Here is a 58,552-nt window from a genome sequence, read left to right as displayed (position 1 = left end):
AAATAATTGGATGGTGAAACTTGCATTCAGCCAACCAGAAAAGCAGGCATTCTTGAAAGACAGGACAATCCCTGTCCTGCACATAAACATTATTTTTATAGTTACATTTGTTTTATTTAGCAAGCAGTAGGCATTTAAAATGAAATGTGGAGTGGAGCTTTATATTTAGGCCTATGTGATGACATCACGTACCCCGCGTACCTTCAAAATTATTGGGTTCAAGTCCGGGCCCTGACTGGGCCACTCAAGGACATTCAGAGACTTGTCCCGAAGCCACTACTGCGTTGTCTTGGTTGTTTGCTTAGGGTTGTTGTCATGTTGGAAGGAGAACCTTCTCCCTAGTCTGAGGTCCTGAAGCAGGTTTTCATCAAGGATCTCTCTGTACTTTGCTCCGTTCATCTTTCCCTCGACCCTGACTAGTCTCCCAGTCCCTGCCGCTGAAAAAAATCCTCACAGCATTATGCTGCCACCATCATGCTTCACCGTAGGGATGATGCCAGGTTTCCTCCAGATGTGATGCTTGGCATTCAGGCCAAAGAGTTCAATCTTGGCCAGAGAATCTTGTTTCTCATGGTCTGAGTCCTTTAGGTGTCTTTTGGCAAACTCCAAGCGGGCTGTCATGTGCCTTTTACTGAGGAGTGGCTTCCGTCTGGCCACTCTACCATAAAGGCCTGATTGGTGGAGTGCTGTAGAGATGGTTGACCTTCTGGAAGGTTCTCCCATCTCCACAGAGGAACTCTGAAGCTCTGTCAGAGTGACCATCAGGTTCTTGGTCACCTCCCTGAACAAGGCCATTCTCCCCCGATTGCTCAGTTTGGCGGGGCGGCCAGCTCTAGGAAGAGTCTTGGTGGTTCCAAACATCTTCCATTTAAGAATGATGGAGGTCACTGTGTTCTTGGGGACCTTCAATGCTGCAGACATTTTTTGTACCCTTCCCCAGGTCTGTGCCTCGACACAATCCTGTCTCGGAGCTCTACGGTCAATTCCGTCGACCTAATGGCTTGGTTTTTGCTCTGACGTGCACTGTCAACTGTGGGACCTTTATATAGACAGGTGTGTGTCTTTCCAAATCATATCCAATCAATTGAATTTACCACAAGTGGACCAATCAAGTTGTAGAAACATCTCAAGGCTGATCAATGGAAACAGGATGCACCTGAGCTCAATTTCGAGTCTCATAGCAAAGGGTCTGAATACTTATGTAAATAAGGTATTTCTATTTTTATTTTTAATACATTTGGAAACATTTCTAAAAACCTGTTTTCGCTTTGTGTGTATTGTGTGTAGATTGATGAGGACATTTTTTATTTAATCAATTTTATAATAAGGCTGTAATGTAACAAAATGTGGAAAAAGTCAAGGGGTCTGAATACTTTCCAAATACACTGTATTCTTTTTATACTTCAAGGGGTCTAGAAATTTCAAAAATCAAATAGCAAAATGACACTTGGTATGACTTTCTTAAAACAATTCCGTACAGCTATATAACAAATGTTTCCTGATCTTTCTTATATCTCTCAGATATAGGACAGACACTTCAGAACAAACTTCCTTTAGATTTGATGGGGGGATTATCTGTTGTAATGTAGTGAATCTGTTATTCAATGCATTTGTAATTGCTAATAGCAGTAAGGCCAAATACAATTTTTCATCAAATAACTTTTACATATATTTTTTGACACTTCAAGGGGTCTTAAAATTCTAAATGAAATAGCAAAATTATCCTTGGTATGACCTTAAAACAATCCCATATGGCTTAGTAGTTGAAATAGCAACACTTCTAATAATATAAGTTTGTAATGCAAATAAAGTCCTATTTTAACTCATCCTTTTTTTTCAGGTGCAAAACCCTTGTGTCCCTCAACAGACACCTCCCTTGGTGAGTCATGTAAAGTTTCTTTCCTTTCTCTCTTGCACATTCTCCCTGTCGCTCACTCAAACACACACACATGCGCAGTTGCAGAGTAGAGGAAGAGATTTGCCAATTACATCAATTTCTAACAATGTTTGGTGCAGGAATGATATGACAGACATATAACTTTTGAAAAAGATAATATTTGATTGTCTCTTTACACATACTTACATTTTTGCATTTACCTTTCTTTTTTTAAGACTGCCAAGCTGTCCGCAATTGGGGGAACCTGCTTATGGAGCAGTGTGTTTATAAAAAGTTATTTTAATATTACAACATCTATTAGGATTAAGCAAACATTTTCATTATCCAACTACTCTCTAATTTTGATATCCTCTTTCTTAAAATGTTTCAGATTGATGACCTATGAATAATGTTCGACTTCAATATGAAGGGATAGAGAAGCAAACATGTCTTTGCTACCACTCTTTGGTGCTCCATTGTAGTTGGTAAGTAAATGTGAGCAGTTGAGCCATTTTATATAGACAATAAGACATTTTTAGTAGATTCTGACTGTTAAAGATATTTTACTGTGCGTTACTGTTCTGTCGTATCCTGCATGCCCGCTTTATGCTAATCGTTAATTAATTAATTAATATTTGTATGCTTACAGTAAGTGTCATGAAAAGCCAGAAAACTCAGGAGCTTGATGTGTTGCGGGCCCTCTGGAAAGTCCTAAAATATACCCCTGACCGCCGTGGTGGAGGACGCAAAGTACAGTTCAAATCAAATCAAATCAAATTTTATTGGTCACATGCGCCAAATACAACAGGTGCAGACATTACAGTGAAATGCTTACTTACAGCCCTTAACCAACAGTGCATTTATTTTAAACAAAAAAGTAAGAATAAAACATCAACAAAAAAGTGTTGAGAAAAAAAGAGCAGAAGTAAAATAAAGTGACAGTAGGGAGGCTATATATACAGTAAAATAAAGTGACAGTAGGGAGGCTATATATACAGGGGGGTACCGTTGCATAGTCAATGTGCGGGGGCACCGGCTAGTTGAGGTAGTTGAGGTAATATGTACATGTGGGTAGAGTTAAAGTGACTATGCATAAATACTTAACAGAGTAGCAGCAGCGTAAAAAGGATGGGGTGGGGGGGCAGTGCAAATAGTCCGGGTAGCCATGATTAGCTGTTCAGGAGTCTTATGGCTTGGGGGTAGAAGCTGTTGAGAAGTCTTTTGGACCTAGACTTGGCACTCCGGTACCGCTTGCCGTGCGGTAGCAGAGAGAACAGTCTATGACTAGGGTGGCTGGAGTCTTTGACAATTTTGAGGGCCTTCCTCTGACACCGCCTGGTATAGAGGTCCTGGATGGCAGGGAGCTTTGCCCCAGTGATGTACTGGGCCGTACGCACTACCCTCTGTAGTGCCTTGCGGTCAGAGGCCAAGCAGTTGCCATACCAGGCGGTGATGCAACCAGTCAGGATGCTCTCGATGGTGCAGCTGTAGAATTTTTTGAGGATCTGAGGACCCATGCCAAATCTTTTTAGTCTCCTGAGGGGGAATAGGCTTTGTCAAGCCCTCTTCACAACTGTCTTGGTGTGTTTGGACCATGATAGTTCGTTGGTGATGTGGACACCAAGGAACTTGAAGCTCTCAACCTGTTCCACTACAGCCCCGTCGATGAGAATGGGGGCGTGCTCAGTCCTCTTTTTTTTTCCTGTAGTCCACAATCATCTCCTTTGTCTTGGTCACGTTGAGGGAGAGGTTGTTGTCCTGGCACCACACGGCCAGATCTCTGACCTCCTCCCTATAGGCTGTCTCATCGTTGTCGGTGATCAGGCCTACCACTGTTGTGTCGTCGGCAAACTTAATGATGGTGTTGGAGTCGTGCCTGGCCATGCAGTCATGGGTGAACAGAGAGTACAGGAGGGGACTGAGCACGCACCCCTGAGGGGCCCCTGTGTTGAGGATCAGTGTGGCAGATGTGTTGTTACCTACCCTTACCACCTGGGGGCGGCCCGTCAGGAAGTCCAGGATCCAGTTGCAGAGGGAGGTGTTTAGTCCCAGGATCCTTAGCTTAGTGATGAGCTTAGAGGGCACTATGGTGTTGAATGCTGAGCTGTAGTCAATGAATAGCATTCTCACGTAGGTGTTCCTCTTGTCCAGGTGGGAAAGGGCAGTGTGGAGTGCGATAGAGATTGCATCATCTGTGGATCTGTTGGGGCGGTATGCAAATTGGAGTGGGTCTAGGGTTTCTGGGATTATGCTGTTGATGTGAGCCATGACCAGTCTTTCAAAGCACTTCATGGCTACAGACGTCAGTGCTACGGGTCGGTAGTCATTTAGGCAGGTTATCTTACAGTTCTTGGGCACGGGGACTATGGTGGTCTGCTTGAAACATGTTGGTATTACAGACTCAGTCAGGGACATGTTGAAAATGTCAGTGAAGACACTTGCCAGTTGGTCAGCACATGCTCGGAGTACACGTCCTGGTAATCCGTCTGGCCCTGCGGCCTTGTGAATGTTGACCTGCTTAAAAGTCTTACTCACATCGGCTACGGAGAGCGTGATCACATAGTCGTCCGGAACAGCTGGTGCTCTCATGCATGCTTCAGTGTTGCTTGCCTCGAAGCGAGCATAGAAGTGGTTTAGCTCGTCTGGTAGGCTTGTGTCACTGGGCAGCTCGCGGCTGTGCTTCCCTTTGTAGTCTGTAATAGTTTTCAAGCCCTGACACATCCGACGAGCGTCAGAGCCAGTGTAGTATGATTCAATCTTAGACCTGTATTGACTCTTTGCCTGTTTGATGGTTCGTCGGAGGTCATAGCGGGATTTCTTATAAGCGTCCGGGTTAGAGTCCCGTTCCTTGAAAGTGGCAGCTCTATCCTTTAGCTCAGTGCGGATGTTTCCTGTAATCCATGGCTTCTGGTTGGGGTATGTACGTACGGTCACTGTGGGGACGACATCATCGATGCACTTATTGATGAAGCCAGTGACTGATGTGGTGTACTCCTCAATGCTGTCTGAAGAATCCCGGAACATGTTCCAGTCTGTGCTAGCAAAACAGTCCTGTAGCTTAGCATCTGCGTCATCTGACCACTTTTTTATTAGCCGAATCACTGGTGCTTCCTGCTTCAGTTTTTGCTTATAAGCAGGAATCAGGAGGATAGAGTTATGGTCAGATTTGCCAAATGGAGGGCGAGGGAGAGCTTTGTATGCGTCTCTGTGTGTGGAGTAAAGGTGGTCTAGAGTTTTTTCCCCTCTGGTTGCACATTTAACATGCTGGTAGAAATGAGGTAGAACGGATTTAAGTTTCCCTGCATTAAAGTCCCCGGCTACTGAAGTCGGAAGTTTACATACACCTTAGGCAAATACATTTAAACTCTGTTTTTCACAATTCCTGACATTTAATCCTAGTAAAAATTCCCTGTTTTAGGTCAGTTAGGATCACAACTTTATTTTAAGAATGTGAAATGTCAGAATAGTGGTTGAAAAACGAGTTTTAATGACTTGTTCTCACTGTATGTATATTTTTATTTATTTGTTCATTTCACCTTTACAGTGAGGGAAAAAAGTATTTGATCCCCTGCTGATTTTGTACGTTTGCCCACTGACAAAGACATGATCAGTCTATAATTTTAATGGTAGGTTTATTTGAACAGTGAGAGACAGAATAACAACCAAAAAATCCAGAAAAACGCATGTCAAAAATGTTATAAATTGATTTGCATTTTAATGAGGGAAATAAGTATTTGACCCCTCTGCAAAACATGACTTAGTACTTATTGGCAAAACCCTTGTTGGCAATCACAGAGATCAGACTTTTCTTGTAGTTGGCCACCAGGTTTGCACACATCTCAGGAGGGATTTTGTCCCACTCCTCTTTGCAGATCTTCTCCAAGTCATTAAGGTTTCGAGCCTGACGTTTGGCAACTCGAACCTTCAAGTCCCTACACAGATTTTCTATGGGATTAAGGTCTGGAGACTGGCTAGGCCACTCCAGGACCTTAATATGCTTCTTCTTGAGCCACTCCTTTGTTGCCTTGGCCGTGTGTTTTGGGTCATTGTCATGCTGGAATACCCATCCACGACCCATTTTCAATGCCCTGGCTGAGGGAAGGAGGTTCTCACCCAAGATTTGACGGTACATGGCCCCGTCCATCGTCCCTTTGATGCGGTGAAGTTGTCCTGTCCCCTTAGCAGAAAAACACCCCCAAAGCATAATGTTTCCACCTCCATGTTTGACGGTGGGGATGGTGTTCTTGGGGTCATAGGCAGCATTCCTCCTCCTCCAAACACGGCGAGTTGAGTTGATGCCAAAGAGCTCGATTTTGGTCTCATCTGACCACAACACTTTCACCCAGTTCTCCTCTGAATCATTCAGATGTTCATTGGCAAACTTCAGTGCTTTCTTGAGCAGGGGGACCTTGCAGGCGCTGCAGGATTTCAGTCCTTCACGGCATAGTGTGTTACCAATTGTTTTCTTGGTGACTATGGTCCCAGCTGCCTTGAGATCATTGACAAGATCCTCCCGTGTAGTTCTGGGCTGATTCATCACCATTCTCATGATCATTGCAACTCCACGAGGTGAGATCTTGCATGGAGCCCCAGGCCGAGGGAGATTGACAGTTCTTTTGTGTTTCTTCCATTTGCGAATAATCGCACCAACTGTTGTCACCTTCTCACCAAGCTGCTTGGCGATGGTCTTGTAGCCCATTCCAACCTTGTGTAGGTCTACAATCTTGTCCCTGACATCCTTGGAGAGCTCTTTGGTCTTGGCCATGGTGGAGAGTTTGGAATCTGATTGATTGATTGCTTCTGTGGACAGATGTCTTTTATACAGATAGCAAACTGAGATTAGGAGCACTCCCTTTAAGAGTGTGCTCCTAATCTCAGCTCATTACCTGTATAAAAGACACCTGGGAGCCAGAAATCCTTCTGATTGAGAGGGGGTCAAATACTTATTTCCCTCATTAAAATGCAAATCAATTTATAACATTTTTGTCAAAATGTACATGTGTTTTTCTGGATTTTTTTGTTGTTATTCTGTCTCTCACTGTTCAAATAAACCTACCATTAAAATTATAGACTGATCATTTCTTTGTCAGTGGGCAAACGTACAAAATCAGCAGGGGATCAAATACTTTTTTCCCTCACTGTATTTAACCAGGTAAGCCAGTTGAGAACAAGTTCTCATTTACAACTGCAACCTGGCCAAGTGAAAGCAAAGCAGTGCGATAAAAACAACAACAACACAGAGTTACATATGGAATAAACAAAAATGTACAGTCAATAACACAATAGAAAATCTATATACAGTGTGTGCAAATGTAGTAAGTTATGGAGGTAAGGCAATAAATAGGCCATAGTGCAAAATAATTACAATTTAATATTAACACTGGAGTGATAGATGTGCAGAAGATGATGTGCAAATAGAGATACTGGAGTGCAAATGAGCAAAATAAATAACAATGTAAATAACAATATGGGGATGAGGTAGTTGGGTGGGCTAATTACAGATGGGCTGTGTACAGGTACAGTGATCAGTAAGCTGCTCTGACAACTGATGCTTAAAGTTAATGAGGGAGATGAGTGTCTCCAGCTTCAGAGATTTTTGTAGTTCGTTACAGTCATTTGCAGCAGAGAACTGGAAGGAATGGTGGCCAAAGGAGGTGTTGGCTTTGGGGATGACCAGTGAGATATTCCTGCTGGAGCACATACTACGGGTGGGTGTTGCTATGGTGACCAATGAGCTAAGATAAGGCGGGGATTTGCCTAGAAGTGATTTTATAGATGACCTGGAGCCAGTGGGTTTGGCGACGAATATGTAGTGAGGGCCAGCCAACGAGAGCGTATAGGTCACAATGGTGGGTAGTATATGGGGTTTTGGTGACAAAACGGATGGCACTGTGATAGACTACATCCAATTTGCTCAGTTGAGTGTTGGAAGCTATTTTGTAAATGACATCGCCGAAGTCAAGGATCGGTAGGATTGTCAGTTTTACGAGGGCATGTTTAGCAGCATGAGTGAAGGAGGCTTTGCTGCAAAACAGGAAGCCAATTCTAGATTTAACTTTGGATTGGAGATGCTTAATGTGAGTCTGGAAGAAGAGTTTACGGTCTAACCAGACACCTAGGTATTTGTAGTTGTTCACATATTCTAAGTCAGACCCGCCGAGAGTAGTGATTCTAGTCAGGCGGGCGGGTGCAAGCAGCGTTCGATTGAAGAGCATGCATTTAGTTTTTCTAGCGTTTAAGAGCAGTCGGAGGCCACAGAAGGAGTGTTGTATGGCATTGAAGCTCGTTTGGAGGTTTGTTAACACAGTGTCCAATGAAGGGCCAGATGTATACAAAATGGTGTCGTCTGCGTAGAGGTGGATCTGAGAGTCACCAGCAGCAAGAGCGACATCATTGATATACACAGAGAATAGAGTCGGCCCGAGAATTGAACCCTGTGGCACCCCCATAGAGACTGCCAGAGGTCCAGACACAGGCCCTCCGATTTGACACATATAACTGCCATAAACTTCTTTAACTAGTGCCATGGAAATACTTTTAACCAGCTCAGTCCATAAAGTTTCTTCAGGAATTTCCTTTTCTAGTTTTCTTTTAAAATCTTAAATTGACAAAGTTGTAATGCGCTGATTCTTTTCACTGCAGGTCTGACCCATCACACCACTCGTCAAGATGGCCACTACGCTCCAGATCTGACCCATCACACAACTCTTCAAGATGGCCACTACGCTCCAGATCGCCTTCTGTGCTCCGATGTCCTTGATGAGGATCTACTCCATCACACCACTCTTATTAATCATAAAATAGAACAATTGGCCTTTATACTCTTGTGTCCCAGGCTTTCTATGCATGTAATGTCTGTGAGTGAATTATGGAACAATTACTGTATGCAGATATACAAAAAATATATTTGTTTTTGCCATTGCTTGATCTATTTTAAATGTAAGAATATAGTGAACTCCAAAAGTATTGAAATTTAATTTGAGTGTATTTTCATCCGTATTGGGTGAACCGTTTAGAAATTACAGCACTTTTTGTACATAGTCCCCCCCATTTGAGGGTACCAAAAGTATTGGGACAAATTCACTTATGTGTATTAAAGTAGTCCAAAGTTTAGTATTTGGTCCCATATTCCTAGCACGCTTGTGACTACAAACTTGTTGGATGCATTTGCTGTTTGTTTTGGTTGTGTTTCAGATTATTTTGTGCCCAATAGAAATGTATGGTAAATAATGTATTGTGTCATTTTGGAGTCACTTTTATTGTAAATAAGAATATAATATGCTTCTAAACACTCCTACATTAATGTGGATGCTACCATGATTACACATTGTCCTGAATGAATCGTGAATAATGATGAGTGAGAAAGTTACAGAAGCACAAATATCATACCCCCAAGACATGCTAACCTCTCACCATTATAGGGGATTTTAGCAATTTTGGAGGGGGTGTGATATTTGTGCATCTAACTTTATCACTCAATTTGAGACAAAATATTCACAGGCAAGTATTATTAAACCGACTTTTCAAAATGCTGGTACTGCGTTGAGATTTCTATCACCTGACACATGCCCAATACCATGTAAAGTCGGTTTAATAAAACATTCCTGTGGATATTTGTCATGAGAATGTATATCTCTAATTCAACCTAAGCTTGAATCATTACCAGGGGTTGTAAGGCTCTGGTTTTAATCATAAATGATTCAAGGTAAAGTAATCCTTTTACACCCCCCCCCCAAAAAAATTATAATAATAAAATAAAATAAATAAATTGTAAAGTGGTTATCCCACTGGCTATAGGGTGAATGCACCAATTTGTAAGTCGCTCTGGATAAGAGCGTCTGCTAAATGACGTAAATGTAAATGTAAGGTCCACAACCAGCAAGAATGATCTGTATTTTTAATAATGGAGAGCTCTGGCGCCAAAAAACATACATACAGCTTTATACCCCCTGACACACAAAGGCACTTTGCTCCGCCCACCTTTAGGAGGCTGTTTTTAACCAGTTTTCTCAGTCCCCTTCACCCTGGAATGTTTAGTCCCGCCCCCCTCTGTTAGTGGGTTGCCACTACATTATAACTCTAACACCGTTCACACATTTATACTGTATTTGGGGTGAAATTATTCTTAAAATACAAATTAATCTATCAATCCACCCCTTTGACTAAATGTTTTCACATTCAGGATAAATGTATTTTACAAGCATGATTACTCTCAGATCACGTCAGAACTAATAAACATTTCGTCCAATGACGTTCTTTCAGGGTCAAAATCCTCGTCATCCACCAAGCCTGGAGGATCGTTTTTCACATTCCCCTGGTCAGAGTCCGGAGTCGGTCCATCTCTCATCATTGTTGAGATACTGCATTTCACCAATGCCTTACTCACCAATCCTCGGACACAGGGAACAAGACAACAACCACATAATACAAGAATACCCATACAAACACTGACCGCCCCTAAGATGGTGGCTGCTATGGTTTTCCATTTACCAAACATTTCATCAAACTACCCTATCCACGATGTACTAACTTCTGAGTTCTCAGTTCATTCTTCACTTAGTGCAGTTAATTCTGCAAGAGCTCTGGTGACTGTCCCATCCAGTGTGGTGTTGTTAGGGATAAATGTGCAACAATGGCTTATCATTCTATAGACACCGGCCCTTTCTGCCTGATCTAGAGCCAACCTCTTACTAAGTCATGAGTGGGATGGCGGATAATTGCTCGGAGATCCCCTTTACTGCATCTCTAGTCTGGTTAATAAATCGTTGTTGGTTGTAATAGATATAATTTATCCAATCCACATTCTTGTTTATTGTCACCCACCAGAAAAATGTTGTGGTAAAACCCTCCCATATTTGATTCATAGCTTTGTATTCGTCTGGGACACCCCTGGGGATGCCTATACCGTGGTCCTCTGTAGCTCAGCTGGTAGAGCACAGCGCTTGTAACGCCAAGGTAGTGGGTTCGATCCCCGGGACCACCCATACACAAAAAATGTATGCACGCATGACTGTAAGTCGCTTTGGATAAAAGCGTCTGCTAAATGGCATATTATTATTTATCCAAATTGGGTTATTTCCTTCCTGACCTATATTTCTTCTCCTCCTGATTATTCTTCCTGTCACTGGTCTTTGATGACTAATTCTTATAGGTTTGGACCAACAATACTGGGGCACAAGTACCCACCCATCCTTCTGGTAATGTCTGTCAAATGCTCCCTTTGTTAGTATATGCCCACCACACATCAGTCAGAGGGATGGTAAGGTTCATAATTTAAAAAAAATCCCTCCCCTATCTAAATCAGTCAATTATCTCCTTACAGCCATCAAAATCACCCAAGTTACGGGTGCCATTTCTATGTCTGTAACACTGGTATTCACCAGGAGTTAAAGTGAACCTAGGTGGGTTGGCCGAGTAAGTCAACTTTGCTAGCCCAATCCCTGTTCAATTGGCCTCTTTAGTGACCTTTACTATTGTTACTACCATCTCCGTGGGGATGTCGTTATACCTTCTTATCCTCCATCTGGATGTCCAGCCCCCCCCCCCCCCCGTCTCATCTCTCCGTCCCCCAGTATGTCTAAACACCTGAGCCCAGAAACAATCTGCCGAGGGAGCTGAACATAAATACAATGGGATTTTATAATCCCACGTTGCTTGCTTATTGACATGTACCCCACCCGTTGGCTACGTCCCTAACCTTTATTTTGAATCCTACAATCTGCCCTTCTCTGACTCCCATTTTGTAGGCCTCCCGTCCTTGACGGTCAGTATGTCGGGTCGCTTCTCTTCTCTTTTACTTCTTAACAATGGTAAGGGCATAGCGTAATTGGTGGTGGATCTTGACATATCAAGACCATTGCCGAAACTATGATGCAGCTCAAGTTACCCCCCTTCCCAAAAACCGCCAACCTTCTCCTGTCCTCAGTCTTTCTTCTTGGTACTACCCCATACTCACACCCTGAGAACACACTACAGTGATGATAGGTCGGGGTAGGAGATCTTCGTTAACAGAGGTGATCCCCAGACCCTATTGGTTCCAGTTCTTCTCTTTAACTCTGTGTGTGTTCAACGGTGTTGGCATGTGGGCCTACCTTTTTGCAGTGGGTAACGTTGACCCAAGTGGCTCTCTCAGCTATTCTAATGGCAAAGGTAGTGACCAATATAACCTGATAGGGCCCTTCCCAACAGGCCTGCTTCCAGTTTATCTTCTTTAGGGACTGGATGCTCACCAGTCACCTGGTTAGATAGAGTGGGTCACCTTCTCTTTTAGTTCACCTGTGGGGCACAAAACCTCTGACATACGGGTGTGGTTAATAAACTACCTTCACACATGTTCAGCTCTCAATTTCTATTTCTGACTGCATTCTCTTTCTAGACTGTATCTAAAAAAAATTTGTTTTTTAAAAAGTATTTTGTCCTCTCCTTCGTATATTATTTAATCCTACCATTAGCCTCTTCCCCCCTCTCGACACATAGTTCTGCTCATGTGTCAATATTACCACCTACCTAAACAATCACTTAGGTAATATTGGTAATTTATCATCCAATTGCCATCCCTTATTTTTTTTTGAGACTGTCCATTGCTTCTTTATTGCTCCTCCCACTTCCTTTGTCTTTTATGGCGGCTATATTCGACTTTCATTCAGTTCAGAATCAATTAGTAATCCAATCAATCAATCTCTTATCTTGTAAAAACACTTATGTTTAGTTCAAACTCTGTTCTACCCCGGCTCTCCCGGGCTTGACCTGAAGACTGATGGTTGGACATGACAGGTCCATATTTAAATCTTTCAAACCTAACACAAACCCCCCTTCATGCTGTAATCAATCAAGAAGATAGCAAAGGAGAGACAGGTTTTAGCCTGAACTCTGCTTAACCCTGGTGCCGCTCCCTTCACAATGTTTGAAGAGAGACAAAAGACAGCCATGGATTGAAGTAAGAGCAAGCACTTCGACCCTAGGTCACCTAAGTCTTCTGCCTAGCAACAAAGAATAAAAAACTCTATGTTCGTGATTAACCCAGTTATATATAATAGCCCACAAAAAAAAAAAAACTCACCATCTTTAAATCACGACCAATGTCATATCCCTCTTTACTCTATACCATTTGGGGAAAATCGCTGATATATGTAGGAAAAGCTAAGACTGTTTGGGAAGTGAGCAACAACAAAAATTGTTCTTCCTCCTCAGAGTTCCAAATTATTTTACCATGGGCTGCCATTGCCTTCCCATAGATAAGATCACTTAATTTACCAGTATGCAGTACATAATGGAGTACCCAAGCTTTACAGCAGTCTATCATTCCCAAAAAGCTCATCATTCTTCATCTATTTCTGGACAGCTAGTCCCTATCTTAAATTATCCTATCCAGCTTCCTATTACTACTATCTTCCTGATCTTATTACTAAATCAATGATCTAGGCAATAGCTGTTTCGCATTAGATTGTGCCTTCCTCTGATTACTGCAGCTCATTGCATTAATTTAGTTTCAAATACCAACTTGTTGTTTATTAAAGCCTAATAAAAATGAAATGTAAATGACAACGTTTGATAATATCTCAACTTACTTCTATTCCGTAAAAGTAATCCAAGATTAGTACAATTGACTAGCAACAGGTATCTTTCATTCAGGGAAAGCTCTCTCCCTCTTCTGTTATTTTAATGTTTCAAATATCCCCCAACAAACCGTTCCATCCCACAGCATAGTAAACACCACCTATGAACTGTTGAAAATTCCCTAAATTCAACATAACAACCCTTTATAAACATCATACTGGGTGTGTTGTTTTTTATTTGAAAAGCCCAATTGAAAAACAACAATCAAAGATAGAAAGGCTCAACTTAATTTGGTAGCTCACCTTTATGACCTAAATACTGCCTAACTTCACTACTGCTCCCCCTCGCCCTGGGCAACATTCCAATGAGATAAACTAATCTCTTTCTCCTGGTTATACATTTTGTTAACCTTCAATTACCATCAGTAATCTAAAGATGGTAGTACACACAAAACATGATACAGATATCCCCAGTCCTAACCCATCAATAATTGTTTGTATCAATCTAATTCCTCATAACTAATCCATAAAACCACTGAAAAATCCTAGAGTATACAATGATTATTTAATTGATTACCCTAAATCTGCTACATGTGATCTCATCTCAAATGATCCATTATCAATTATTTGATCAACCCCCTAGGAAAATCTGTCTCCCCTTCTATTGTTCCTGTTGAAGTGCTAAGTCAATAGTAGCCAATTCAAACACCTCACAATTTGGATCAAAGGGTTCTACTCTTTCTCCCTCAAGGACTAGTCACACCTTATCTTCCTCACGCTCAAAGCTGGGAAATAGACGTCTGTTAGGCTTCTCTCTCTTTTCTTTCTTTCCTGGCTCTGTCCTGTCTGTTATTCTGCTCATGATGGATTGATGTTTTTAAAATATAAACCTATTGTTTAATAACTTCATACTTATAACCAATGTTTATTCAATCCATCATCCTAATAGTAAAAACGATATCCCATTGTTCACGTAACGAAACCAAATTATCGTTTTAGAATTGACCAATTATTTTCATACACCACTGGTGTTACCCAACCTATACAATAAAGTAATAACCATTAGACTTCGTCAAAGAAATGCTTTTCATTCAACTATTAAAACTTCTTCTCGATCTAGTCAAGCAAGTACAACCCTTTTACCCAGGAACTACAATCATAAATTATTTTCCTTTGTCCTCAACTTAAATTATTTTCACAGCTCTATCGCCATTTCAGTTCGCTATTCAATTTCTTTAACTGTTCTCTCTGATTAGGCCCTAATTAATAAAACAAATACTTGCTATCGTTGATAAGCATACATTTTTTATATTCCTATCATTTAAACTATGTACTGTCTCTCACCCCACACAACGGGGTAGGCGGGGGAACCTGCCCTAATCATCTACCTTCTTAGGAAATAATGTAATTCGTACTTGTAACATATTTTCATAGACCTATCTAGAATACTTCTAAAGCTATTTAATTCAACTTTTAATACACGTAAAAACTCTCTCTCCCTACACCTTCTTCCATTCAACATCAACAAACCAAATACTCAGTAGTATCCGGTTATTATTCATACCAGCCGTTGAATTCACTCATACACACAGATTTCACCTTATGCCATTCAAATGCCCAACAATACATAATAGTTCAATGGAACCCTCTATTGGCTCTCTACTATTTATACCTTACTTCTATAACCACATTAGTTATGGTCCGATTATCCATTAAACCTTATCACATAACCTTATCACATAATCAAACAACGGCACAACCTTAAACTCATATGGGGTGGCAGGTAGCCCAGTAACCAAGAGCACCGTCTCAGCAACCGAGAGGTCGCCGGTTCCAATCCCTGAGCCGACCAGGCGAAAAATCTGCCGATGTGCCCCCGAGCAAGGCACCCAACCCCAATTGCTCCTGCAAGTCGCTCCGGACAAGAGCATCTGCTAAATGACCGCAAATGTAAATATTCTCTACTTTCTCACCCATGACGTACGTCTACGTTTGGGTGAGAAAGTTCATACGTATATATCGTTAGAAATGTATAGGTACCTCTCAAATAATCGCTTCGTGGTGTTTTTAGCCAATTCTTAATCGACACAAATCACTTCTTCAAACATTTTACCCGTGGAACCAAAAAATAGACTGTCATTTCCCGGACATTGCCCTTTCCCTTAGCTCTGCAGTCGCGATGGTTATGACCTGTTTTGTTACAGTATTTACACGGGGCCTTACAGTCCCTGGTCAAATGTCCCTCTTTGTTACAGTTAAAGCACTTCCTCTTATCTCCTCCCCTATTCTGCTTCTCTAATTTATTACAGCTCTCTAATCTCTTCAACTCCCTGTTTTTAAATTCTCTGTGTTTACTTTCTCTAGCTCTTCCTGCTTCCAAAAGCCATACCCTTCTCCCAAATGGATCCATAAAACATATTTATTTGATCCCTCCCTAACATATATCTTTCATCCCCCGTTAATTCTCGGACCTCTTTAGAATATTTATTCCCCATGGTAGCAAAAATAAGAAATCCCCCCCTTTAGTAATAATTCAATCCAGAATGATTTCCTTTGGGACTTATTAATAGTGCGACTTTTGAAAAATGTTATAATCTGCTTTTGTAATCAACCATTTAAATTATTCAACCCGTAACCCAGAGTTTTTTAAGACCCCAGTTTTAAACGGATGGGACAACCATTTTTTCTCACGCGCCTTATTTTAGTCCCTTCCTTGAAACAATTATCACGTATTTCGATGGATCATTAGGTCTCACATTTATACAACCTTATACGATTTTTTGCTAACACTATCCGTAACCTAGTAACTGCTCCAGTTTTATGAAATAGACAGAGTTAGAGCAAATCCCCAGCTGTATATGACTCTCGACTTGTTTCTATCTATCTCACACGACGATACTTATCCCCCTTCCTGTTTAAGGAATACCTGGGATAGGATAAAGTAATCCTTCTACCTCTCCCTTACCCCAACCCCCCCCCCCCCCCCCCCCCAAAAAAAACAATATATATATATATATATAAAAAATAAATAGTTATTATAAAAAAAACAATAAATAACACATTGTAAAGTGGTTATCCCACTGGCTATAAGGTGAATGCCCCAATTTGTAAGTCGCTCTGGATAAGAGCGTCTGCTAAATGACGTAAATGTAAATGTATATTGTAAAGACTGTATCTCGTACAATCTCAATATTAACTAGATTATTTTGGTAATAGCTATTCACCTAGGGTCAATTCCGGACCCCCCTTCCTTCCTTTATAATTCTCTTATGAGATTTTGGTAACTATTCTCTGCCCTTCACAATAATTATTATTCTCATACAAGTTCAAATAATCTCACCAAAATCCATGACTAAAAATTACTGACCTCCTCCTTGCAGTCGGGATTAAATGCTTTTTCAATCTCGTTAACGTCTTTATCTTTCATAAGATTAATCACCGGCCTGTTTATAACCTTAACGTCGAAGGACAGGACTATTCTCCACGGATGCTATCATCCGCCCGTGCACGGTTTCGGTGTCCTTAGAAAGACAAAGACGTATTTTTGAGATCCGCTCGAAGGACCACTTGTCATGAGAATTTATATCTCTAATTCAACCTAAGCTTGAATCATTACCAGGGGTTGTAAGGCTCTGGTTTTAATCATAAATTATTCAAGGTCCACAACCAGCAAGAATTATCTGTATTTTTAATCATGGAGAGCTCTGGCGCCAAAAAACATACATACAGCTTTATACCCCCTGACACACAAAGGCACTTTGCTCCGCCCACCTTTAGGAGGCTGTTTTTAACCCGTTTTCTCAGTCCCCTTCACCCTGGAATGTTTAGTCCCGCCCCCCTCTGTTAGTGGGTTGCCACTACATTATAACTCTAACACTGTTCACACATTTATACTGTATTTGGGGTGAAATCCTTTAGTCATTATTCTTAAAATACAAATTAATCTATCAATATTTTGTCTCAAATCTCCAACGGCTTAAGGACGAACTCATAGGACAACTGGTAGAGTACGTTCAAAATAACTTTATTCAACATTCTGACTTGTAAAGGGACTGTTCGGTATTCTTGAATGTATTTGTTAGCGCCACGGAAGCATAAGAGGCTTGAGGGAAATGTGATCGGATATGTGCATCGACAATGTCTTAAGCTGTTTTCCAGTGTCAAAGTCATGTGTCAATTAGGCTATGTCACAAAGATATGTATCTACTTCTTTACTGTGAAGTGGTGAAATGTCATACTATTGTCATAGTAATACTGTACCTACATTGGCGTAATACCTGCATGGGAGATGACAAGTGTCTTGTTTCGCACGCTTTGTACAAAATAATAAAATGCAGGATGACAGGATCTTGGTTAGGATCTAACCGCAGCTCTACTTTATTAGCTAAACTCTGGCATGTTCATGTTCGTGTCTCCAGCAATGATGAACTGCAATGACCTACGACATGGGTGGTCTAAACTCATTACAGCACAGTGTGATATGACAGTGACATGTAACCAATATTAATTCAGTGTTAGCACATATGAATATTACATCCTGCTTCTTTTGAAAAAGAAAATGTTACACATGGTTTCCAACATTTATTTTGCATACATGTTCTGTAGTATGACTGTAGCATTATGAATACTAAATCAACATAACACTCAGCAACAATGTTTCAACATTCTGTTACTTTAGAATAACAATTTCTCAGCAACTCAGTTTTTCACTGCATCAATAAAATATGCTACATTTCAACAAATGCAATATCAAAGCTTTTCAACATTAACTGTTCAACAACAAGTGTACAGTCTGGAACACTTTTAGGGCAGCGATCTTCCTACACCCTTTGACATTTCACAGGTCAATATAGCTCTAGGCTTGACCTCTCTTCCTGACCTTGTGTGGTGTGAAGCTGAGCATGCTTCTGTGTCATTCAACAGTTATTGCATGTGTGGTGTTGCAGGTTAGTATGTTGTCTGTTGTGTGTGTGTTTAGTCCATCACGCTCTCTTTCAGGGAAACAGTTCAACTCGCCAGAGTGTTGTTATTTTGTGTTGAACAGGTGACGTCGATTGCGGTGGTACACGCTCCTGCGGTGCGGACATGATACGACCGTTCAGTGTCAGCTGGCTGGATGACGAGTGCTGGATTCCAGTTGCCATATTCCTGGATTCTGACTGACTCTCTGTAGTGCAGTGGTGGCAGTGGTCTAGCAGACCTGGCGTAGTATCTTTAGTGTTGCTGTCTCTGTGCACTTCCTTGTAGCTGACGACCTCGGGCTGTAGCTGCTAGTTGGTGTTGAGAAGGCTTGAGCGAAGTCTGCAGCTCATCAACAGCTGTGCTGGTGACATGAAGTTGTCAACTGGAGTGTTGTGGTACTCAAAGAGACTGAGGTAGGGACCTTTCTTGTCTGCTTTTGCTTTTTTCATTAGTAATTTAGCAATCTGCACAGATTTCTCAGCAAGGCCATTACTTTGAGGGTATCCACTGAGCACGGACTGACGCCGATGTCCATGGACGTATTTTTTTGGTCTGGTCCGGTCCGGCCTTGATTTTGCCCAAACATCAGATTTGGAGTAGTGGGGATGGATCAGGGACATTAAGGAGCGGGGGAGAGGAATCAGGGGCAGTGGGGTATGGGAGAGGGGTCAGGGGCGTTAAGGAGTGGGGGAGGGGGGGTTGGTCGGGTGGTCTGGGTCTTCATGTTGACGTCGTCTGGCAGAGGGAGTGGGGGGTTGGTGGCGTTGGCCAGTGCCCATCCGGCGTAGGATAGGGGCAGGTTCGGTAGTAGTGCCCCTGCCTCCAGCACAGGTTGCAGGGTTGTGTTGATTTGCATTCTGATGTGGGGTGGTCACCTTTGCAGATTTTACAGGTGATGGCTGTACAGGCTGCGGCCAGATGGCCCAGTTGGCCACATTTCCTGCACAGCTTGGGCATGCCGTAGTAGTGGACAGAGCCCCTGTTGTTCCCCAGGGTGATGGTGCTGGGGATGTGTTGGATTGCGCCCACTCCGGTTGGGTCTTAAAGGGATAGTTCATCTGTCATCCTCAGTGAAAGCAAGTCTGACAAGTGGTAGATCCATGCTATGTGCGCTATTTCTAGGGCTGTGACGATACCAGTATCACAATATTTCCGTGGCAAAAATGAAAACAAGAAGCAGTCCAAACTCTTTGGTCCTTTAAAAACCTGCTGTATGTAAAATATTGTGTGCAATAGCTTGGAAAATAAATGTGACTCTGGATGACAACATAAGGATGTTTGTTCCCAACATTAAGGGTGTTTTCCTAAAGAAGTTAAATCTGCTTTGTGTTTTGTTTCCTTGCCACGATACTAACGATATTGCGATACTGGTATCGTCTCGGCCATAGCTATTTCTATGCTTCCCATCCGTAAGTTTAGCTTTGTGTCTTTTAACTTTTGGTTTTGTACTCCAGCTTCAAACAGCCGAAAATAAAAACATTGGTTATTAAAAATATATTTCACAATGGTTTAGATTGTACAATGATTTGCTACACCAGGGAGTTTCAAACCTCTCCTCAGGGGGCCCCCAGCTGTTCCATGTATTTGAACTATTCCACAGCTAGCATACTTGATTCAACTTGTCAACTAATCATCAAGCCCTTGAATAGGTGAATCATGTGAGCTAATTCAGGGCTACAACAAAATTGTGAAATGTCTGGGGGAATCCCAGGAGAGGTTAGAAAACCATTGCGCTACACAACATTGCTTGTTTTGTTACAAACTGAAATTAGGCAAACAAATACTGAAATATCTCATTTACATAACTATTCACACCCCTGTGTCAATACATGTTAGAATCACCTTTGGCAGCGATTACAACTGTGAGTCTTTCTGGGTAAGTCACCTGGATTGTACAATATTTGCACATTATTCTTTAAAAAATTATTCAAGCTCTGTCAAGTTGGTTGTTGATCATTGCTAGACAGCCATTTCCAAGTCTTGCCATAGATTTTCAAGCCAATTTAAGGCAAAACTGTAACTAGGCCACTCAGGAACATTCAATGTAACCTTGGTAAGCAACTCCGGAACACCTGCTCTCTCCATGACATACACTGACCAGGTGAAAGCCATGATCCCTTATTGATGTAACCTGTTAAATCCACTTCAATCAGTATAGATGAAGGGGAGGAGACAGGTTAAAGAAAGATTTTTAAGCCTTGAGACAATTGAGACATGGATTGTGTATGTGTGCCATTCAGAGGATGAATGGGCAAGACAAAAGATTTAAGTGCCTTTGAACGGGGTATGGTAGTAGGTGACAGGTGCACCGGTTTGAGTGTGTCTAGAACTGCAACGCTGCTGTGTTTCCCGTGTGTATCAAGAATGGTCCACCACCCAAAGGACATCCAGCCAACCTGACAACTGTGGGAAGCATTGGAGTCAACATGGACCAGCATCCCTTTGGAATGCTTTTGACACCTTGTAGAGTCCATGCCCCGACAAATTGAGGCTGTTCCTAGGACAAATGGGGGTGCAACTCAATATTAGGAAGGTGTTCCTAATGTTTTTTACACTAAGTGTATATTTGGCCTTGTGTTTTAGGTTATTGTCCTGCTGAAAGGTGAATTTGTCTCCCAGTGTCTGTTGGAAAGCAGACAACCAGGTTTTCCTCTGGGATTTTGCCTGTGCTTAGCTCTATTCCGTTTCTTTTATTTTAAAAAAACTCACTAGTCCTTGCTGATGACAAGCATACCCATAACATGATGCAGCCACCACCATGCTTGAAAATATGAAGAGTGGTACTCAGGGATGTGGTGCTTGCCACAAACATTTAACGCTTTGTATTCAGGACATGAAGTGAATTTCTTTGCCACATTTTTTTGCAGTTTTACTTATTGCAAACAGGATGCATGTTTTGGAATATTTATATTCTATACAGGTTTCCTTCTTTTCACTCTGTCATTTAGGTTAGTATTGTGGAGTAAGTACAATGTTGTTGATCCATCCTCAGTTTTCTCCTATCACAGCCATTAAACTCTGTAACTGTTTTAAAGTAACCATTGGCCTTATGTTGAAGTCCCTGAGCGGTTTGCTTCATCTCCGGCAACTGAGTTAGGAAGGATGCCTGTATCTTTGTAGTCACTGGGTGTATTGATACACCATCCAAAGTGTAATTAATAACCATGCTCAAAGGAATATTCAATGTCTACCAATAGGTGCCCTTCTTTGCGAGGCATTGGAAAACCTCCCTGTCTTTGTGGTTGAATCTGTGTTTGAAATTCAGTGCTCGACTGAGGGACCTTACACACAGGGAGTCCATGCAACTTATTATGTGACTTGTTAAGTATATTTTTACTTCTGAACTTCTTTAGGCTTGCCATAACAAAGGGGTTGAATACTTGACTCAAGACATTTCAGATTTAAATTTTTTATTCATTTTTAAACACTTCTAAAAACATAATTCCACTTTGACATTATGGGGTATAGTGTGTAGGCCAGTGACACAAAATCTCAATTTAATCCATTTAAAATTCAGGCTGTAAAAGAACAAAATGTGGAAAAAGTCAAGAGGTGTGACTACTTTCTGAAGGCACTGTATGCCCAAGGTCAGATAGGGGAGAGGCGTTGTGCTTTGAGGTGTTGTTTTATTTGTTTTTTAAAGCTAATTTTGCTGTTGGCTTGATTAATTTGAGATGGAACTAAGTTCCATGCGATCATAGCACTATATAATACTGTGTATTGCCTTGAATTCGTTCTGGATTTGGGGACTGTGAAGAGACCCCTGGTGGCTTATGTCTGTCAGAGCGATATGTACGTTGATTATACAGACAATTTGGAATTGTCAACACAATAATATTTCTCACAAAAACAAGAATTGATGCAGTCAATTTCTCCTCTACTTTGAGCCAAGAGAGACTGACATGCACACTGTTGACATTAGCCCTCTGTGTACATTGAAGGGCAAGATGTGCTGCTCTGTTCTGGGCCAGCTGCAGCTTTTCAAGGTCCTTCTTTGCAGCACTTGACCATACAGTATAACCGGTACTTGTTTGGTCGACTGTGGTGTTAAAAATGCTGAGCATCTCTATCACAGACAGACCTCTCCCCATCTTTACAACAATTGAATCAATATGCCTTGACCATGACAATTTAGTCTAATGTGACACCAAGAAGTTTAGTCTCCTCAACTTACTCAACAATCCCATCATTCATTACCAGATTCAGCGGAGGTCTAGAACATAGGAAATTATTTGTCCAAATACAAATGGTTTTCATTTGATATGTATATTACATATTAGGCATGTTTACATAGACAGCCCAATTCCAATTATTCGGCATATTCGATACAGATCTGTTCTTTATCCCAAAATGTCAGCAACAAAGACCACATGGAATCAGGGGCCTCGTTAATAAAAAAAAAAATGCTTAGATTTCTTACTAAATATGTGCATAAGATTGTATCTCCAAATGGGAGTATGCATGATTTATAAAATGTTTGTAAGAATGTATAGTGTAAATCACCCATAATCTTTCATTTATAAATCAGAACTGTTGGTAAAATTGAGTGTACATGCATGAGCATTGCAGCCCTGCTTGGTAAACACCCCTTACTCACCATATATGGTAACAAGTTACACCTTTATTTGCTATATAAGGTTATGGATTACGACAAGCCCTGAAGGACAACAAAGTATTGACAAAATAAGGTCATTTTCTCCACACCACCTTCATCCAGTGGCATCGTTTGAAAGACTGATTTCTCAAGAAAGATTTTATACTATTTAATACAGTTTAAATTACATTCAATGTTTCACAATGATCATAAATATTCAAATTGACGTCCGTCATGTATTAAATGTAAAATGGATTTATGGCAAGGTGATTTCAGTTTTGTTTTATAAACACTGCGAGGCAATTGCAACCAACAGCAGAATTTAACGCCCAGTTGTGCAGGGGTGTATTCATTACAACAATTCTGTTGCAAAACATTTTACAACAGAAACCGTTTACTCCAAATGGAAACCGTTTTGCAACGAAAACTAGTTTCAATTGGACAAATTCAGGTAGGTCCCGCCCCGTTTCTTTCCGTTTGGTTCTTAAACTGTAAATGGTTTGTGTTGCAAGACGCAATGAACTCAGGATTTCTTAAAACGCTACTAACGGGAGATTACATGCACCTATGTCCAAAATCACCTTGATTGCAAACAAAAAACTCACAAGAATAAACCAGCAGGGCCCGGTTTCCCAAAAGCATCTTAAGGCTAAGTTAATCGTTAGAACCTTCGTAGGAGCATCGTTAAATCTCTGAGCTGTTTTCAAAAACCCTTGTTACTAAAGTTGCACTTGAAAATGCTCGTTATATGCTGACTGCTTTGTTGTTAGATGTATTTTTTGCCCTTTATACACAGGTCACTGCTAAACAGAATCAATATGTTTATCTGTCTTTGTGACCGCCGATAACTTCAGAACGAAGTTGACTACAAAGTTGCCAATGTCTTTAGAATTGTTACAAACAAGCAAATTATAAAAATATGCTTAAAATGAAAACAGATGGCTGCATTAAAATATAAATACAGTATAGGCTATAGGCAGAAAATAGGCTACCGACAGTAGCCTATAATTAGAAAAATGTAACTCAATTGTTTGAACACGGAACTGATTTCATTATGATTGAAATATTATAGATTTTTAAACGTTCTGGGAATGGAAGTGAACATTTTTCCTGTTTTGAGAACGTACATTTTTAGTTTGCAGGGAGGCTCAGAACGTTTTACTGTGGATTCCTGCAAGTTTTCCTGGGAGGTTTTATTAACGTTCTGAGAACGGTAATTCTAGGTTATTTGAAGGTAATTAAATAACGTTCTGAGAACATGTTTCAATAAGACTTTTAAGAACACTGCTATCATATATATATATATATATACACACACACACACACACACACACACATATATATACATATATATATACATATATATATACATACATACATACATACATACATACACATATATATATATATATACGGTACATTGTTAAAACACTTGTTAACTTAAGTTCCATCGTTATCGGGAAACCGGACCTATATTAGTTGATTTCCCATTGTTTCGTGTCAAGTCAGTTTGAAAATTGCAAGGCTGGTAATTAATTGTAGGAATATATAATTATATTTCATTCAAACATTTAATCTTAAATGTCAACATAATTAGAATATAAAATGTCATTTGAAATATCTTTATTAGACTACAATTTAATTAAAACAGATTATATTAACTCAATTGTGATTGTCTTGATATAGTTACATATTTTAAATGTGGACAGTTCAGGGATGTTTTAATTGATCCTCTTGATAGGAAATGCCCATACTGTATTAAGACAAGTTGTTGTTAATGGATTACATGAATTGGAAATGAAAAAGTAAGTACACCAACATGAGTTTCCCATTCATAAAATGCGTAGGATAAATTGCCACAGTATTTCAGAGGCAGCATCAATGTGTACGTGCAATGTAAATGTGTAAAACTGAATGTAGACAGTCAGACAAAAATATTGAATATGAAACAAAAAATATTACTTAGGTTATTAGGCCTCTTGTGTAAACACAGCCATTATAATTACATCAGATTAATGCCCCAATAATCATGTCTTGACATGACATCACAGTGAGTATAATCAACTGTTTAGTCAACCACATAACTCAATCTCTGAATGCCTCAACATTTCATTGATCATGCATCCACATTCCACCATGCTCTACCCAAATCTCATGGGATCATATAACATGATCTTTGTTGTAGCACATGTGATATGTTAAAGATTTGCTTCCATTTCTTCTTAAAACTACATAGAAAAATAAGGAGGGACCACATCTGAACAGGGAGCAGAATTTAACAACACAGGATCATTTTGATCTGGCTTAAATGTTTTGAAAGAACTGGGGCCAGTATCTGTGTTTCTATTAAAGGGTCTTCTGTGGAGAGCAGAGGGTAAGTGAGCAGAGATGGGATTTTGGCTGATATAAAACAAAAACCTCCCAGCTAGCACGTTTGGTTCCTTGGAAGTTGTGGGAACGCAAGTTTTTGGTTTCCCATTGGTTCTGGGAATGAAGCCATTAAGTTTCCTGACCGGTAAAACACAACGTTTCTTAAACGTTCTGAGAATAGAAGTGAAATATTTAGCCTGTTACGAGAACATACATTTTTAGGTTGCAGGGAGGTTCTGAGAACATTTTACTATGGTTCCCTGAAGGTTTTCCTAGGAGGTTTTATTAACATTCTGATTTGAACTTAATTAAATAACATTCTAAGAACATGTTTCAATAAGACTTTTAATAACACTGCTAGCTTAGTTTAACTTAGCTTAACTGTTTTGAACTCTGAGCAGATAGAACACATGGAAATTAATTTGCTTAGGCAAAAATCAAGCAAACATGTATTTTTTATTATGGCACGGTGTCAATGAGATTCAAACCTATGATCTTCTGTTTTCTATCCATGGAATTAGTCCACTGCGCCACCAGGATGGAGCTAGCATGCCATGTTTTTTTTAAACTCATACAATGCTGTTCATTTTAGTCTATTCAAACAGACCCCATTTCAAAGGAAACAAGCACTCATTAAGATCAGGTGTGGCCAATTAGTGGGCACAGCCAACACACCTGAACACACTTAACAATATGCTGTTGACGCGGAGAACGGAATGTATGTTTTTAAATAACGTTCTTAGAACGTTCTCTTAAAGTTACTAAAGTTTTCTTGTAGTTTTTATGGAAGGTTTTCTAAACATTCTCTGAAAAGTTTGAGAACATTACTTTAAATAGAACCATGAGGAAACCTGTAGGAAACGTAATGCTGAAGTACTGAAATTCCTACAGAATAACGTTCTTAACGTTCCATGAACTATTTGAGAACATTCCCAATGTCAAACCAGTTGAAGAACGTTCCTAGAACATTACCAAAATGTAAATTAAATATAACCGTGTTTGAACTTTTGGGAAACGTTCTGTTAAAGTAATGAAATAGCTCAGCACATCAAGTTCCTTAAATGTGCTGAGAATGTTCCAAAGCCAAGCAACTATCATGCGCCATTCCCAGAAACTTGTGGGAAGGTTGTATGCAAAATAACCATGGGACAACCACACTCTCACCAAGCTCTACGAAACATATGGTTCTCAGAACGTTATGTGCTAGCTGGGCTTACTTTTGATGGCACAGACTGACAACATGACAACTGATGACAGAGATGAAAAGACAACAAGACAACCCCTCCCCAAAAGGTTTGTGGACATCTTTAGAGTTGACATTAGTTTTTTAGTCTCCCGGTCTTCTTATCAACATTATAGGCATGTGGCCATGTCTGTGCTGTACATATTTACTGTTTAAGCACAAGGGGAAAAGGTTGATTAGCAGATGTGTGTATATCGAGTGTGCTCAGGAGAGGTTCAGGTAGCTGAAGAGGAGGGGAACCAGACAGACGCAGCTGAAGCTCACCGAGCCATAGACAATGTAGCGGTAAGATAGCTCAACTTCCATGTGCTGCCGTGCCTGCCGTACATCGCCAGCAGGCAGCCCAAACACCCGGCATGCCAGCGGAATGGTGGCTGCTTTCATTGCAGCCCGGGTGGCAAGCAGGACGACCACCCCAACCAGTAGGCGCAGCAGGGAGCGGGCCAGTAGGGCGGCACTCAGGGGTGGCAGTGCCAGGGGCAGGGTGGAAAGTGGTGGGTCGGCCAGCAGGCCCAGCTGGTGGTTGAGGTGGGAGGCCAGGGCAGCCCCGGCCCCAGTGCCCAGAGCCTGCGCTGTGTCACCCCGTGAGGTGCTCCATGAGTCCAGTGTGAAGGCCAGTAAGCCTAAGCCTACGTGCAGGATGACAATGACCAGCGGTGCATGGTGGCTCGTCAGGTAGAAACTGTCAATCTGGTCCAACGTTGATTGGAAGAGGGCCAGGATCAGCAGGCTGTATAGAAAGCCAATGATGACCTCCTGTAAGAAAGAGACACATTGCAAAGGACATTAGGGCACTTCGAAACCAAAATACATGAAACACATGTCAACGCAGCAGTGTGGTGGGGAGAAATTAGGTAAAAAACACTATTACATCTTCAACTGGTTGATGGATACAATAGTAGGTCTATGTAGTTAGAAGGTGCTCTTTGGTAAAAGAAAGGAGGACCAAGGCACTCTTCATGGTTGTGGCTTTTCTGTTGGATAGCAACCCAATGAAAGCGCCCTTATACTCTTAACACACAGGTTCTATCATAATTTCACATCTACTACTACTATTAATCTGTGAGAAAAAAAATCCATGTTCAAATGACATAACAAAATAGTTCAAACACCATTTTACTCTACTTTGTATTTGGTGAGAGATTCCTAGACATCAAAAGACTGAGGCAATATATTTAAATAGCTTCATTAGCCGTTCAATTGTCCCTTATCTTTCCCTCAATAAAGACATTAAGTAATCCCAAATTCAATGTAGGGATTTTAAACAGATTTGATCCCAAAACTTGAACTCAGCTCTCTAAGTAATCCACATCCCCCTCTTCAGTCAACTTTGGACTGATTGACTGACACACACATGCTGAAACAGGCCCCCGGCCGCTGGAGGGCCCCAGTGGACCATAGATTTCTGTATGGAGGTCAATGAGTGTCGAATTTGGTTAAAACATTTTTTCATTGCTAATGAGGCTTATTTGATCTAATAGAAGTTTCGTAATGGTTAGGTTGATACACTGAGTGTACAAAACATGCTCTTTCCATGACATAGACTGACTAAGTGAATCCAGGTGAAAGCTATGATCCCTTATTGATGTCACTTGTTAAATACACTTACATGCTGACCACACCGCACACATCGCGTGCGCGAGCGTAGCAAAATAAATGTACACATACATGTTATTCAATCATTATGCGTGCGTCAACGAGCGTCTGCGTGGCCAGGCGCTAAAATAGAATTCGGTTCTATTTGTGACCATCAAAGCGCTGCAAGTCTTGCCTCTCCCATCTCCTCATTGGTTTTTAGGAGCATCTACCCACGTGGGTGATTGAAAGATGAACTGAGGTCTACACTCCAGTCCAGTTGGTTGTGGTAATGCACCATAAAGTTGGTTGCCAACCACCATATAAAAGTCCAAAGAAGAAGCCTGAAGGAGGAGCGATTACTAGAAACAAACTTTTACCGTGTCGGAGTAGAGGAGCTTGTGCATTTCAGGTAAAATAACAACCCAATGTTTATATCCCAGGACAAATTAGCTAGCAACAGCAAGCTAGCTAGCTAAATTGCCATAACTGTTTAATGCTTTTAGACCAGTCTCCAAATTAATATAATTGGTTCAGAGTTTATTTTGACATTTCAACCTGCGTATCCTGATCGCGTCTGGTGTGGGGGAACAAAATCAACTTGCGCACGTGCGGTCTGGGTAGCATGTTAGAGTAGATGAAGCGGAGGAGACAGGTTAAAGAAGGATTTTTAAGCCTTGAGACATGGATCGTGCGTGCCATTCAGACGGTGAATGGGCAAGACAAAATATTCAAGTGCCTTTGAACGGGGTATGGTAGTAGGTGCCAGGAACTGCAAAGCTGCTGAGTTTTTCATGCTCAACAGTTTCCTGTGTGTATAAAGAATGGTCTGGACATCCAGCCAACTTGACACAGCTGTGGGATGCATTGGAGTCAACATGGACCAGCATCCCTGTGGAACACTTTTGACACCTTGTAGAGTCCATGCTCCGACGAATTGAGGCTGTTCTGAGGGCAAAGGGGTGTTCTTAATGTTTTGTACACTCAGTGTAAGTGGACGCACGTGGCATTTCGGCAACTTAACCAAAAACAACTTTATATCAGAGTCGTGCCTGTTTTCATAGAGATAAATAAAGGACTCATCATGGATATAACCCATTTTAGCATGGACATTGCCATTGTCAGCTTCCACCATTTTAAAGTAGTCAACTGGGTGGGGATTATGAGTTGGGAGCAATCAGCCAATGAAGAAGAAAATTGACTGGTTTAAAATGGAGATATGCTCAATGGCGCTGCCCATGCTGTCACAGATGCTATAATGGCACAGTTACAAAGATGAGTCCTCTATCTATCTCTATGGCCTATTGTTCACACGTGTATCTGCAGTCTCATTGGTTAGAATGGTCCCACTTGATCTCGCCTCCTCCCGCCTGCCTTCCACCTTTTGATGTATTTCCATTGTTAGAGCGGTCACTTTAATATCTTGTCAATATAATAGACAATCCCCCCTCCGGCTCTGTGGCCAACACAGAATGTCAGTGATGAGCATCGCTGTGATATAGTGAGGAGAGGGCCCGTTCAGATATCATATCAACTTCCCACAGAACAACGATCATCCCCCTCGCCATTTTACAAAAGAGAGTTATTGGATGAAAATGAAGAAAAGATTAGGTGGTCGTGGCTGCTGTTCTCACATTCCTCAGATTCAGTGTTTTGTTTCTGATGCATTTTATTTGGCATGCGAGATAATCTCACAGGGGGTGGCTTTAACATGTGGGAGTGACTCTCTGACACTGCAGGGACATGAGCACTCCATTACGTGGACGTAATGGTGTGACATAATGGCAATAAAGCCAAATTCAAAAGATTCATCAAATAATTTCTACGCATTTGTTTTTCATACCCCCAGGCAGAGGTGGGACCAAGTCACTGTTATTCGAGTCACAAGCAAGTCTGAAATTATAAGGTCTGAGTCTCAAGTCGAGTCCCATGTAGAACGGGTCGAGACTCGAGTCAAGTCCATGTCTTGCTTTGTAAGATCGAGTCGAGTCACGCGTTTTTCAAGTCAAGTAAAAAAGAAACTACATTCAATGTACGTGGTCCTCTGTAGCTCAATTGGTAGAGCATGGCGCTTGTAACGCCAGGGTAGTGGGTTCAATCCCCGGGACCACCCATACATAAAAATGTATGCACACATGACTAAGTCGCTTTGGATAAAAGCGTCTGCTAAATGGCATATTATTATTATTATTAACAGTTTGGAAATTATGGGAAAATGATTAGCCCAAAGGTGAGGACACAACAGTTCACCTGACAAGACTGAATTCAAACATTACACTGTTGACTTTCGGTGCATTCTACATTTACTGTATTTTTCGCAGAATGTTGATAACGAAATCTGAAAATACTCTGGATAGATTCTGTAACATAATAACAATACCGTAAAACTTCAATTAAACGCTGAGTCTCAAATAGCCACCTGTCCCTTTTAATAGCCGGGCAACGGCACACATTTCAGCAAATAAACGCTGGGTCAAAATGAATTGTTTACAAGGTTACCATGAGTTACCATGAATTGTTTATGAGGTTAATGTTTGATTTGTTACATTCAATAATTCAGTAATAACTTAAAAATTATGGCATTCATCCGTTTTTATCACCAGTAAGAAACTGCTAGCCATTGTCTGCTAAGAGCTGAGAACTGCTAGCTAACTGGCAAACACAAAAACAGTCAACCTCAGATCGCCCTCTAGTGGCAAAAGTAAGAAATGCCGAAAATGCACTGTCTGATGAAATAAATTATTCTGTCAAGGAAAAGTGTATTTTTTGTAAACTTTTTATTCAGGCATCTAAGACAAAATAAAGAAATTGATTAAAATACTGGAAGTGAATGCTAGATTTAAACAATTAACTATGCAAATTAGCAAAAGTTGTGTGCATTAAGGAAATAGACGCCTGGCTCAAATAGTAGCCTGTCACTAACAAGCGCCTGTTGTGTTCAATGATTTAAGCAAATAAACACCCAGGCTATTAATTTAAGTTTTACGGTATTCATGAAATATTTGGGGTATGTGCAACGTCAGAAAAACAATGACATTTGTTTGAGTGAGAGGTCTAACTGGAGTCTCCAAGTGGCCACACACCTCCTAAGTAATTCCAATGCACTTTTATGACTCAAGGAAAAAGCCTTCAACTATTAGGTCAGGGATCCAGACTAACATTTTCCCCTGGTGGAACAGGTGCAAGTAAGTTTTTCAGTTGGTGGCACCAGCCCATGATTTGGTAGCACAATAATTGTTTTCTTATAGTCACGCAAAACATTTTTTGGGAGATAATCTTTAAATCCATTCACATTGCTTTATAAAAAAAAATATAAACTGGGTTGTCCGAGCCCTGAATGCTGATTGGCTGACAGCCGTGGTATATCAGACTGTATACCACGGGTATGACAAAACATGTATTTGTACTGCTCTAATTACGTTGGTAACCAGTTTATAATAGCAATAAGGCACCTCAAGGGTTTGCGGTATATGGCCAATATACCACGGCTAAGGGCTGTATCCAGGCACTCCGCGTTGCGTCGTGCATAAGAACAGCCCTTAGCCGTAGTATATTGGCCATAAACCACACCCCCTCAGGCCTTATTGCTTAAATAGAGTACTGAGATGCGATTCAAGAAATACGTTGTTTCATCATCTTTTTATGTTGTGATTCAAAATATTTTTATGTGCAACCTAATCCAGTGATTGTCATGAATTTTGGGTTGACAATTAGGCTATTGTTGTTATATTTTACTGTTCAAATACGGTTCCAGAATTTTCTGATTTGTTTTTGTTCAATAGAGATGAGTTTGCCTGCATGTGTATGTGCACCAAATCATTTCATAGGCTAATTTACTGCATTTGTGGTTCATTCACCAACTGAGTAAGTGGAAATTCAAAACACATTAGCTAGATTGCTAACTCTAAATATAATACCCACTGCTAATAGCCATGTTAATCTAACAGTACATTCTTTATGTCCCAAAAAACATTGCAGTTGTAGCCTACCGCCCAATGAGGCCTATGCAATCGCAATGTGTTTTCCCCGCAATAGGATTTTAAAATGTTATACAATCAGAACAACTTTTTTCCCAGAGCATTTATTTTCCCTGGGAAAGGAGAGTGGCTCGACACAGTAGCAGACCCCAGCGCAACAGGTAGCCTACACTTTTATTAAAGGAATCATGAGAATAGTGTACTTTACTGTTTGACCAAATCATAGATTTAGCGTCCTAAAAAATAGGAAGTCTTGAGTGAGGTGACCATGTAAAATGTGCAGCTCACACTGATGGGACCAATACATTTTTTTTACTCGCACAGCCAAGTCAAAGGGTCGCAAAATGTGACTAAATGGTCGCAGTCTGGAGCCCTGTATTAGGTGCTTTTTTGAGCTCTCCTAGCTATGCCGTTGAGAAACTGAAGCAAGCCCATTTCAGGATTTCCGTTAAGGCCCGCACGGACTGCATGATTTTAGCCATCTTATGCAAAGATTTTGCAGTTCCAGTCAAAATGTCTACAGTGCCTTGCAAAAGTATTCATCCCCCTTGGCGTTTTTCCTATTTGTTGCATTACAACCTGTAATTTAAATGGATTTTAATTTGGATTTCATGTAATGGACATACACAAAATAGTCAAAATTGGTGAAGTGGAATGAAAAAAATAACTTGTTTCAAAAAATTCAAAAAAATAAACAACGGAAAAGTGATGCGTGCATATGTATTCACCCCCTTTGCTATGAAGCCCCTAAATAAGATCTGGTGCAACCAATTACCTTCAGAAGTTACATAATTAGTTAAATAAAGTCCACCTGTGTGCAATCTAAGTGTCACATGATCTGTCACATGATCTCAGTATATATACACCTGTTCTGAAAGGCCCCAGAGTCTGCAACACCACTAAGCAAGGGGCACCACCAAGCAAGCGGTACCATGAAGACGAAGGTGCTCTCCAAACAGGTCAGGGACAAAGTTGTGGAGAAGTACAGATCAGGGTTGGGTTATAAAAAAATATCTGAAACTTTGAACATCCCACGGAGCACCATTAAATCCATTATTTAAAAATTGAAAGAATATGGCACCACAACAAACCTGCCAAGAGAGGGCCACCCACAAAAACTCACAGACCAGGCAAGGAGGGCATTAATCAGAGGCAACAAAGAGACCAAAGATAACCCTGAAGGAGCTGCAAAGCTCCACAGCGGAGATTGGAGTATCTGTCCATAGGACCACTTTAAGCCGTACACTCCACAGTGCTGGGCTTTTCGGAAGAGTGGCCAGAAAAAAAAAAGCAAACACGTTTGGTCTTCGCCAAAAGGCATGTGGGAGACTCCCCAAACATATGGAAGAAGGTACTCTGGTCAGATGATAATAAAATTAAGCTTTTTAGTCATCAAGGAAAACGCTATGTCTGGCGCAAACCCAACACCTCTCATCACCCCGAGAACACCATCATGGGGGTGGCAGCATCATGCTGTGGGGATGTTTTTAATCGGCGGGGACTGGGAAACTGGTCAGAATTGAAGGAATGATGGATGGCGCTAAATACAGGGAAATTCTTGAGGGAAACCTGTTTCAGTCTTCCTGAGATTTGAGACTGGGACAGCATACTGCTAAAGCAACACTCGAGTGGTTTAAGGGGAAACATTTAACTGTCTTGGAATGGCCTAGTCAAAGCCCAGACCTCAATCCAATTGTTTCACAATAAAAAATATTTTGCATCTTCAAAGTGGTAGGCATGTTGTGTAAATCAAATGATACAAACCCATTTTGAATAACAATCCATTTTAATTTCAGGTTGTAAGGCAACAAAATAGGAAAAATGCCAAGGGGGGTGAATGCTTTCGCAAGCCACTGTACATTGTTGGCAGATTCTTACGTTGTAAATGATTGTCCGATGTCTTGGCTCGTTCAGTGTGACAGGGTCTAGGTCTGCCGATTAAGTACCACTACGTGCGGTCATAGGCTCCGACAAAGTTCTGGCAGTGTCGATCCCGGTGACTGACCAATAGGAACACGGCCGGCACGGAGTGCGCATGAGTAGTCAGATTAATATAACAGTTTAATTTAAACGTTTACATACTATGCAAGAAGAACGATTTCCCTAATAATCTTGTTTACATGACATCTGAAATCAGGCTACGTGATACACCTACTACCATACCCCGTTGAAAAGGCACTTACATATTTTGTCTTACCAATTCACCCTCTGAATGGCACACATACACAATCCATGTCTCAATTGTCTCAAGGCTTAAAAATCCTTCTTTAACCTGTCTCTACACTGATTGAAGTGGATTTAACAAGTGACATCAATAAGGGATCATAGCTTTCACCTGGATTGACCTGGTCTGTCTGTCATGGAACGAGCAGTTGTTCTTAATGTTTTGTATATTCAGTGTATAAAGTTTGTTTTGTGAAAACTATTTCTAAGATGCATACTTTCAGTTTTTCCGAACTCACTTGGGAGGCTTGCGCTGCTGGTGCTGGCACCTGCGCAGATCAAATACACAGCTGCCAATCGCAGAATGTGACAACAGAACTGAAGCAAATTGTACAATTTGGCAAGGTTGAGATCAAGATTTAAATTTGGTAAAATCGCACAGTGTGACATGTAATAATCGTCAAAGACTGAATCCGATGTTGATATAGAAATTAAAATATATACAGGTTAAAAGTAATGACTAAATGTTCCACCCTTAAATATAGTTGTGAAATGTTCTTGTTTTAAGTATGATTAGTACTTGCTTAGTAGTGACTAATTATTATACTCCAAAACTGTGTGAGATGTGTTAGAATCTACTACCTGGTAATGTGGGAGTATAGGACCAGTAAAGATTATGACATTGTGTTACAATTTAGCAATGTGAGTAGGAGTTAGACCGGACGGCGAAGAAGAAGGAGAACTGTTAAACATGGTGCAGAATATTGTGAGAATGGTGATAAGAACATGTATGTGTGTGTGTGTGTGTGTGTATGTATGTGTGTGTGTGAACTGATGGTCAGGAGAGCAGTTTTAAAGTGGAAAACTACATCCCGCCTAGAGTGGGGTGGGATTTTCGTATGACTTGTGCGTATAAAAATATTGAACGACCATTTTGTGACAGAATTCTCAATGAATAAAGATCTCTGACTATTGCAACTGGGAGCTCTGTCCGTTTCTTGATCCAAAAGCCTTGCAACCTTTTGGGAGACGCACAGAGACACTGAAATAGTTTGTTAAATAATTCTCATAACAGATGTACAGCGTGAGAAGGCCTTTAGGAAAATGAGGCGCCAGACAACGTGACAGGGAATATTTTAATTTACTGGTCATTTGAGAAAAGTACCCAAACCATATGCATTGGGTGCGTAATCCATCAGGGTGTCCCCCCACGGTGCTCAGAATGACATAAATCACATTTAGATTATGGTAATCTTAACAGAAAATGTTCCTCCTGTAATGAAGCAGCCAATAAAACGTCATTTTCAAACATTTGCCAAAATGCAATTACCGGGAAAACACCATTCTAAACAGCGCACCTGATGCGAGTGGTTTCATACAGTGCATTCAGAAAGTATTCAGGCCCCTTCACTTTTTCCACATTTTGTTATGTTACAGCCTTATTCTAAAATGGATTAAATAAAATGTTTCCCTCATCAATCTACACACAATACCCCATAATGACAAAGCAAAAACTGGTTTGTAGAAATGTTTGCAAAAAAGAAACTGAAATACTTTATTTACATAAGTATTCCAACCCTTTGCTATGAGACTCGAAATTGAGCTCAGGTGCATCCTGTTTCATTTGATCATCCTTGAGATGTTTCTACAACTTGATTGGATTCCACCTGTGGTAAATTCAATTGATTGGACATGATTTGGAAAGGCACACACAAGATTTTCTGGTCTGATGAAACCACGGTTGAACACTTTGGCCTGAATGCCAAGTGTCACATCTGGAGGAAACCTGGCAACATCCCTACGGTGAAGCATGGTGGTGGCAGCATCATGCTGTGGGGATGTTTTTCAGCGGCAGGGACTGGGAGACTAGTCAGGATCGAGGGAAAGATGAATGGAGCAAAGCACAGAGAGATCCTTGATGAAAACCTGCTCCAGAGCACTCAGACTGGGACGAAGGTTCACCTTCCAACAAGACAACGACCTTAAGCACACAGCCAAGACAATGCAGGAGTGGCTTTGGGACAAGTCTCAATGTCCTTGAGTGGCCCAGCCAGAGCCCGGACTTGAACCCATTTGAACATCTCTGGAGAGACCTGAAAATAGCTGTGCAGCGGCACTCCCCATCCAACATGACAGAGCTTGAGAGGATCTGCAGAGAAGAATGGGAGAAACTCCCCAAATACAGGTGTGCCAAGCTTGTAGCGTCATATCCAAGAAGACTTGAGGCTGTAATCACTGCCAAAGGTGTGTCAAAGTACTGAGTAAAGGGTCTGAATACTTATGTAAATATGATATCAGATTTTTATTTTTAATAAATTAGCAAGCATTTCTAAAAACCTGTTTTTGCTTTGTCATTATGGGGTATTGTGTGTAGATTAATGAAGCGGGAAAACCCCCCCAAATGTAATCAATTTTAGAATAAGGCTGTAACGTAACAAAATGTGGAGAAAGTGACGGGGTCTGAATACTTTCTGACTGCACTGTAGCTGTATTCAGTTTATTTTTATCCTAAAAAAACTCTTGCCGATGACATACCATTAACATTATGCAGCTCCCACCATGCTTGATAATATGAAGAGTCTTATGTGTTGTGTTGGATTTGCCTCAAATGCTTTGTATTCAGGAGAAAAAGTGAATTTCTTTAACACATGTTTTGCAGTATGACTTAAGTGCCTTGTTGCAAACAGGATGCATGTTTTGGAATATTTGTATTCTGTAGAGGTTTCCTTCTTTTCACTCTGTCTTTTAGGTTAGTATTGCGAAGTAACTACAATGTTGTTGATCCATCCTCAGTTTTAGCCCATCATAGCCATTAAACTCTAACATTGGCCTCATGATGAAATCCCTGAGCAGTTTCCTTCCTCCATCAAATCGGTGCCCTTCCTTCCGTGGCATTGAAAAACCTCCCTGGTCTTTGTCGTTGAATCTGTGCTTGAAATTCACTACTCGATTGAGGGACCTTACAGATAATTGTAAGTGTGGGATACAGAGATGGGGTAGTCATTCAAAAAAAATCTTAACCACTATTATTGAACACTGAATGTGTCCATTGAACTTATTATGCGATTTGTTAAGCAAATTTTTACTCCTGAATTTATTTAGGCTTGTCATAAGGGGTTGAATACTTATTGACTCAAGACATTTTAGCTTTAACTTTTCTATTAATAAAAAAAAAATACTAACAAAATTCCACTTTGACATTACAGAGTATTGTGCGTAGATCAGTGATACAAACTTTAATAAATGTTTTATTCAGGCTGTAACAACAATGTGAAAAAGTAAAGGGGTGTGAATAATTTGAAGGTACTGTATACAAAGACATGTCAATAGAAAAATGAAATGAAATGCAATGCAGCTAGTTCGGTGTCTTTCCAGCTTCTGTCTGGAGTGATTGTGTCAGCTGTGTAGTTGGCTAGCTAGCAGGGGGGGGGGGGGGGGGGGGCCTCTATAGCAACCATTTTTGTTTGCCATAGCAACCTGCCCAATCGAACTAACGACCAGTGAACCTTGGCTGGAAACAATACAATGGAATGAATGACCAGATGGCTTGGGTAGCAACCTCGGGACTATATCCTCGTGGAAGGATGAAATAGTATGAATAAATTAATCAAAATAACGTGCAATGAAAATATGTCAATCATTATTTCAATATGTTGGTAACCCATTGTATAAAAGTGATAATGCCCCCGAAGCTGTGGTTTGGAGGATATATTGGCACGGTTTGCCGGCCCAAGACTTATAACACCTATGCCAATATATCCTCCAAATCACGGCTTATCTGGCATTATCAGTTAATTATAGACATTATTAGCTCGCTGGCAAACGTCCTCGTCAACCGATTGATCATATAACCAGTTGGCAGCACCAATCTAAATGATTTGAGCAAAACGTGAGAAATTGTCATGCAATGAAGAGCGAGGGAACAGAGATGCAGCTGCGCTCTATCCAATTGTAGCAGTAGGATCACCCTATAGCCCGCCCATTTCTTTATAGACAGCATAACTAGCCAATTTAGTCATTTAGAGCACGCAGCACCTCAGACTTGTTTGACGACAAGAGAAAGATGCGTGCTGGCAGCTGAAAATACATTTTTTTTCTTCTCCAGATCACAAATAATAATTAAAAAACACATTATAATTGTATTTGGAAAATTCCCCATATACATTATGATACTTGTTTTATCCAAGTACTCGGCACACCCATAATCACCTGACAATAATGAACTTCATGATCACCAGACAATAATGAACTTCATGCTACAAATGAATTGGTGCATTTCCATTACAGAAAATATTTTTGCATGACAAACTAAATGTTGGGGCAAAGGCTTGTGAAACAGAGGCACTACTACATGATTTAGCCAAGGCCAAGCCTCAGTAATTCAACTTAAATACACTTTTTATTGAGCATCTTATCAAGCTGTAGAGCTTTTCAGGACAAGTTCAAGGTTCTTCCAGATAAGCGTTAACATTGTGCAAGTGCCATGTCATGATGGTGGTAAAAAGGAAAAGAAAATGGCCCAGATAAGACAGCCAATGTGGTGAGGTTGGCCAATAACTGAACTCTTCCCTCTTTACCGTTGGAAAGACATGCATGTGCACACACACACACACACACACACACACTTGAATGGGTTAAGCATGAACTCCACTGAACAATTTGGACTCCACTGAACAATTTAAGTGATAGGTGTGCACAAGGACCTTCATTTTTACCTCAGAAGTCAAAATGTCACTAGATGGGCTGATTTTGAATAATCGGAAATACTACTGACAAAGAGCCGAATGATCCACCTCACTGAAAAGACTCAAAATGCCCATCCCTTATTTTAACCTTCGGTGCTAGGACCCCTAATGATGAAAAACAGAAGTATTATAACATGTTTTAAAATGGTTGTAGTCAATAACCTAGGCCTACCTAATCGTATCTCTGTACATTTATAGACTACGACAAGCTGCAGGAGCAGAAGAGGTCCGCTGTAGCTCAGTTGGTAGAGCATGGCGCTTGCAACGCCAGGGTTGTGGGTTCGTTTCCCACGGGGGCAGTATGAAAATGTAAGTCGCTCTGGATAAGAGCGTCTGTTTAATGACTAAAAATGTAAAAAATGTGTGTGTGTAGCAGGCATGTGAGTTTGCTGTCACTCAGTTAGAAATCGGCATCAACGTTTCATCTTCTTTTCCTACCCTCATGCCGCTTGTTAGACATTATACACATTATTAGCTTGTTAGACATTATACACATTATTAGCTTGTTAGACATTATACACATTATTAGCTTGTTAGACATTACACACATTATTAGCTTGTTAGCTATTATACACATTATTAGCTTGTTAGACATTACACACATTATTAGCTTGTTAGACATTATACACATTATTAGCTTGTTAGACATTATACACATTATTAGCTTGTTAGACATTATACACATTATTAGCTTGTTAGACATTATACACATTATTAGCTTGTTAGACATTACACACATGATTAGCTTGTTAGACATTACACACATGATTAGCTTGTTAGACATACACATTATTAGCTTGTTAGACATACACATTATTAGCTTGTTAGACATTACACACATGATTAGCTTGTTAGACATTACACACATGATTAGCTTGTTAGACATTACACACATGATTAGCTTGTTAGACATTACACACATGATTAGCTTGTTAGACATTATACACATTATTAGCTTGTTAGACATTATACACATTATTAGCTTGCTCGCCAACTGATTCATCATATAACCAGTTGGCAGCACCAATCTAAATGATCGGAGCAAAACATGCGAGGAGAACTGACTGGAGAAATTGTCATGCAATGAATAGCGAGTGAACCGAGATGAAGCTGCACTCTATCCAATCTTAGCATTAGGATCAACCGACAGCCTGCCCATTTCTTTACAGACAGCAGAACTAGCCAATTGAGTCGTTTAGAGCATGAAGCACCAGACTTGTTTGAATGACATGAGAAAGAATGCAACAAACTGCATTTCCATTAAACAAAATGTGTTTTAGTGAGAAACTAAATGTTGGGGCAAAGGCTTGTGAAACAGAGGCACTACTACATGATTCAGGCCTAGCCTAGGAAATGTAACAAACTTTTTATTGAGCATCTTATCAAGCTGTAGAGCAGGGGTAGGCAACTAGATTCAGCCATGGGCAAATTTTTGTCAGAGCGGATGGTCGGGAGGCCGGAACATAATTATAATAATTCGTACTCTGCAAATTGACCACAACTAAGAGATAGTTATTTTCAAATACAATCATTTCATGCCTTGATTATATTGAGACATGATCATGTCTCTTTAAAAAAAATATTTTTGGGTATACTTGGTGAACAGATTTCCTAAATTAAAGTAATTTATAGCTGAATTCCTGGTGATTTTTGGACCAAAAACTAAAATCCTATAATGTTGTTATTTATATATTATTATTTTTTTGGGGGGGGGGAAATCATGTCAGACTCCGGATGTCAGACTCACCGATCTGCAGGTTGAACATTGTGAGATTGTAGACGCCTAAATTGATAGTGCAGTTTGTTAAGGCAATTTTACACCTACCTAGCTACTTCACATGCTGATATTGACTTTGGTATTATTGTGTGTAGTTAGAGCCACCCCATACAGAGAGCATTGCATTGTGGGTTTTGTAGTCGACTTGAGTTGCAACAGATTTCCACAACGATTTTCACATGTTGCTACCAATTATAACGACAATTATTATTATAATAACAATTATTATAACGACAAAATGAAACATTTGAAACATTTGTTCACAAAAAATATTGTTCTAACAGTGTTATTTAACACTGTAAATTATAGTAATGAGTGGTTTTGGGTGGATTTTTCCTCTAAATTTAAAACTAATAATGACTGAATAATCCATGTTTTCTGGGAATGGTATAAGGTTCGGAAGTTGTGGGCGGGGCTGGAAAGTTGGCTGTCGGAAGTATTACAATGTAAAGTTACTTTTAATCTTTCTGTCTGCATATTTCAAGACATGGCATATGGGGGTGTAGTGAGATACCTGATGGGTTGGATGATTCTCTTCATCACTCATCTTGAAAAAACAGATACTAAAAACTTGGCCATCATTAACACCATGGAAAAATCTAATGATTTATTATTTAAATATTCAAGTGTGTGGGCTACGGAGAGAAACAAAATGGTGTCGTTTCAGGCCATGTGGCAGGTGTGATGTCGTTGATGTTTGTATGATGTTGTCGTGTGTATGTTTTGTATTGTTTATAAAAGACAATAAAATCGTACAAAAAATATATATATATATAGAAATCAAGACTGCATGTGACTCTGTAGAAGGACTTGCTTTTTGTTTCTTCTGTTCCCTGTGTCAATTACACACGCTGCGCTGTTCATCAGTCACAATTTGACAATTTATAATATTGTCAACCATCAGACTGTCAATTTAATCTGGTCTTAAGTCTACATCTATATGTGTAAAATTAGCTTCGATGTAGTTTAGGTGTAGTTTTGATGGGTCATTATCAGCTGGGTAGGCAACTGTTGGGTGAAGGAGGGGCGAGGGGGGGGGGGGGAATAAAATGTCCTCCTAAAACTACTTATAACACAAATTAAGTTAGTGATAGACATTCTAACAACGTCAGTGTTTTAAATATACGTATTTAGGAAAAGTCAAGGGGGGCATGAATTTAAAATGGCCGAGATATATACAAAAAATATCTATTCACATGACATTCAAAAGACGATGTAAACTCCTGTAAACGTCCAACTACTGGAAAAGCGAGTCAGGTACAGGGCTTTTCTTTCCTGAAGCGGCAGTGTGTATTTTGAGCCCGACTTGAATATGCACTGAGGCAAATGGACAGAGGGTAGTCTACATTTGTGTCTGATTCTGTGTGGTGGTTATAATAATAATAAGTTAGTTTATAAAGTGCCCAAAGCACTACAAACACAGTATGAAAAACCTATTAACATAGAGATCCTATTATAGAATAAAGTGTTTCAATGAAGGCATGGCAAGATGGAAAACACGAGGTGAAACTATCGTGAAACGGAGCATGGATTCGGTTTGGATTGCAGGTTAAACCTTGAATGCCTTCAACAACAAATGTACAAAAATTTCTTAGAATGCATGTTTTTCACCCTCATATTTCAAGAAAGGTTCTTATTTGGTCTAAAATACAATTGACTTACCAGGACAGAGTGCATGCCCATGTAGACTCTGCTTACACAGACCAGGAAACTCCAGCAGATGGCCACACTCAAGCCAAACAGGAAAGGGTACTGTGAGCAAGGACAACAAAAGGGGAAACAGAGGAGGGGGGTTACTATAGTTCACATTAATGATTTAAAAGGTTTACCTATACATATCATTAGCTGTGCTTAACAAGCTGAATACCAATCAGTCACATTTACAGTGTTCTATCTCAAGTGTGTAAAAGCTATTAAATTACAGTCCTGGAGGGCCACAGCAGTAGGCCTATTGGTTGTTCATTATGGGTTTGATTCCCACGGGGGACCAGTATAAAAAAAAAATATGTATTCACTAACTGTAAGTCGCTCTGGATAAGAGCGTCTGCTAAATGACTAAAAATGTAAAATGTAATCCTTCATTAGGTTAGGCAATTCATTAAATCAGGGTCCGATTCAAACCCAGTGTCCGCTCTGGAGCGTGAAGTCACGAGCTCTGCTGGTCGGCTACTGAGTAGCAACCTAGCGGTGCCAAAAGCCCTGGTCTGCCCTAGAAAGAAAGCCTATGTACATTTCAATCGGCCAATCGCTGTTTTAGGCTCTAAAATTAATTTATCATGATCAAGTTCGATCTCCACAGTGAATTCTTTCAAAGTTCTCTACCAATCGAGATTTAATTAAATAGTGATCCATTCTGACTACTACATTTGTCGTCACACAGGACCACGTGCTGACACAGACCAATCACAGGCCAGCAGGCTACGAAGAGGCTTTCAGGCAGGATGAAAACGACTACATCGACCATGATCCTTTGCTAGTTACGGCTATTTTCACCATGATCCTTAGCAATTTTTGGGTGCCATTCAGCAATATGGCGCGCTTCAAATTCAAATACTTCCAGCTTCACGCGACATCAGGAGTTTTACATAGGAATACGTGGATGACGTCAGCGTTATCACTATCTACTGGTTTTAATGTCCATGGTGAAACCCGGTAAGAGAACTATCAGGCCAATCAAGGAAAGTAATTTATTGACCAATTAGACTAACTACAAGGAAGAAAAGAAAACAAGTTGTACAATGCCTTCGAGGGTCAGGATTGAATAGCCCTGTTGTCAACAATGTACAGTAATGAGACACTTTCCAAGTATCAGAATAGGCCTACGCAAAATAAAGTGATGATTAACAATGAACCATGCATTTTAATGCCATATACATTGCAGCTTTTCCCCAAGAGGTCTTTGCTTTTGTCGCCGTTCCCCTTCAAAAAAAACATCCTGAATTTAGTAATCAATAATTTAGTGATGTGGTATAGATTAATAGGCAGAGCCCCAATGTAATCTATAGAAAGATTATTTGGCAGACGGCTGTTAATATGTTTGACATTTGTATATAAAATGATTACAGAAAGTTAAAAGTTGTGATGTTTGTAACATTAAGATATTTATTTTGAGTCTGGTTAGGGATAGATCTAAATGGTCCAAAATAGGGGAGGGTTGTCCAACTTTTTTTGGCCAAAGGGGAGGTTTGTGTGTTTATTTTTAATTTTGGGGGTGGGGGGGGTTTGGGGGGGTTGTGCGTTTTTCCCCTGGTTTACATTTGCTCTTCTGCTCATATTTTCCCTATAAACAATGGCTTGACTTACTTTTGATATTACACTAATACAGTTTTTGAAACGTTTGTGAAGGTTTGGTATGGTGTGGCTATTATTAAGCTTTACCTTCTGCAGGCCTATGATTTGAAGGCAGTGCGCACCGGCGCTCCAACTGACTGACAGTTGAACTTGAGGTGAGGAAGAACGTTTTAAAACCTACCAGTTACTCCTACAATATATTGCTTCTCTTCATACAAAAATATTCAGACCGAAAGTTAACGAATTACCCTCCTTCTGTACGTATATACAGTGCATTCGGAAACTATTCAGACCCCTTGACTTTTTCCACATTTTGTTACGTTAATGCCTTATTCTATAATTGATTCCATCCCCCCCTTTCCAAATCATGTCCAATCAATTGAATATACCACAGGTATCAAGTTGTAGAAACATCTCAAGGATGATCAATGGTAACAGGATGCTCCTGTGCTCAATTTCGAGTCTCATAGCAAAGGGTCTGAATACTTATGTAAATAAGGATTCTAAAAACCTGTTTTTGCTTTGTCATTATGGGGCATTTTGTGTAGATTGATGAGGAAATGTTTCTATTTAATTCATTTTAGAATAAGGCTGTAACGTAACAAAATGTGGAAAAAGGGAAGGGCAGTACTTTCCGAATGCACTATGTATGTATGTTAAAATATGAATATCATACAGTGAACACCTAAGCCCTGATACATTTAGTGCTCAAAATCTGACAGCTGAACCGTGAGATGGACAATAATTGTTTTAGGAAATTAGCCTTAAACCCCCCTCAAAAAAAATTGGCTATAAAAGTTTTGCATATGCTACACATCGAAACAAGGAATAGTGTTTTTGTAATTTGATATAGGTTGTTTTTAAGGACACGTAAATGTGGCTCATTTGGCCAACATCCCTCATTTATTGAGGCGCTGGTTGGATCTGAATGCATATGGATGTCCATTCAATTTCTCAAATGTCTGGAAAATTACATTTTCTGAAGGAAACTCTGAAGATTTTAGACTACTCACATTAAAATCTGTCGCCAATTGGATGGAAACTTAGCTATAGACACCATAAAGACTCTGGCAAATGTGCTAGTCCAGTGTCCCTTTGATTATGCCTGCACATCATGGTTCACCAGCAGCCCCAAACATCTAAAGAATAAGCTACCAGCCAAACAAGCTTGTAAGAATTGTACTTATACTCCCCCCTTAAACTCATCTGGAGGTTGAGCATCTCAACCTCTGTAATGTGTCTATCTATGTAATTGTATATGTATTTATGTAAAATATAGGGACCACAATGGAAATAAGTCCGACTTTATTGCGCAATCCCATTCACTTAAAAAAATCTTTGTGATATATATGTATATATATTTTACTGACATTTATTATATTTTATCAATCAATCCAAACTGTGCAGCAACCATTTGATGAATGGAAAGAGACATCTGTTACAAAACACCAAAAAGTTGAATGACATTCGGAGATTGTCAAGCCAAGCCTTCAATACAAGGTAGGGAGAGATGTATTTTCGAGATTGACATAGTCTATTTATTGTGGTGTTGAAAACGCAAACCATGATATTGAAGTGCCCAAAGTCGGTATGCTTTGTTTATTGGTTGTGTAGTGCATTGGCACAGAAACCTATCGGTGGAAAATTGTTCCATACAATTTATATAATTATGGCATCAAAATGTTGAAAATCAGATTTCCCCCTAGCTGATCATTGTCTGCAGCCGGCTCTGATCGTAGTGTAATGAAACAGGCAGGGAGAGTGAGCTCATCTGTGGTGGTCGGTGAACCCTCAACCTTCTGGCCCGTAGGCCTGCGTGGCATCGACTGTGCCACAAAAGCATGCTGAAGTGGCAAAGTCGATATCCACATTTATAAACACAGGGTCGCTATAGTTACTGTTATTTGTGGTCGTAAACATTATTTTGAGTTAATTCTAAGACCCCCAGTACATTTGTCTGTTCCTTAGTGGTATGGTTTTTACTGCAGGGGCAACAGTGGTCAAGAATCAGGTCAATAGATGTAGGGGTCATGTAGGCCTAGATCAGTGATGGGCAACTCCAGTCCTAGGGGGCCGGAGTGGTGTCACACTGTTTCCCAATTCCTAGCAGCTTATTAAACTAATTGCATTCTAAACTGAAGATCATGGTTAGTTAATTATTGCAGTGTTAGCTGGGGCAAAAGTGTGACACCAATCAGGCCCCCAAGGACTGGAGTTGCCCATTCCTGGCCTAGATGATACTGAAACAGGCCTACTGTAAATCAGAATACGAAGCAAAAGTCTTGCTATATTTCGACCAAATAGGCTAAGCAAATTGCATCCATTTCTGTGCTGATCGGTCAACCGAACTGATAAAATAGAACCATAAAAATGGAGAGGAGTAGAAGGCCTTATTCTGTTGAATGCCATTGACAATGTCATGAGTAAAATGTAATGTGTGGGGACAGAATTTGACAGAAGCCTGCTCAACCCATCACACGGACTAGGCTACCGTTCACCCAGAACTGCAGGGAGATGCTAACTTCTCTTCGCTGGATCAACACACTCTTTAAACCTGCTGAACTGAGTCTGGCTCAATTACACAAGAGATAAGAGAGAGAACAGGCTGTTTCATTATCACAGTCATGTATTGGTTCTGAGATTAGCCACTTTTTCTTTTCCCATTAAGAGGGGATCACAACACATCTCTCCTGATATGACTGAGCCAGTAAGACTGCTTGCTAGCATATGGGGGAGGACTGTCGGGGCAAATGTACAAGCAGTAAGCCTACAGCACTGAACAGCAGGCTATTGTGCAATATGTAAGCAGCCACAAATGTTTCACTCTGTTTTCACTGGATAATTCGATACTTTGCGCGACCAAACTACTGAACTGGAAATCAGTCATTTTTAATGAAAGGAGGCAAGGCAAGGGTGTTGAGCTAGGCCTAAGCAATGTTTAAAGGTGACAGGTTTCCCTTTCTATATACAACATCTTAGTACATCATGAAATGATATGCAATAACATTTTGGTCAGAATAGATTTTGGATCATTAATATAACACTAAGAGAGGCATGATCAAATGTCAACATGCTCCTTTGGAATACTTGGATAATTCCATAAATCTGAAAAGGTTCAAAGTTATGATTGAATTGCACAACTTCACACATCTCTGAGCTCACATGCTCGATATTGTAATGTTGAGACCACAATCTGAACTATTTCACGTTTTACATTTGATCCAGTCCGGAAATAAACCGGTGCCTGGATGTTTAAGTAGTTTTCACTTTTCACTTGCGCTGCACAGTGACAACTGTCGGCAGTCAGTCACATTTTTGCAGCAAAATGAGAAGACAGACACTGTTTTCCATATACAGTGAGGGAAAAAAGTATTTGATCCCCTGCTAATTTTGTACGTTTACCCACTGACAAAGACATGATCAGTCTATAATTTTAATGGTAGGTTTATTTGAACAGTGAGAGACAGAATAACAACAAAAAAATCCAGAAAAACGCATGTCAAAAATGTTACAAATTGATTTGCATTTTAATGAGGGAAATAAGTATTTCACCCCTCTGCAAAACATGACTTAGTACTTGTTGGCAATCACAGAGGTCAGACGTTTCTTGTAGTTGGCCACCAGGTTTGCTCACATCTCAGGAGGGATTTTGTTCCACTCCTCTTTGCAGATCTTCTCCAAGTCATTAAGGTTTTGAGGCTGACGTTTGGCAACTCGAACCTTCAGCTCCCTCCACAGATTTTCTATTGGATTAAGGTCTGGAGACTGGCTAGGCCACTCCAGGACCTTCATGTGCTTCTTCTTGAGCCACTCCTTTGTTGCCTTGGCCGTGTGTTTTGGGTCATTGTCATGCTGGAATACCCATCCACGACCCATTTTCAATGCCCTGGCTGAGGGAAGGAGGTTCTCACCCAAGATTTGACGGTACATGGCCCCGTCCATCGTCCCTTTGATGCGGTGAAGTTGTCCTGCCCACTTAGCAGAAAAACACCCCCAAAGCATAATGTTTCCACCTCCATGTTTGACGGTGGGGATGGTGTTCTTGGGGTCATAGGCAGCATTCCTCCTCCTCCAAACACGGTGAGTTGAGTTGATGCCAAAGAGCTCGATTTTGGTCTCATCTGACCACAACACTTTCACCCAGTTCTCCTTTGAATCATTCAGATGTTCATTGGCAAACTTCAGACGGCCCTGTATATGTGCTTTCTTGAGCAGGGGGACCTTGCGGGCGGTGCAGGATTTCAGTCCTTCACGGCGTAGTGTGTTACCAATTGTTTTCTTGGTGACTATGGTCCCAGCTGCCTTGAGATCATTGACAAGATCCTCCCGTGTAGTTCTGGGCTGATTCCTCACCGTTCTCATGATCATTGCAACTCCACGAGGAGAGATCTTGCATGGAGCCCCAGGCCGAGGGAGATTGACAGTACTTTTGTGTTTCTTCCATTTGCGAATAATCGCACCAACTGTTGTCCCCTTCTCACCAAGCTGCTTGGCGATGGTCTTGTAGCCCATTCCAGCCTTGTTTAGGTCTACAATCTTGTCCCTGACATCCTTGTAGAGCTCTTTGGTCTTGGCCATGGTGGAGAGTTTGGAATCTGATTGATTGATTGCTTCTGTGGACAGATGTCTTTTATACAGGTAACAAGCTGAGATTAGGAGCACACCCTTTAAGAGTGTGCTCCTAATCTCAGCTCGTTACCTGTATAAAAGACACCTGGGAGCCAGAAATCTTTCTGATTGAGAGGGGGTCAAATACTTATTTCCCTCATTAAAATGCAAATCAATTTATAACATTTTTTACATGCGTTTTTCTGTATTTCTTTGTTGTTATTCTGTCTCTCACTGTTCAAATAAACCTACCATTAAAATGATAGACTGATCATGTCTTTGTCAGTGGGCAAACGTACAAAATCAGCAGGGGATCAAATACTTTTTTCCCTCACTGTAGTTAGCTAACTATAATAAATTACTTGAAATGACACTACTGTTTACAGTTATCTTTATTTATGGAAAGCGCTCAAGTGGTGAGAGTATTGAGAAAATCATTTTCAAAGCAATTTCGCCAGGAGAGATCATGGATCTTCTTGGCTAGCTGTAAGCCACACTTGGGAAAGCTAACGTTTGCTAGCTAGGTACCTTTACATTTACATCATTTAGCAGACGCTCTTATCCAAAGCGACTTACAAATTGGTGCATTCAACTTATGATAGCCAGTGGGACAACCACCTATTTATTTATTTTTAATGGGGGGTGGGGGAAGTAGGATTACTTTATACTATTCCAGGTATTCCTTAAAGAGGTAGGGTTTCAAGTGTCTCCAGAAGGTGGTCAGTGACTCCGCTGTCCTGGCGTCGTGGGGGAGCTTGTCCCACCATTGGGGTGCCAGAGCAGCGAATAGCTTTGACTGGGCTGAGCGGGAACTGTGCTTCCGTAGAGGTAGGGGAGCTAGCAGGCCAGAGGTGGATGAACGTAGTGCCTTCGTTTGGGTGTAGGATCAGAGCCTGAAGGTAAGGAGGTGCCGTTCCCCTCACAGCTTCTACCCCCAAGCCACCCGGACTATTTACATTGACCACCCCATTTGTTTTTACACTGCTGCTACCCGCTGTCTATTATCTATGTATAGTCACTTCACCCCTACCCACATGTACAAATTACCTCGACTAACCTGTACCCCCGCACATTGACTCGGTACCGGTACCCCCTGTATATAGCCTCGTTATTGTTCTTTTATTTAGTTACTTTTTATTTATTTTTACTTTAGTTTATTTGGTAAATATTTTCTTAACTCTTTCTTGAACTGCATTGTTGGTTAAGGGCTTCTAAGTAACCATTTCACGGTAAGGTCTACACCTATTGTATTCGTCGCATGTGACAAATAAAGTTTGATTTGATCAGTGGGGATTATGAAGTAAATGTATGCAATGTCCACTGAAACATAAGTGGGTATCCGACGTATACCTGTGTATACCCTCCACTACACCACTGGTTGGTTCCACCATGCTAATCATAACCACCATTGATAATGTAATCAGTGCTCTGTGTGTGTTTGTATTTGTGTGTGAACGACCAGTATTTTTGATGAGGGGCCAGGAGCTGATCTACACTGCCATGCCCATCAATGGGGCGCTGGCAAAAACCTAATCTCTAGCCTCACCTCTTGCCTGCTCACCAACGGCTGTCGATGGGGAGACACAAATTAGTTAGGTTTAGTCTGACCTATTCAAACTTCAACAGTGACTGTGTATGTGGTCACAGATGCATGTTATGTGATCCTGACCAATTGACAGGCTTGATGCTGACGTCTCTGAATGGAGAGAGACCTGACACTAACATTACAATTTTACTTGACAACTTTTACGTGTATGTTCTTTTATTAATTATTGAAATGAATGGTATTAGTCGATACCCTGTGTATTCTGCACGAGGATCAGGGAACTTCTGTTGTATACGGGAAACCACACAAGAAGATATGACCACTGACATGTTTACCAAGGTAGCCCCATTACCACCAGACAAAATGCAGATAGGCACAGTATCTGTATCGGCTGGGAATGACAATGAAAGCTGCACATTGTTATATTAGCAGAACACTGCTTCTATGGTATTATGTAAAGGGTTGTTTATTCTACATGGACCTGTTACTACATTTGAAAGTTATCAAAACACTTAGTTTAGAATATCTACATAAGTTCAGCAATTGCATTCTTCTCATATTACTCAGTAGGCTACTGACCTATTCAAAGCTTACTCCGGCATATCACCATACATCTGCCTGTAGTTATTGAACTCAACCTGCAGGTTTGTTTGTTGGATTGAGTGGGGGAAACAGCTGCGGGCAAGGTTCAGACAGATGGGTGTGTCCTGGTGGTGGGGGACACACCCAAGAAACATCCATATCAAATCACACCCCCAAGCCAACTAAGGGTTGGCTTCTGTCATGGACCCCAGCATTTCTTGAGGAGCAAGCCAAAAAACAAGGCCAAATAAGCAGGTGCAGTTCCCCTTTATTGACCGGTATACACCCACACATTCTGTTGTTGGGGTACACCCACACACACCATTCCAACACAGAAAAGCTGCTTTTTAACATCCTTAGGGTAAGTGTACCCAGAGCCATATATTTATTTATTTTCAATTTCTTTTTAGTCATTTAGCAGACGCTCTTCTCCAGAGCGACTTACAGGAGCAATTAGGGTTAAGTGCCTTGCTTAAGGGCACATCGACAGATTTTTCACCTAGTCGGCTCGGGGATTAGAACCAGCGACCTTTCAGTTACTGGCACAACGCTCTTACCCACTAAGCTGCTTAGAGAGTTAGGCCAACTTTTTGAATATTGTTCTAATCCTAAACATTAAATTACATAACATTACATGGGGAATATTTAAACAATGCTAAGGGGGAGCTAACATGGCTGCCATATAATTTTGTAGTAAATGTATCATAATGCTCATTCTAGACATTCAGTTCAAAAATATTTTTTTGAATAGGCCGTGGCTATGGAGTTTCGCCCCCCTGGAAACCTCTTTCTTAAATCTAAGCATACAGATCACATTATGAGCATGTGTTATTTTAGGCACTAAACGTAGCTGCTGCTCACACTCCCCCTCCCTTCATGTTTTGCTCTTTACTCACCCTTTTCTGAACCATGACGATATAGCGTATGTCTCCGCCTCATATTTCTGAACAGCTGAAATAAAATCTCAGCAGCGATTTGAACGAACATTCCAAAACATATATTATGAAGGTTACAACCTTCTGTCTGTCTGTCTGTAGTAACGGATATTGCAGTTAGACATGCAGGATGCAGTCCCTACACGTCGGACACATTTTGTTTGGTGTAGGCTAATCTTTATACTTGTTGCCAGTTCCTGAAAAAAGAACACTACTTGACCTATTGTCTGCCTCCTGCGCAGCTTAGTCAATGTCTGCAATGATGATGAAATAATAACATTCAATTGCTAATTAGACTGCTTATCCGTGTCTTGCTGCGTTCCACCTCTGGGCAGCCAAACGTTCTAGGCAGCCGAGCATGTATTCGGACCAGTAAAAAGTCTGACAATGGGCGAGTTCATTTTTGCGTTGCCCGGTGCCATAGTTATGCCATATGCTGATATTGTGGCGGGAGTAAATAGCTGCATGTAACTCAGCAGCTAAGAACATGAAATCGGTAGACTGCCTGTTTGTGTCGCACTTATGTTTGCAATACTGACAACAAAGTTTGTACAAACATGTAAATAATGTATTTTATGTAAAACATGTAAATACTTTACGGCTGACCCCATTTAGTCGACTGGTCAATTGTTTGTTCGATAGGCTGTTGGTTGAACGAGATTTCTTTAGTCGAGCAGTCAGTCGCAATTGGGGGGGATGGCACAGGCCATCACTAAGACGTGCTATTGACATTGTATATGGTTATATTATGTAAGAACAATAGTGCAACACTAATAAAAAAGCATTCTCCCATGTTGGATAGCAGTCACTATCCACGGTTCTGAAACATCAGTGCGCTGTTGAATTGGTGTCTTTTCCTAGACCATGTTGCTATGTGCATAATAGCAAAGTTAAACAGCATATTGGTGTTGAGAACAAAGTGGCGGAGGCAGCATCGGAGTGAGGAGACGAGAAAACAGCCCTTGCCTTAATTGTCTAAGAAAAGTGAGGAAACCAAAAATAATATGAATCTAACTGCACCCATTTGTCACACATAATATGCACGCAGCTCTCGCTCCTATACCCACTTTTTTATTGATCTCATTATTATTACAATTATTATTATGATCCTCATTATAATAATAAGTAATGTCATTATCATTAGTAGGCTTAGTATAGCAGCCCTGTATAACCACCGTCAGAAAAAAAAGATATTGTAATCTAACAGCACCTGTTTGGCACACATAATATGCACGCAGCGCTTGCTCCTTACCTATCTTTTATTTTCTTGATCTCCAATAGTTTCCACAACTAACAACTAAGTCAAATTTCTTCCACACATCTGACTTCCCATTTCCCTTCTGCGTAACCAGTAAAAATTCCCCAGTTTTGAGTTTATTTTTCACATCCTCCGCATCCATTTTGCTGTCACATGTGTTTCCTAAACAAATGAAGGATTATGTTGTACCTTCAGCAACATGGACAGCGTGATAAACACTGCTGCAGCAGGGAGGAGAGCGAGACAACACAGGCACTCATTTTACATACAGTGCATTCGGAAAGTATTCAGACCCCTTAACTTTTTCCACATTTTGTTACGTTACAGTCTTATTATGAAATGGACTACATTTAATTTTAAAACTAAATCTACACACAAATCCCCATAATGACAAAGCAAAAAATATATTTTTTTGGGGGGCAAATGTATTAATAATAAAAAACAGAAAGAGCTGGCCGCCCGGCCAAAATGAGCAATCGGGGGAGAAGGGCCTTGGTCAGGGAGGTGACCAAGAACCTGATGGTCACTGACAGAGCTCTAGAGTTCCAGAAGGACAACCATCTCTTCAGCACTCCACCAATCAAGCCTTTATGGTGGAGTGGCCAGACAGAAGCCACTCCTCAGCAAAAGACACGACAGCCCGCTTGGAGATTGCCAAAAGGCACCTAAAGGACTCTCAGACCATGAGAAACCAAGATTGAACTTTTTGGCCTGAATGCCAAGTGTCACATCTGGAGGAAACCTGGCACCATCCCTACGGTGAAGAATGGTGGCGGCAGTATCATGCTGTGGGGATGTTTTTCAGTGGCAGGGAGACTAGTCAGGATCGAGGGAAAGATGAACGGACCAACGTACAGAAAGATCCTTGATGAAAACCTGCTCCAGAGTGCTCAGGACCTCAGACTGGGGCGAAGGTTCACCTTCCAACAGGACAACGACCTTAAGCACACAGCCAAGACAATGCAGGAGTGGCTACGGGACAAGTCTCTGAATGTCCTTGAGTGGCCCAGCCAGAGCACAGACTTGAACCCGATCGAACATCTCTGGAGAGACCTGAAAATAGCTGTGCAGCGACGCTCCCCATCCAACCTGACAGAGCTTGAGAGGATCTGCAGAGAAGAATGGGAGAAACTCCCAAAATCCAGGTGTGCCAAGCTTGTAGCGTCAAACTCCAAGAAGACTCGAGGTTGTAATCGCTGCCAAAGGTGCTTCAACAAAGTACTGAGTAAAAGGGTGTGAATAATTATGTAAATTAAATACATTTGCTAACATTTCTAAAAACCTGCTTTTGCTTTGTCAGTATGGGGTAATGTGTGTAGATTGATGAGGCTTTTTAGAATAAGGCTGTATCGTAACAAAACGGGAAAAGGTGAAGTGGTCTGAATACTTTCCGAATGCACTGTAGCGCAGAAAGTCTGAGCCCAGCACAATTAAATCAACTGTGGTCAGACTCCCTCTAGAGTCATTTGTATGTCTTAATTATTTTATCAAACAGTGTGCTTAAAGCATCAGACAAGCTCAGTGTATATAGTTGATTGTAATAAAACACATAGGGTGTCTATATATAGAAAAATACGCAGTACCAGTCAAAAGTTTGGACACACCTACTCATTCAAAGGTTTTTCTTTATTTTTACTATTTTCTACATTGTAGAATAATAGTGAATAAATCAAAACTATGAGATAACACATATGGAATCATGTAGTACCCCAAAAAAGTGTTAAACAAATCAAAATACATTTTATATTCTTCAAAGTAGCCACCCTTTGCCTTGATGACAGCTTTGCACTCTTGGCATTCTCTCAACCAGCATCATGAGGAACGCCATTCCAACAGTCCTGAAGGAGTTCCCACATATGCTGAGGACTTGTTGGCTGCTTTTCCTTCACTCTGCTGTCCAACTCATCCCAAACCATCTCAATTGGGTTGAGGTCGGGTGATTGTGGAGGCCAGGTCATCTGATGCAGCATCATCACTCTCCTTCTTGGTCAAATAGCCCTTACACAGCCTGGAGGTGTGTTTTGGGTTATTATCCTGTTGTTGAAAAACAAATGATAATTCCACTAAGCGCAAACCAGATGGGATGGCGTGTCGCTGCAGCATGCGGTGGTAGCCATGCTGGTTAAGTGTGCCTTGAATTCTAAACAAATCACTGCCAGAGTCACCAGCAAAGCACCCTCACACCTCCTCCATGTTTCACGGTGGGAAGATCATTCGTTCACCTACTCTGCGTCTCACAAAGACACGGAGGTTGGAACCAGAAATCTCACATTTGGACTCATCAGACCAAAGGACAGATTTCCACCGGTCTAATGTCCATTGCTTGTGTCTCTTCTTCTTATTGGTGTCCTTTAGTAGTGGTTTCTTTGCAGCAATTCGACCATTCAGGCTTGATTCACGCAGTCTCCTCTGAACAGTTGATGGTGATGTGTCTGTTACTTGAACTCTGTGAAGCATTTATTTGGGCTGCAATCTGAGGTGCAGTTAACTCTAATGAACTTACCCTCTGCAGCAGAGGTAACTCTGGGTCTTCCTTCCTGTGGCGGTCCTCATGAGAGCCAGTTTTATCATAGCGCTTGACGGTTTTTGTGACTGCACTTGAAGAAACGTTCAAAATTCATAAAATTTTCCGGATTGACTGACCTTCATGTCTTAAAGTAATGATGGACAGTCATTCCTCTGCTTATTTGAGCCGTTCTTGCCATAATATGGGCTTGGTCTTTTACCAAATAGGGCTATCTTCTTTATAGCACCCCTACCTTGTCACCTGATTGGCTCAAACGCATTAAGAAGGAAAGAAATTCCACAAATTAACTTTTAACAAGGCACACCTGTTAATTCCCATGGGGGGCCAGTATAAAAAAAAAAAATTTATGCACTAACTGTAAGTCGCTCTGGATAAGAGCGTCTGCTAAATGACTAAAATGTAAATGTAATTGAAATGCATTCCAGGTGACTACCTCATGAAGCTCGTTGAGAGAATGCCAAGAGTGTGCAAAGCTGTCATCAAGGCAAAGGGTGGCTACTTTGAAGAATCTCAAATATAAAATATGTTGATTTGTTTAACACTTTTTTGGTTACTACATGATTCCATATGTGTTATTTCCTAGTTTTGATGTCTTCACTATGATTCTACAATGTAGAAAATAGTAAAAATAAAGAAAAACCCTTGAATGAGTAGGTGTGTCCAAACTTTTGACTGGTACTGTACGTTTAAACATTTCGACCAATCGGTCGAAAGAACAGACAACTCTCGTCGACCAAGATTTATTTTAGTAGGGACAGACATTTCTGCATGTAGCCTACTCTCCTCCTGAAAAAAATACCATGATTTTTTAAAATAAAAAATAAAATAATAATATGCCATTTAGCAGACGCTTTTATCCAAAGCGACTTACAGTCATGCGTGAATCGCGCTTATGCTTACTGAGGCATGGAATGCAATAGATCGAACAGTTTTGTGTACAACATGAAGTTTGTAGGCTACACCAGTGACCAGACAAACGTTATGAAGAAGAGGGCGCCGCGGAGAGCACAGCAGCTACTAAGGCAGCAGAGTACGCACTCAGCAACATTTTAAAAAAAACAATCCTGCACATGCGCATTAATATCCGTATTTTTAGCCTGGGCAAATTAGAATACAGAAACGCTGTATCCCGTAGCCTCTCCATGGGTTTTATTTATTTATCCCCATTTAATGCTAAAGCCCCCATGCAGTCTTTTTTTTTTTTAATTATCACTTTGTCTAATAAATCACTGTGTTTATTTATATTTTATGTAACTCCAAAATATATTTGGTCATAATTTATTTCCCTGAGCCTCCTCCGGCCACTGAAATGCTCAGTCCGACCGTGTGTGGGCGTTGGGATACACATTTGAATATATTTACAGTGCCTTCAGAACGCATTCATACTCCTTGACTTAGCCCGTGTTTTAAATTAAAATCGTTCGAAAATGAGGTGGATAAATGTTTCATGAGTTTAGTTCAACTATCATCAGAATCCCAAAATATACTCAATTGTTTGTAAACATATTATAGTTTCAAAACATGGTGACCATAGCCAAGGTTTGATGCATAGCCTACCTGCCAGCGTCCATACGTGAGTAGGAAGAGAGAGAAAGGGATTGCGGTCCCGGACATGGCATGCGTTGATGGCATGCTGTACTCTGAGTTGTAGAACACCTCCACTTTAACCACAGGCGGAGATGCTGGTCGCGTCCAGCGGACAATGTCTTTGGTAGATTGGCCGAGGAAAAGATTCCAAATCCAGACCACAAGGATTCGCCGGCTGACAAAAGCATCTACGTTCCAAATTAGAAAGGGGAAGAAAACAAGGAAGAACATCTCGTTGCCAAGCTCGGACCCGAATGTGAAAAGGTAGAATAGGAACTTATTGTGAATAATAAACTCCTGGCCTACATCGCCAGTCAGTGAGTTCCGGCGAAGAGGTTTGACCCTAGAGTCCACATTCTCGCTGTCACTCTCGACCGCTTTGGACGGGTACCCAGTCATTCTACAGCCGCTACTTTGTCTGTTTTCCTCATGGGAGACGATCTCTTGTTCGGTTGTCTCCCCCATCCCAGACACCAGAGCTGTTCCATTTTGCAGGTCGTTTGAACAGTCGTTATGTTGTTCTCCGGGAGTTACGCTTTTTCTTTGCCGAGGACCTTCGATTTGCTGTTCGCCAACAGCAACATGTTCCTCGCTGTTTCCACTTTGGTCCTGGTGGCGTTTCACGCAGGCACAGTTTAAATGAATATCATGTTCCCATTCTTTCCTGATCAGTTTGACTGGGAATGTGCCTTGGACACCACATAGCTTTTGAAATGATGCTACATGGTGTGCGTCTTGCAAATACCCGCAACACCGTATGAACATAGTTTTTAGATCTTTCGCCATCGTACGTCTGACACAAACTAGTTTAGCTAGCTAGCCGCCCTCCAAATCACATGCAAGATGGTGTCTCGTTCGCTACTGTACGTAGCTTTCCCAGACAAAACTGAGGAAATACGATAACCTCCAGTTTAACAGGTGAAAATTCGTTGGAATACAAAATGTCCGTTAGCTAGCATAACTGCTCATCCGTACCAGTTATGTCTGTGGCCGTGTTCGAGAAAAACAAAACCGTGATATACATGAAGCTAACTGCAATAACGATTAGCAACAATGGAATTTGTGGTTTGACTTCAAAATAAAAGTCCCTAATTGAAAGTGATGCAAACGCATACAAATAGTGGAATCATGCCAGATTTGGACTAGACAATGCTAAACAAGGTCGGAATGTTGTTACATAATTAAAATACAATCATTCAGTTCGCCAAAATCCACTTTAGGCACCTCCAATAAAATCACTAATTACTGCCACGCAGGTCGGCTGATCAAGCAGCAGTACAGTATTACATTTTAGTAATTTAGCAGAGGCTCTTATCCAGAGCCATTTACAGTTAGTGAGTACATACATTTTCATACTGGTCCCCCGTGGGAATCGAACCCA

The 58,552-nt window shown here is 40.8% G+C and overlaps 1 protein-coding gene across 1 annotated transcript; it reads right to left on the bottom strand.

The window, feature by feature from the left end:
- Positions 1-25,794: 25,794 nt before the first annotated feature.
- On the bottom strand, positions 25,795-58,210 carry sgpp1a (sphingosine-1-phosphate phosphatase 1a). Its single transcript, XM_084151598.1, has 3 exons — positions 57,142-58,210; positions 42,500-42,589; positions 25,795-27,356 (listed from the first exon to the last, which is right to left on the bottom strand). The coding sequence occupies exons 1-3, from the start codon at positions 57,955-57,957 to the stop codon at positions 26,805-26,807; spliced, it is 1,458 nt and encodes a 485-aa protein (XP_084007724.1). The 5' UTR covers positions 57,958-58,210; the 3' UTR covers positions 25,795-26,804.
- Between the last annotated feature and the right edge of the window lie 342 nt (positions 58,211-58,552).

The sequence above is a fragment of the Coregonus lavaretus genome, assembly GCF_964263955.1.
Source record: "Coregonus lavaretus genome assembly, chromosome: 33".
NCBI lineage: Eukaryota > Metazoa > Chordata > Actinopteri > Salmoniformes > Salmonidae > Coregonus > Coregonus lavaretus.
The sequence above is the reverse complement of the archived record's forward strand: the minus strand, read 5'-3'. Positions and strand labels throughout refer to the sequence as shown.

What these genes read in the sequence shown, in the direction of transcription:
- sgpp1a (XM_084151598.1), bottom strand. Translation starts at nt 57,957, where the DNA reads ATGGCGAAAGATCTAAAAACTATGTTCATACGGTGTTGCGGGTATTTG. An exon ending in TCACGTATGGACGCTGGCAG is followed by an intron (nt 42,590 to 57,141) that starts GTAGGCTATGCA and finishes CCTTGCTCACAG; the next exon opens with TACCCTTTCCTGTTTGGCTT. An exon ending in TGGGCATGCACTCTGTCCTG is followed by an intron (nt 27,357 to 42,499) that starts GTAAGTCAATTG and finishes TCTTTCTTACAG; the next exon opens with GAGGTCATCATTGGCTTTCT.